At 40.4% G+C, this 72089-nt stretch overlaps 3 pseudogenes; 2 read left to right on the forward strand and 1 right to left on the reverse strand.

Moving 5' to 3' along the window:
* The first annotated feature begins 3371 nt into the window (after nt 1-3371).
* On the forward strand, nt 3372-4254 carry LOC103302988 (protein MAK16 homolog; annotated as a pseudogene).
* Nucleotides 4255-11051: 6797 nt separating this feature from the next.
* Nucleotides 11052-13596, reverse strand: LOC103302987 (tetratricopeptide repeat protein 7B-like; annotated as a pseudogene).
* A 1332-nt stretch (nt 13597-14928) lies between these two features.
* On the forward strand, nt 14929-29709 carry LOC129149921 (TSC22 domain family protein 3-like; annotated as a pseudogene).
* Nucleotides 29710-72089: the final 42380 nt, after the last annotated feature.

The following is a 72089-nucleotide window of genomic DNA, read 5'->3' on the forward strand; positions in this document are numbered from 1 at the left end:
GGTGTGGCTCATTTGGTTGGAGCATTGTCTCATAAACTGAAAGGTTGCATGTTCAATTTACAATAAGGGCACATACCTAGGTTGCAGGTTCAGTCCCCGGTTGGGCTGCATATGAGAGGCAACCAATGGATGTTTGTCTCTCACATCTCTCTCTCTCTCTCTCTCTCTCTCTCTCTCTCTCTCTCTCTCTCTCTCTCTCTTTCTCTCTCTCTCCCTGATAGATCCTCCAGCATGGAAAACACTACCTGTTTTTGGATCACTTACTCCATGGCTCCTCCCACTATTAGGCCCACTGGTATCTATAGTCTTAATTTTGCTCTTTGGCCCATGTCTCATGTGTTGTTTCACTAGTCTCTTGCAGAACAGAATGCAGGCATTCTCCAACCAGAAGGTGGGAGAGATCTATCTAGCACTGAATTTAGAACCTAACACCAGAATCCTTGAGACCCCGGGTAGACGCCCCTAACAATGCCCCCTCTCAGCTGGAAGAAGTTACAGAAGATAGACCTTCACCCCCTGACCTTGCCCGGACTCTCAATTTTTTAAAATAATATTAACAAAAGCCTGGGATGATAGATCCTCCCTTCCCCAACTGATGGAAGAGTATGACATAAACTCCACCTGCAGTCGGACATTCCTGGACACCTTATATGGACTGTACATTGAACCACCAATCAGCACCTGCCATATACCCTAAGCCCCCAATTCCTAAATCCCTAGGTGCCTAATCATGTGCCTTACATGAAACCACCAATCAGCATGTGCTGAGTGCCCTAATCCCCGTCCCCTCTTTTCCTCCCCTTACAAGACACTCTCATCCCGGCAAGCTCTCTCCCTCAATAAAGCCTGTGTCCTGGTATCCCATGGTCTCCAGCCCTCTGTTTCATCTTTCACTCCCCCTCTCCTTTCCTCTCTCTAAAATCAATAAAAACATATCCTCAGGTAACAATCTTAGGGTGAGATTTGTGTGTGTGTGTGGTGGGGTGGGGGTTCAGGCGGGAACAACATTCTGCTAGACAAAAGTGCTGACAGAGACCTAGGTTGTGGTTTGATCCCTGGTTGGAGTGCATTCAGGAGGCAACCAATCAATGTTTCTCTCATAAATCAACCTCTTTCTCTCTCCCCACCGCATCTCTCCCTTCCTGTCTCTCAAAAATCAGTGGAAAAAAAACAACACATATCCTTGGGTGAAGGGTTTTTTTTTAAGTACTGGAAGAGCCATTGTTCATTTTCTGAGACCCCCCCCCTCCCAACAGAGCTGACAGTTGGGCACCATATCTGAGTCTCCATAAATCTGGTTATCACTATCTGTCCCACCCTGGTGATTCCCTGAGATCCCACCCAACCAAACTTGTGGGCCCACCAAAGCTGATTCCAGTGGCTTTTCCATACAGATGGCCTACCTTGGCTCACACTTCAGACTTAACTAAAATCTCTGAAACAAACAACATCCGGCCTCATTGTGCCCCATACCTCTTTCTAAGTGACCCCAGACCCAGCACTAGCAGAATTCCACCTTGGTTCTCAGCTTGATCTATCCTGGGCACCTCCAAGCCCAGCACAAGTAGCAGCCATCTGAAGATCACTCTGTAGCTTGTGCCAGGTGGCCCCAGGCAAGGCACTCAGTAGACAACTTCAGACCATGCCAGATTACAACCCTACCATCTTCACGGTTGACACACTCAAGGGGTGAACTTGGTGAGCACCAAAGCCCCACTGAAGCAAGTCCTGCTCCATAGGGGCATCTCCTGCACAGCAGCTCCTCCATCCTAATCACAGCCAGTCCTTGCAGACAATTGGACTGAGGGTCAATCCCTCCCAGTTATGCCAACAGCAATCAAGGCTCAACTACAACAGGATAGTGCACACAGACCACACAGGAGCACACCTACAGTGTCCAGGAAGGATACGACCTTGGGTCCTACAGGATATTTACTACACAAGGCCATTCTACCAAGTCCAGGAGAAATAGAAACTCTATCTAATACATGGAAACAAACATAGGGAAGTAGCCAAAATGTGGAGACAAAGAAATAATTCCCAAATGAAAGTACATGAGAAATCTTCAGAAAAAGAACTAAATGAGATGGAGACAGGCAAACTACCTGAGTTCAAAACAATGGTAATAAAGATGTGCAAGGAAATTAGTGAGTAATTCAAGGAACTTAGTGAAAACTTCAATAGCGTAAAAAAGGACATAGTAATTATAAAAAAAGAACCAGTCAGAAATGAAGAATAAAATAACTGAATCAAGAATAATCTATAGGGAATCAACAGTAGAGTAGGCAAAGCTGAGAATCAAATCAGTGATTTGGAATATAAGGAGGCAAAAAAAAAAAAAAAAAAAAAAAAACACCCAATCAGAACAGCAGAAAGAAAGAAGAATCCAAAAAAAAAATGAAGGTAGTTTCAAGATCCTCTGGGACAATTTCAAGTGTACCAACATTTGCATCATTTGGGTGCTGGAATGAAGAGAGAGAGCAAGAAATGGAAAATCTCTTTGAAAAAATAATGACAGAAAACTTTCCTAACCTGGTGAAAGAAACAGACATATAAGTCCAAGAAGAACAGAGAGTTCCAAACAAGATGTACTCAAAGAGGCCCACACTAAGACACACCATAATTAAAATGCAAAAGATTAAAGACAAAGAGAGAATTTTATAAGCAGTAAGAGAAATGCAATTAGTTACCTACAACGGGGCTCTCATAAGACTTCCAGCTGATTACTCAACAGAAACTTTGCAGGTCAGAAGGTAGTTGCAAGAAATATTAAAAGTGATGAAAAGCAAGATTACTCTACCCAGCAAAGCTATCATTTAGATTTGAAGGACAGATAAAGATTTTCCCAGATAAGAAAAGCTAAAGGAGTTCATCACCACCAAACCAGTATTACATTAAATGTAATAAATTTTTTCAAGAAGAAAAAATGAGATAAAAATATGAACAAAAAGTGGTAACAAATACATGTCTATCAGCAATTGAATCTAAAAAAAAATGAACAATCAGAATAGAAACAGTCTCATAGATACCGAGAACATTAATGGTTTCCGGGTGGGAGGGGTGTTGGGGATGGGTGAAAAAGATGAAGGGATTAAGAAGTACAAATTGGTAGTTACAGAATAGTCAGTAGGATATAAAATGCAGCATGGAAAATATAGTCCTTCAGATTGTAATAACTATGTAAGGTGGCAGATGAATACTAGATTTACTGGTATGATCACTTAGTAAGTTGTATAATGTTTAATTATTGGAGTGTACACCTGAAACTAATACAATATTGTGTGTCAACTATAATTGAAAAATTAAAAATGGAGAAGAAGCATGGCTGCTTCCGGGATTTGGCCAGGTTTGCATGCTGAATTGTCAACATTATGCAGTCTGATGATATTATCTGGGATACACTAGGAAACAAGCAACTTTGTTCCTTCAAAGTAAGAACTAAGACACAGAACTTTTGCAGAAATGAATACAGCCTGACTAGACTGTGTAACTTGTTTCCTTGTCCCCTGGCAAACAGTTAGTATGTCACTATCAAAGAAGAGAAAGGACAGTGCTACTTGTATATGAAGATGATAGATCAGGCAGCTTTTCCTAGGCATCTCTGGGAACCAGTCTGGCTTCATAAAAATGATGAGAAAGCACTGGAGCCAATAGGTGAAAATCTAATTTACTGGCCCCATTTCATTCAACACAAGTGTAAGCTGAGTTTCACCATGATTACCCAGTACCTAATTTGAATTTGAAAACTTACACTAAAGCGAAAGGGGAAACTTGTTCTTTTGAGTGAGAAGGTGGAGCAGAGGGGAAAAAAAGAAGAGAGAAAACAGCATTAATAGCTGCTCAGTTAGACAATGTCATTGAAAAGGAATTGCTGGAAAGACTTAAACAAGATATGTATGGCGACATCTACAACTTCCCCATTCATGCCTTGGAATAGCAGAAGGCAGAGAGTGACTCAGATGCTGAGGAAAAAGATAGCAAAGATGATGAGGAAGATGTGGGAAAAAGAAAGTTTGTTGACATTGATGAGGTAGATGAGAGTGACATAAGAGATTTTGAGGATATGAATAAACTGGATGCCAGCAGTGATGAAGATTAGAATGAGAAATCCTCTAGTGAGGAAGAAGAAAAAGCCCTTGATGACAAGCACAAAGGCAAATACCCTTGAAAGGACCTTTATGAAGAAAATGAGCATATGTGGCAATAGAGTATGAGCAGGAGACAGAGCCTGCGGCCAAAGCCAAAACCATGTGATTTCTGTTCATCACCTGACATTTTGAACTTTATTCTCATTACAATCATACCTCCAGTTTTTACTCTTTATGTTGTATTTAACCCAATATTTGTGTATTTTATATTTATGCCACTCTGCTGGGCAAGAAATCTGGGAGGACGTGGAGGAAAACCTTAAATTGTAAACAAGAGTATTTTTATAGCTTTGGCATGTGTTGAAGTGACAGTTTGAGTACAAGAAGCTCAACAAATGAGTTTGTGGTTGTAAATATTTCTAAATTTTAAATGCTAACCACCATGGGTGCCTCCCCCAACTTTATTCAGAAATGTCCAGACTTCAATGTTTTCTTGTTCTTTCCCTACATGTGTGGGAGTGAAAGGTAAGAAGGAAAAAGAAGATCTAAATTATAATGTCCAGTATAAAAATACCTTTTTTTCTTAAATAATTCATTTATACAAAAAGAAAATCTTCTTCTTTTTAGGAAAGTAATACAAATCTTAAGTTCCACTGTAGGGAGCACCTTCAGAAACCCACTATAATTTTCTGATACAGTTTACTACCTCGCTGTCTTTGCAGCTTTGGGGAATTTTAGCCAGGAGACCCTGAAACATGAAACCAAACAGGCTTTGATTTTTATTTTATTTTTTCTTTACCTTGATTCTTCTTTCTTGGTACCATACTCAAGGAAGGAAAGATTGGATTACACCAGGGGACAGTTCACAGAATAAGTGTAACTGTAAAAACTAACAGCATGCTTGGAAATGTCCTACTGACTTGTGGAGAAGCAGCTTAATACCAGCTAAGGTGAATTAGATGAGATCTAGGACTTGAAAACTGTCTTAGATTAAAGATCCAAATTGAAGTTTAATCTGAATAAACTAATAAAACAACAAACTATGCTATGTCTAAATATTTTTAGAATATGAATTTCTTTTCATGCTGTCTTATATATTTTCAACTGAAGATTTCTAAATGGGATAATAAATGAGGCAATAGTTTATTAAATATATATAAATACATACATATTTATTATATGCTATGGCTTTGAAAAGTTCTCTTTTGTGGAATATGAGACCAAAGAAAGAATTACCATGTGCATAAATAAGAATATGGAAAAACATAATTGCCCCTGAAAAACTGGAAACATTTCTGGGATCTGAATTAGTCTACCTATACTATTACTCCTTGGTAGCGTTTAGCCCATTATTTCACTTGTTTTTTAATTTAATGACTTAAATTGTACAAACTCTTGATCATGATTCTTTTGTACATTCTCTGTCTTAGCCTCAGATATTTTCTAATCCTCTTGCCTTTTGGTCTGAATGGTTCTGAATACCTTTGTTCAAACTCTATTGAAGGCTAGAGGGCTCCAGAGGTGGAGACCTGAACCCTCCACATTCATTTACAGATTTGATCAGACACAACATTCATTTATAGACTTGGTCAGACACGTGAATAGTAAATTAGTAGTAGGAATTACTCAAGGATAATGAGGCCTAACTAAAACCACATTGAAGCTTGTCCCTTACCTTCACTTGTCCTTGAGAGCAACAGTCCAGGAGAAGTAGGCAGTCTGTGGCCTCTTTTAGCAAGGCACTCTTAACAGGCTCAGGTGTAAGGCTTGGATCCTTTGAATATCAATTCAAGAGATCCTTCAATAAGACCACAAGTCTACAGGAAACTGGAATCAAGAAGAAAAACTATGTTCATACTCTAAATTAGGATGTTAAACTGGAGACTTCAAAAGACCCATCTAGTATAAAACCCTCATTTCATAAATGAAGGAACTGAAGTCAAATGACTTAAAGACCACAGAGATGGCAGCAGAACCAGAGACCAGACTCCAGATTTCTTAACTTCAAGCCTCATTTTTTTTCTATAGCATACTGCCCATATACACATCCTGGCCTGCCTAAGACTACCTTGTTCCCCTCCAGAAGCCTGGTTCCACTCTAAGGAAATAGCCTCTCCTAAAAACAGAGAATTGGCATCTCCTCTTACCAGGGGCCTATACTTTTGGCCAGAGAACAGGAGATGGCCCATAGTCTTTAACTTTGATGCAGTCTCAGGCTGAGAAGTTAAAAATAAAATGAGGGAAATAAGCTTAGTTTCTGGGACTTAAGTGTCAATTTGAGTTTTCTGTCATTTAATTCTAGATCCTAGCTTACCATCAGTTAAGCCCAGCCTATTTACTTATACTTATTAGCCTTTTGAAAGGTTAATAAGTATAAGTGATAGTCACACAAAATTGGAAATGTATTTAATGCCACTGAACTGTATGTTTAAAAATAGTAAATTTTATGTGTGTTTTTTACCACAATAAAAACTAAAAAGCCTTTAGAAGGAAATGAAAAATAACTTTAAAAAATACACTAGAGAATAATTGAATCTGCTCAGCTAAAGTGAAATGCTTGCTAGAATCATGTCGATGGGGGTGGGAGGCAGTTCCCATGAAATGGGAGGGCTATTGCATAGATATGCCATAAATGCCTGCTACCTTATATTTGCTCCTGTGTCTTACCCTCATCTCTGTGCGGTTATTCTATTTTGAGCTATATTATCCTCTCATTTCTCTAAACTCCTTAAAACTTGATATCAATAATCTGGTTCTTGGTTATAACACTATCTTCCCTTTTTGCTTGACTATTTCACAGGTTTATTCATTTGCATCCAATGACATTTTCAGTGGTTTGGGGCACAGGGAACACACCTTGTATTTCTTCAGAGTGCCCCCACTGTTCTTAGAGGTGTTATACTACATAGTAATTGTTCACATGCTTCCTGATTTTAACTGGAAATTTATTAGATTTTCACAGTAGAGAAGCTTAGATCCTGAACAGAAATAATTTATCTTCTCACATGTAACTCTAGTCACTAAATGGAAAGAATGACATTCTATTTCATTCCATCCATCCACTGGAAAACATTTACTAGTAATGAATTATTACTCTACTTTAGTCACTGTGGTCACTGTGTTAAGTGCTTAGGATACAGAGATGAATTGGTTAAGGCCATGGTCAGCAAACTGCGGCTCGCGAGCCACATATGGCTCTTTGGCCCCTTGAGTGTGGCTCTTCCACAAAATACCACGGCCTGGGCGAGTCTATTTTGAAGAAGTTTAAATTTAAAAATTTTGGCTCTCAAAAGAAATTTCAATCATTGTACTGTTGATATTTGGCTCTGTTGACTAATGAGTTTGCCGACCACTGTTAAGGTATCTGCTGCCCTTCAGGGTACAGTCTAGCTGGCAAACAGACATGGAGACAAATAAATTGTTACCACACCAGATAATGAGTGTCTAAAGGGAGTACAGATTGCTGCAGGAGCCCAGAGAGGTGATTATAGGTGGATCTCTGGTGTTGGGATTAGAACTCCTAGGAAACAACTTATTATCTAATTGCTTGTAGCCTACCTGAGATCATTCATCTTTAACAGTTTCCTTACAAGTTTATGAGACTCCAAAATGTGTAAAAGAAACTAAGGGAAGCAATTTCCTCTTTTCAAAATTATTTTCTCAGAGATGGAATTCAGTGGCCTAACTTTCTTCCTGTCAGCTCCTGTGGGTATTCCCCACCTCTCCCTTCCCCCCACCAGCTATCTGCTGCCTCAAGAGCAATCTCGGGAGAGGGGAACACACTGCTCCTCTTCCTCCTTGCACAACCCTGTTTTATGAAGCAGAATAGCCAGGAAATCAAGCAGTCCACTGAAAGGATTTTGCAACTGGGGCCTTCTACCAAATTATTCACCCTTTGATGATCTTCTGTTTTAAATACTATTGGATGATGTGTTGAGACCTAGAATATTTCCTCTATAAATCTACTTTATAGAAGGCTAAGCTCTACTCTAATATTGAGGTGTGACTTGACTGAGATGTCAAATAAATTTTGCTTCATGGCTATTATAAGTAAACTGAGTAGGGAAGATGTCTAAAAAATCAGGCACCATGAATTGTCGCTTCCCTTTCCATGGTTCTGATTTGTAACTAGTAGTTGTGTACATTTCAGTTCACTGCAGACTCTGGCTATGCAAACATCTTTGTTTACCAGCTACCAACTATGCAGGAAACTATCCTTCATAGGTTCCAAATGTCATAGAAGAGCAACCAGGTCAGCAATGGAAGGAGAAGAGAAAAGAATGAAGTGGCATTTATCACATGTCCAATGAAACAAAAGGGTTTTTACTAACTGTTTGGCATTTTTAGAAATTTATTTTCTCATCATAGACATTGCTTCAGAATTCATCCACACATTCGTCATGCCAATACCCCCACACAGCTATTATTGGGAACTTGACAAACAAATCAAACTAATTCTGCAATCTTAACTCTCAATAGCCCTGAAATCACTTTCAAGGACTCTCTTGATGCTAAGCTTGGGGCATTTCCACTCTGCCTAAGATACTGGCAGAGGTACCAACACCTACTATTATGCTGGAGCAAGCAAAGCAAGATTTGGCGCTAGCATGGCAGCTAACCACAGCATTTGAAGGACGTTACAGTTGGCACTTCACTTGCTCACAGCATTCTAGTTGTGAGAACTAAATGTGTGACTTCAACAGAGTCCTTAGGTTTACCCGGGTGGCTGGTTTCAGTTCACACATAAAATTGCAATTAGCCATTATGCTATATTCTTCTATCACATTTAAATGCACCCGAGCATTCAAAATTGCACTAGATCAATGAAGCTTTCCTCGCCATTGACATCAGCTGTTAGGGAAGATGACTTCTGGATTATTCCTTTTCTTCTTCCTCTTTTTTTTTTATTTTCTTAATTGATTTTTAAAGAGAGAGGAAAGGAGAGAGAGAGACACAGAGAGGAGAGACATCAATGTGAGAGTGAAACATCAATTAGCCCCCACCAGGGATTAAGTCCACAACCCTGGCACATGCCCCAATCAGGAATCAAACCAGCTATATTTTGGTGCACAGGATGATGCACAACCAACTGAGTCACATGGTCCAGGGTGACTTCTGGGCTCTCAATAGACTCTTGAGGTGTTTTTCCCTTTTTGAGGCAGATCTTAGAGACTAAGTTTGAAGTTCTTGTTCCAGATCCTTCTGGTAGTCATATCTTCTGATACATGTAACTTCTTCCTCATTTTTCTTAAGGTTGGTGTTTGCCTTACTTTGGTTTAACTCTTGTATTAAATAAGTTCTGCAAATGAATCCAGGCTACTGTTGGAGACAGGAAATCGGAAATACTGATTCACTTGGTCCAACAAATTATATAGCAGTGATTCCCAATGTGGAGCACACACCCCACAGGAAGGCAATTTGATTTTTAAGAGGAGCAATTTGAGAATGAGTTATTAACAGTGATTTTTTTTTGCATTTCCTATGGTTCTAGGGGCCTCATATACAGCATATAAATATATATTGTGACATATTTATGCATTTCAGTTCTCTATTATATGTTTTAAAACTTTATTTGCTATTTTTCATATCACTTCATATTATTTTTTTTAACAATTTCTTAGTGATTTCTTCCTCAGTACTTCAACTGTCCTTTCGTTCTTTTATTTTTATCTTTCATGGATGTCATGTTCTTTGGAAGCTTGTTTCGACCAAGTTAATAGCCTTTTAGGCTTCCTCCACATGAATAGTAGTTCACTTTTTGAATAATAAGAATTATATGTCATGTGGGGGGAGGCATTAGGATTTTAAAGATGCTTCGGTGGGGCGTGGCCAAAAAAATATTGGGAACCACTGCTATATAGGAATATATGTTATTCTGGCCAACTCATATGACACTCCTCCTCTCTTTTTTATTATAAAGGACTTCAAATACATACATATATACATATATAAATATACATATATTTATTTATATGTATATAATTAGACAGAATAATAAAATAAACTTCTCTGTACTTATCACCATTAGCTTTAACTATTATCAAATGGCCAATCTTATTTTATCTATACCCATATTCACCTCACTCTACCACATTCTTTTTTTCTATTTAAAAATCACTTTTTTGCATACATATATGCATATAAGTTCATTGGTTAATGTCTTCCCACCTGGTGGAGGCCTGGGGATGGAAGCAGGGTGGAGGGGGTCAATGGGGGGAAAAAGGACATCTGTAACACTTTCAATAATAAATATACTTTTTAAATAAATTAATTAAAAATTAAAATAAATAAAAATAATTTTATATAAACAGCATTTTTCCATTTCAAGTGTCTATCATGTATAAGGAATGTTAGTAAATATTCCATTTGAAACTTCTTTGTACATATTTCCATTGACAAATAAACTGAATTCACATAAAAGAGTTAAACTTAAATAATTCATATTTATTTCCTCCTCTTGCAACAGGTATATATTGGTAAAATATAAATATTCTTGCGCTTTGGCTTTGTTCTAAGTGAAGACCGTAACTAATCAGATGGTACAATTAACAACATCAAAACCAAGAAATTGTCAGTTGTGTCCTGACTTGAACTAGTACTGAGGTGAGAAAAAGAAGATTCACATGTGGTTTCTGGTCCAAGGGTGGGGCATGAGTGGTGAGGAGAAGAGAACATCTTTCTTTACAGCTCTGATAAAAATAATCTATTGTAACCCTAAATTTTAACTTTGAATATATTCTTCTACATTTGTTAATTAATTCCATAATCATGTTACTAAAACTTAGATGTCAACTAACAAAATATAATCCATTTTGAACAATCTCAGTAGATTAAAAAATGATTATTAGGCTGGTAGAAACAACAGAAATGCACATGGAGAGAGCAATGATTCAGGGTGTTTGTTTAGTTCACTATGGTCAATCGCACATTTATCCTGGATCTCAGTATGGCAGACTTATCCACTCAGGACATCCCAGGCAGGGCTTCCTTGGCCTGAACAACAGTGAAGCTGGCAGGCACCTGCTCAGAGCACACAGGGATGGTGAAGGGCACCTAGGGGCAGCTGGCCTCCAGCTCCATGGTTCTTATTTGTAACTACCTAATGCACTCAGTTGCAGCGATATTGTTGCCCTGATCTTGGAGGACCTCACCTAGCCCGTTCCAGACCTCATGGGCCATTGAGTTCATCTACACTGCATTCTGAAAAATTTTCTCCACTAGACTGTAGTGGCCCAGCTGATGAAAAATCAGCTGCATGATCTTCACATGGGTGGGGTTGATGTATAAGCCTTCTTTGTACCACTACTGGGTTTCATCAATGTTTCCTTGGAGCTAGGCAACCTGTCCACATATGTACCGGACATTGTGGAACATTGGAAAGAAGTTGGCAGCTTCTTGGGTACAGGCTGTGGCTTCTGTGGGCTTCCCAATGCCAATGTATACTTCAACTGTGTGGAGCCAGATCTGTGCCAGTGTCATCCAGGGGCCCTGCTCTCTGCAGAGAAACCTGATATACTCTTTTTTTTTTTCTTGATCCACTCTTAAGTGGATGTAGCATGGACAGAACCTGTCTCCAGATCTCTGAAGTCTGACAAAGTAATTGTATTAAGCTGTCATCTGTCTGCAATGGTTCTATCTAACAGGCTACTCCCATGTCCAGAATCACTGAGATTGGTTACAAATAGCAGGATTTCCATATTTGTAATATAAGCTTACAAGTGAGGAGTGCCTCATCTAGCTCCAGCAGAGTGACTCAAACCTCATTTTGGAAAACAGTAGTATAAAACTTTCTGGATATTCACTCAGGGCCATGTCAATAATGTTCAGAGCATCATGGTAATGTTTCTGTGCTGATAACAAGAGTACAAGGAGGTGCAGATAGTTGACATCATAGCCTTGAAGCTGAAGAGCTTGACAGATATACCCCAGAGCCTCTGGTATCTGTTTGGAGATGGTGAGATGCAGAGCCAGGTGGAAAGCTGCCTAATGATCTGTAGGTAATAGACTGTGGACCCTCTGAAATGCAAGAAGCACCTTTCTATGCAGGACCTCCTGTATCCTTCTCATCAGTCTGCAGAGAGCCTTGGTGGTCTATGATCTATGGATTGTTGCTCTTAGAAGAAGAGACCAATATGAGATGCTGCTGGAGTGCTTAGAAAAAGCCAAGGAAGCATTAGTGGCCTGCAGACTCTACGTGAGTTCCACAGTGAAGTAGCCTTTGGCCTTGAACTCAAATATTTCCTCTCCTGCATCAACAACAGTTTTGGCAAACTTATCTGCTTCCAACCAGTAAATAGAGCCCATGCACAGCTTCCCAGTGAGGAGGGAGATGGTGGTGTCATCAGGCTTTAGCTGAATGCATTCTTTCAGTACTTTCATGGGCCCGGGCAGATTTTCCAGCAGCCATGAGTGACAGAACAAACTGATACCAGAGGTGGAACTCCCCAAAGGAAAACTTCATGGTGTTTTCTAAGCACTCAAGCAGCATCTCATATTGGTCACTTCTTCCAAGAGCAACAATCTGTAAATCATAGACCACCGAAGCTCTCTGCAGACTGATGAGGCAGTCACTCTTATGCTCAGGTATCCTGCTCAGCACAGCATCCAGGTTGGCCATAGATTCACTAATCAGCAATAACAACAGGGCTTCTTCATGATTTTCTTGAAGACAAAAAAAGGTTCTCTCCTGAGTAGACACAGGTTTTTCAAGTGACAGTGTAGGTTTTTGTGTTTGCTCCTTTCCAGAGAGGATCATCCAGAGGTGACTGGAATGGTGGATCCTCCAGAGAATTCCAGTAGCTCTGTTCACACATACCCCACAACAAGATCTCTGCCAATTGCATTTCTAACTCTTGGAAGTACAGGAGCACAATGTCCACTGCTTTCTCATAACAGGTGATGGCATGCTCTTTCTAGTCCACATGAAGATTACTGGAAAATGAGGAAATAGGCAACTTTTCTAAACAAAGTCCTTTGGTAGCATAGGCTTCTGCCATCAACCACAACCTGTTCAGAGGGACTGCTGTCACCAGCAAGTCTTGAAAGCCCACTCATACAAAAATGTTGAGAGCTTCTTTATAATCTCCTTCCACATAGTTCAATTTGGCCATGATCAGATTGGATTCTGGAGAAATTCTGACTTGAGGGTCCCTCGTCCCAGGTAGGTGGTCAGATGCTTTTAGACCTCAGTCAGCTGGAGTGTAGGGGTGTTTTTCAGTTACTGCTCCCTAAGGAGAAGTTCTGTCATGTCATCACTGATGATGAGCTTCGGGGGCAACTGCTTGATGAGCTCGAGGATCCACTCCCACCAGCAGTCACAGTGGCAGCACTTGATCTCTATTTCCAGCCTGAGCCCGCTTTCTTGGTCGTCATGATGGGCTGGCTGGCCCAGCCAGCCCACCCACAGGCCCTGCAGGCCACGCAGCCATGCAACCCACAGATTCAAGCTCCAGCTCCAACTCAGAGAGGTAAGGGAGCACTGGTAGGGGAAGAGGCATGGCTCCCACATTATTTAAAAGTAAATCCTATATATTGTATAACCTTATTTATAAATATGTCAGGATACAGATTCATTTTTTAAAATATATTTTTATTGATTCAAAAAAGGAAGGGAAAAGGAGAGAGAGATAGAAATATCAGTGATGAGAGAAAATCATTGATCAGCTGTCTCCTGCATGCCCCCTACAGGGGACTGAGCCTGCAACTGAGGCATGTGCCCTTGACTGGAATTGAACCCAGGACCCTTCAGTTCTCAGGCTAATGCTCTACCCGCTGGGCCAAACCAGCTAGTGCCAGATTCATTTTTAAACAAAATCACAGCATTATTATTACACAAAAATTAAAATATGCTCTCTTTTTAAGAATACTCTTAACACAATTAGCATAAGAACCACCCTAGAACCTGAAGTAGAACACCACAAAAGGCCTGTGTGTGAGTACATGTGAGTCTCCCTGGGGCTAGGGACTTGAGGTGCAGCACTATATGGATGGAGGCAATGGCCAAAGACATTTAAATTATATCTGTTAATACAATCCCATTGGTACTTACACACTTGAGGAGCCTGAAGAAATTGAAAATGAAGGCTATAAAATGGGATTACTTTGATAAAAATTACATTATATATGGAAACTGAAACCCCCTCAAAACACGGAACCTTTACATGTGTTCTGATGAATAGAGAAGCAGAGTATTCTGATACTGGGCTCCCTGTGGTTCTTGTCCCATGTCCTATGGCCAGTGTCATGCTGCCAGCTCTCCCCTCTCACCAATGTCTCCAGCCATGTGTCCTTAGCTTAATTCCACTGGGACCTACATTAATGAGATTCCCCACTCCAGGAACATCCTCACATTTCCCTTCAATTCCCAAATACCTGTTGACTTGCCTGTAAAAATAACCATTCATTCTAACAAGGAGGAGAGATCAGGAAAACTCCTTCTCTCTCCGGTTTCTTATTTAAGGAGAATAATCTCTCCTTTGCTACCAGAAGCCACCAAGATCCCATTTCCTTAATTCTCAGTTACAGACTCCAAATAACGTGCCCCCTAGTGGCTGACTCAGTTAACCTCCCTCCCTCCAATGAGTTATTTCACCTCTTCATTAAAAGTTTTTATTCGAGGTAGGAAAAATGGCGGCTGAATAGGGACGTATTCTAAGCCTGGTCCTGGGGCAGAGAGTAAGAACAGCTGAGATTCGCAAGGGGAGTGTCTGTAGGCAAGCTAAGGGACAGCTAAACTCCAGGAGAAGGTGGAGGAGTGCTAGGCAGGGTTCCCCTGACCATGCAGCACCCACAGTGGCTGGGTTCCCTCCCTGAGCAGTGAGCTCAGAGGAGAAAACTCGCCATGTTGCAAGGAAAGAAGGGTTTTATTGGAGGCCTGACTTTCCGCGACAATGGTGAACACTGAACAGCTGTGAGCACCAGAACACCGGCCCAAATCTGCGCAAACACATGGATTCAAAGGAACTCTTCACTGCACCAAGAAAAGGTCAGATTTTGCGGGGATAAGGAGAGAGAGAACTATATAACCAGACATCCTGAGAAGAGAGAGCATGGGGCGACAAAGAAACAGCCCCCATAGGAAAGAAAAGCAGGTATCACCAGAAAAGGAAGTAAACGAATTCGAGGCAAGCAACATATCAGAGAAAGAATTCAGAGAAATGGTCATAAGATAGCTGAAAAGAATGGAAGACAAATTTGACAATATGAGTAAGAACCAAGAAGAAATGAGAAATGACATCGCTGCTGTAAAGAACTCAATAGAAAGCATCAAGAGTAGACTAGAAGAAGCAAAGGACCGCATAAGTGAGCTAGAAGACAAGATGGAAAAAAATACCCAAATAGAACAGCTTCTAGAAAAAAAAAAAATTAGAAAGCATGAGGAGAGCCTAAGGGAACTTCAGGACAACACGAAACAAAACAACATCCAAATAATAGGGGTACCAGAAGGAATGGAAACTGAGCAAGAAATAGAAAACCTGGTTGAAGAAATAATAACAGAAAACTTCCCTGATATAGGGAAGAAAAACCCACACAAATCCAAGAAGCTCACAGAGTCCCAAGCAAAATTAACCCCAAAAGACCAACATTAAGGCACATTATAATTAAATTGGCAAACACCAATGACAAAATAAGAACCTTAAAAGCGGCCAGAGAGAGACAGAAAGTTACATATAAAGGAACCCCCATCAGACTAGCAACTGATTTCTCAACAGAAACTCATCAGGCCAGAAGGGAATGGAATTAAATATACAAAGAGATGCAAACGAAGGGTCTGAATCCAAGAATACTTTACCCAGCAAGGCTATCAATCAAAATTGAAGGTGAAATCAGGAACTTCACAGACAAAAAAGGACTAAGAGAGTTTATCACCACCAAACCAGCAATGCAAGAAATGCTAAAGAATCCGCTGTAAAAAAAAAAAAAAAAAAAAAAAAAAAAAGAAAGAAAGAAAGAAAGAAATAGGAATCAAAGAAGGAAAACAGGGGTATAGAATAAAAAATGGCGACAAATAAGTACCTATCAATAATAACTTTAAATGTAAATGGATTGAATGCCCCAATCAAAAGACACAGGGTTACTGATTGGATAAGAAAACAAAACCCATATATCGGCTGTCTACAGGAAACCCACCTCAGAAAAAAAGATGCATACAGACTGAGAATGAAGGGATGGAAAAAGGTTTACCAAGCAAATGGAAATGAAAAAAAAAGCTGGGGTAGCAATACTTATATCTGACAAATTAGATCTCAAAGTGAAGGACATAACAAGAGATAATGAAGGCCACTTCATCATACTAAAGGGAGCAATCCAACAAGAAGAAATAACTGTTGTAAACATACACGCACCCAATACAGGAGCACCCAAATACATAAATAAACTCCTGGAAGATATCAAAGGAGAGATTGACAGCAATACAATCATAGTAGGAGACTTTAATACCCCACTATCACCATTGGACAAATCCTATAAACAAAAAATCAGCAAAGAAACATCAATCCTAAATGACTCACTAGACCAGATGGAATTAATCGACATCTTCAGAACATTTCACCCCAAAGCCACAGAATATATATTATTCTCAAGTGCACATGGGTCATTTTCAAAGATAGACCATATGTTAGGACATAGGCAAAGTCTCTCCAAATTTAAGAAGATAGAAATCATATCAAGTATCTTCTCAGATCACAGCGGGATAAAACTAGAAATCAACTACAATAAAAACAATCCAAAGAAATCAAACATATGGAGAATAAACAGCATGCTATTAAACAATGACTGGGTTACCAAAGACATCAAGGATGAAATAAAAAACATCATGGCAACAAATAACAATGAAAACACAGCAATCCAAAATATATGGGACACAGTGAAAGCAGTCCTAAGAGGGAAGTTCATAGCTCTACAAGCCTACTGCAAAAAACAAGAAATAATAGTAATAAATTACCTAACCCAACAACTCAAAGAGTTAGAGAGAGAACAAGAAAACCCCAGTGTAAGCAGAAAAAAAGAAATAATAAAGATCAGAGGGGAGATAAATGACATAGAGACCAAAGAAACAATACAAATGATCAACAAAACCAAGAGTTGATTCTCTGAAAGGATAAACAAGATTGATGAACCTCTAGCCAGGCTAACCAAGAAGCAAAGAGATAGGACCCAAATAAACAAAATTAGAAATGAAAGTGGTGAAATAACAACAGACCCCGCCAAAATACAAAGGATTGTTACAAAATACTAGGAACAACTCTATTCCAACAAACTGGACAACCTGGAAGAAATGGACATATTCCTAGAAAAATATAATCTTCCAAAACTCAATCAGGAAGAATCTAAACAGCTCAACAGGCCAGTAACTATGGAAGAAATTCAAGCAGTCATCAAAAAGCTTCCAGCAAACAAAAGCCCGGGGCCAGACGGCTTCACAGGAGAATTTTACCAAACATTGAAGGAAGAATTAAAACCTATACTCCTCAGACTATTCCAAAAAATTCAAGAGGAAGGAACACTTCCAAACTCATTCTATGAAGCCAGCATCACCCTAATACCAAAACCAGATAAAGACAACACAGTGAAAGAGAATTACAAGCCAATATCCCTCATGAACATAGATGCCAAAATCCTCAACAAAATTCTAGGAAATCAGATCCAGCAGTACATCAGAAAGATCATACACCATGACCAAGTAGGATTTATCCCAGGAATGCAAGGATGGTACAATATCTGCAAATCAATAAGCGTGATACATCACATAAACAAATTGAGAGATAAAAATCACATAGTCATATCAATTGATGCAGAAAAAGCATTTGACAAAACCCAACACCCTTTCTTGATAAAAACTCTCAACAAGGTGGGAATAGAAGGATCATACCACAATATAATAAAAGCTATATATGATAAACCCACAGCAAACATCATACTCAATGGGCAAAAACTAAAACCATTTCCCCTAAGAACAGGAACAAGACAGGGATGCCCACTCTCACCACTCCTGTTTGACATAGTACTGGAAGTATTAGCCATTGCAATTAGGCAAGAAGAAGAAATAAGAGGCATCCAAATTGGAAAAGAAGAAGTAAAGCTGTTCTTATTTGCAGATGACATGATATTGTACATAAAAAACCCAAAAGACTCCATAAAAAACTAATAGACTTAATTTATGGATTCGGCAATGTAGCAGGATACAAAATTAACGCCAAGAAATCTATGGAATTTCTATACACCAATAGTGAACTTACAGAAAGAGAGACTAAAATAGCAATCCCAATTACCATCACACCAAAAAAACTAAGATACCTATTAATAAATTTAATTAAGGAGGTAAAAGACCTATACACGGAAAACTACAGGACACTGAAAAAAGAGATAGAGGAAGATATAAACAGATGGAAGAACATACCATGTTCATGGATTGGTAGAATCAACATCATTAAAATGTCCATACTACCCAAAGCAATCTACAGATTCAATGCACTCCCCATCAAAATACCAACAGCATATTTCACAGACCTAGATAGAACTCTCCAAAAATTCATCTGGAATAAAAAAAGACCCCGAATAGCCACAGCAATCCTGAGAAAGAAGAATAAAGTAGGATGGATCTCAATACCAGACCTCAAGATGTATTACAAAGCCACAGTTCTCAAAACAGCCTGGTACTGGCACAAGAAGAGACATATAGATCAATGGAATAGAATAGAGAATCCAGATATCGACCCAAACCACTATGCTCCATTGATATTTGACAATGGAGGCATAAACATAATGGAGTCAAGACAGTCTTTTCAATAAATGGCGTCGGGAAAATTGGACAGATACATGCAAAAAAATGAAACTAGATCACCAACTTACACCATACACAAAAATCAACTCAAAATGGATACAGGACTTAAACATAAGACGGGAAACCATAAAAATACTAGAGGAATCCAAAGGCAACAAAATCTCAGACATATGCCAAAAGAACTTCTTCACTGACACTGCCCCTAGGGCAATGGAAGCTAAAAAGAAAATTAACAAATGGGACTACATCAAAATAAAAAACTTTTTTACAGCAAAAGAAACCATCAACAAAACAACAATAAAGCCCACTGCATGGGAGAACATATTTGCAAATGCTATCACTGATAAAGGTTTAATCTCCAACATCTACAGGCAGCTTATGCAACTTAATAAAAGGAAGATAAATGATCCAATAAAAAAATGGGCAACAGACCTAATCAGAATATTTTCAAAAGAAGACAGAAGGAAGGCCAAGAGACACATGAAAACATGCTCAAAGTCACTTATTATCCGAGAGATGCAAATCAAAACAACAATGAGGTACCATCTCACACCTGTCAGAATGGCTATTATCAACAAATCAACAAACGACAAGTGTTGGCAAGGATAAGGAGAAAAAGGAACCCTCGTGCACTGCTGGTGGGAATGCAGACTGGTGCAGCCACTATGTAGAACAGTATGGAGTTTCCTCATAAAACTGAAAATGGAACTCCCATTTGACCCAGTAATCCCACTCCTGGGAATATATCTGAAGAAACTGGAAACACCAGTCAGAAAGGATATATGCGCCCCTATGTTCATAGCAGCACAATTTACAATAGCTAAGATTTGGAAACAGCCTAGGTGCCCGTCAGCAGATGACTGGATCAGAAAACTGTGGTACATCTACACAATCCTCAATAATAAAAAACAAACAAACACTGGAAACCATAAAAATACTAGAAGAATCCACAGGCAACAAAATCTCAGACATATGCCAAAAGAACTTCTTCACTGACACTGCCCCTAGGGCAATGGAAGCTAAAAAGAAAATTAACAAATGGGACTACATCAAAATAAAAAGCTTTTTTACAGCAAAAGAAACAATCAACAAAACAGCAAGAAAGTCCACTCTATGGGAGAACATATTTGCAAATGCTATCACTGATAAAGGTTTAATCTCCAACATCTACAGGCAGCTTATGCAATCTAATAAAAGGAAGATAAATGATCAAATAAAAAAATGGGCAACGGACCTAAATAGAATCTTTTCAAAAGAAGACAGAAGGAAGGCCAAGAGACACCTGAAAACATGCTCAAAGTCACTAATTATCTGAGATATGCACCAGAAAGGGAGTTAAATTAAATTGAGGCTAGCAATATATCAGACAAAGAATTCAGAGTAATGGTTATAAGGATGCTCAAACGGATGGATGACAAATACACACAACTCAATGAGAACTATAAGGAGCTGAATGAGAATGTCACCAACATAAAAAAGAATCAAGAGGAGATGAAGAACGACATAGCTGCAATAAAGAATACAATGGAAGGCTAAAACAGTAGACTAGAAGAGTCTGAGGACCGCATCAGCAAATTAGAAGACAAGGTAGGAAAAACACACAAATACAGCAGCAACTGGAAAGATTTAAAAAGCAAGAGAAAAGCCTAAGGGAGCTTTGGGACAACACAAAACGAAACAACATTCACATAATAGGGGTACCAGAAGGAGAGAAAGAGAAGCAAGGAATAGAAAACCTGTTTGAAGAAATAGTGACAGAAAACTTCCCTGATATTGGCAAGAAAAAAAACTATGCAAGTCCAAAAAGCACATAGACTCCCAAACAAGATGAACCCCAAAAGACCGACACCAAGACACATCATAATTAAATTGGCAAACACCAATGACAAAGTAAGAATCTTAAAGGCTGCCAGAGAGAGACAGACAGTTACCTACAAGTGATCTCCTTTTAGAATATCAACTGATTTCTCAACAGAAACACACCAGGCCATAAGGGAATGGAATGAAATATACAAAGAGATGCAAAGCAAGAGACTGAATCTAAGAATACTATACCCAGCAAGGCTATCATTAAAAATTGAAAGTGGAATCAGGAGCTTCACAGACAAAAAAGGGCTAAGAGAGTTTATTACTACCAAGCCAGCAATGCAACAAATGCTAAAGGGACTGCTGTAAAAAGAATAAACAGAAAGGCAAGAAGAAAAACAAAGAGTAAGAACAAAAATGACAATGAACAAGTACCTATCAAAAATAACATTAAATGTAAATGTATTAAATGCACCAATCAAAAGACATAAGGTAGCTGAATGGATAAGAAAACATGAACCAAATATTTGCTGTATGCAAGAGACCCACCTCAGAACAAAGGATTCACACAGACTGAGAGTGAAGGGATGGAAAAAGATTTTTCAGGCAAATGGAAATGAGAAAAAAGCTGGGGTTGTGATACTTATATCTGACAAAATAGACCTCAAAGTAAAGGCCATAACAAGAGATAAGAAATGACACTTCATAATACTAAAGGGAGCATTTCAACAGGAAGATATAACTCTAGTAAACATACATGCATCCAATACAAGGAGCATCCAAATACATAAAACAACATCTGGAAGATATCAAGGGAGAGATAAATAGCAATACAGTCATAGTAGGGGACTTTAAAACCCCTCTGACACCACTGGATAAATCCTCTAAACACAGAATCAGCAAAGAAACAGCAATCTTAAATGACTCACTAGATCAGATGGACTTAATTGACATCTTCAGAATATTTCACCCCAAAGCCACAGAATATACATTCTTCTCCAGTGCACATGGGTTATTTTCAAAGATAGAACACATATTAGGACACAGGCAAAGTCTCTTCAAATTCAAGAAGATAGAAATCATAACAAGCATCTTCTCAGATCACGATGGCATAAAACTAGAAATCAACTACAATAAAAACAATGAAAAAAATCAAACACTTAGAGGCTAAACAGCATGCTATTAAACAATGCTTGGGTTACCAAAGAGATCAAAGAAGAAATAAAAAGCATCCTGGAAACAAATGACAATGAAAACACAACAATCCAAAATCTATAGGACACAATGAAAGCAGTCCTGAGAGGGAAGTTCATAGCTCTACAGTCCTACCTCAAAAACAAGAAAAACTGGTAATAAATTATCTAACCTTACAACTTAAACCATTAGAAAGAGAGCAACAAGAAAAGCACACAGTATCCAGAAGGAAGGAAATAATAAAGATCATAGCAGAAATAAATGACATAGAGACAAAAAAAAAACAAAACACAAAAACAACAAAAACAAACAAACACAATACAAAAGATCAATGAAATCAAGAGCTGGTTCTTTGAAAGGATAAACAAGATTGATGAAACTTTCTCCAGCCTCACCAAGAAACAAAGAGAGAGCACCCAAATAAACAAAATCAGAAATGAAAGAGGTGAAGTAATAACTGACCCTACTGATATACAAATGATTATATATATAAAAAAAACTACGAACAACTCTACTCCAAAAAACTGGAGAACCTCAATGAAACAGACACATTCCTACAAAAATACAAGCTTCCAAAACTCAATCAGGAATAATAAAAAAATCTGAATAGGCTGATAACTACTAATGAAATTAAAACAGTATTTAAAAAGCTTCCAGCAAACAAAAGCCCTGGACCAGATGGCTTCACAGGGGAGTTTTACCAAACATTCAAAGAACTAAAATCAAGCCTTCTCAGACTATTCCAAAAATTTCAAGAGGTAGGCACACTTCCAAGCTCTTTCTATGAAGCCAGCATTACCCTAATCCCAAAACCAGATAAAGACACCACACTGATAGAGAATTACAGGCCAATATCCCTCATGAACATAGATACTAAAATCCTCAACAAAATTCAAGCAAACCGGATCCAGCATTGCATTAGAAAGATCATACAGAATGACCAAGTGAAATTTATTCCGGGGATGCAAGGATGGTAAATATCTCCAAATCAATAAAAGTGATACATCACATAAACAAATTGAGAGACAAAAATCACATAATCATATAGATTGATGCAGAAAAGGCATTTGACAAAGCCCAACACCTTTTTCTGATAAAAATGCTCAGCAAAGAGGAAATAGAGGATCGTGCCTCAACATAATAAAAGCCTTATATGACAAACCTACAGCCAACATTATACTCAATGGACAAAAACTAAAACCATTTCTCTTAAGAACAGGAGCAAGACGGGGATGCTCGCTTTCACTACTCATGTTCAACATAGTACTAGAAGTACTAGCCATAGCAATCAGAAAAGAAGAAGAAATAAAAGGCATCCAAATTGAAAAAGAAGTAAAATTTTCATTATTTGCAGATGACATAGAAAACCCTAAAAACACCATTAAAAATTATTTGACTTAATAAATGAATTCAGCAATGTAGGAGGATACAAAATTAATACCATGAAATCTATGGCATTTTTATACACCAATAGTGAACTTACAGAAAGAAAAAAAAACAATCCCATTCACCATTGAACAAAAAAAAATTAAGATACCTAGGAATAAACTTAACTAAGGAGGTAAAAGACCTCTACTCAGAAAACCACAGGATATTGAAAATAGAAATACAGGAAGACATAAACAGATGGAAGAACATACCATGTTCAAGGTTTCATAGAATCAACATCATTAAAATGTTCATACTACCCAAAGCAATCTATAGATTTAATGGCCTCCCCATTAAATACCAATGGCATATTTTACAGACCTAGAAAGAACTCTCCAAAAATTCATCTGGAATAAAAAAAGACTGAGAAAGAAGAACAAAGTAGGTGGGATCTCAATACCAGATTTCAAGCTGTATTACAAAGCCACTATGCTCAGAACAGCCTGGTACTAGCACAAGAACAGACATATAGATCAATGGAATAGCATAGAGAACCCAGAAATTGACCCCAACCACTATGCTCAATTCATATTTGACAAAGGAAGCATGAACATACAATGCAGTTAAGACAGTCTCTTCAATATACTGTGTTGGGAAAATTGGAGAGATACATGCAAAAAAAAATGAAACTAGACCACCAACTTACACCATACACAAAAATAAACTCAAAATAGATAAAGGACTTAGACATGAGATGGGAAACCATAAAAATATTAGACATATGCCAAAGGAATTTATACACCAATACCGCTCCTAAGGCAATGGAAAATAAAGAGAAAATAAACAAATGGGACTACAGCAAAATAAAAATCTTTTGCACAGCAAAGGAAACCATCAACAAAACAACAAGAAAGCCCACTGTATAGGAGGACATATTTGCCAATGTTGTCAGTGATAAGGGCTTAATCTCCAACATTTACAGGGAAATCATACAACTTAACAAAAGGAAGATTAAACAATCCAATCAAAAAATGGGCAAAGGACCTAAATAGATACTTTTCCAAAGAGGGCATTCAGAAAGCCAAGAGTCATATGAAAACATGCTCAAAGTCACTATCCGAGAGATGCAAATCAAAACAACAATGAGGTACCATCTCACACCTGTCAGAATAGCTCTGATCAACAAATCAACAAACCACAAGTGTTGGCCAGGATGCAGAGAAAAAGGAACCCTCAGGCACTGCTGGTGGGAATGCAGACTGGTGCAGCCACTGTGGCGAACAGTATGGAGTTTCCTCAAAAAACTAAAAACGGAACTCCCATTTGACCCAGTGATCCCACTTCTAGGAATATATCCAAAGAAACTAGAAACACTACTCAGAAAGGATATATGCACGCCTATGTTCCTAGCAGCACAATTTACCATAGCTAAGATCTGGAAACAGCCTAAATGCCCATCAGCAGATGAGTGGATTAAAAAACCGTGGTACATCTACACAATGGAATACTATGCTGCGCTAAAAAAGAAGGAATCCTACCATTTGCAACAACATGGATGGAACTGGAGAGCATTATGCTAAGTGTAATAAGTCAGTCAGAGAAAGATAAATATCACACGATCTCATTCATCTATGGGAAATAATGAACAACATAAATTGATGAACAAAAACAGATCCAGAGACAGGGAAGCATTGATCAGACTGTCAAACCTCAGAGGGAAGGTATGGGATGGTGGGGGTAAGATCAACCAAAGAACTTGTATGCATGCACATAAACCTAACCAGTGGACACAGACAACAGAGTGTGAGGGCATGAGGGGGGGGGGAAGGTAATGGGGGATGAGGACAAATATGTAATACCTTAATCAATAAAGGAATTTAAAAAAGACTACTGGACCTAATAAGTGAATTTGGCAAAGTAGCAGGATACAAAATTAACACCCAGAAAAATATGGCCTTTTTAAACACTAATAATGAACTCACAGTAAGAGAAGCGAAAAAGAACAATCCCATTTACCACTGCACCAAAAAAATTAAGATACCTAGGAATAAACTTCCCTAAGGACTTAAAAGACCTTTACTCAGAAAACTACAGGACATTGAAAAAAGAGATAAAGGAAGACATGAACAAATGGAAGACTGTACCATGTTCATGGAATGGTAGAATCAACATCATTAAAATGTCCATTCTACCCAAAGCAATCTATAAATTCAACGCAATGCCCATTAAAATATCAATGGCATATTTCATGGACCTAGAACAAGCTCTCCAAAAATTGATCTGGAATGGAAAAAAAGGCCACAAATAGCTGCAACAATCTTGAGAAAGAAGAACAAAGTTGGAGGGATCACATTACCAGATATCAAGCTATAATACAAAGCCACTGTTCTCAGAACTGCCTGATACTGGCACCAGAAAAGATATATAGACCAGTGGAACAGAACAGAGAACCCAGAAATCGACACAAGCCAGTATGCTCAATTAATATTTGATAAAGGAGACAAGAGCATACAATGGAGACAGGACAGTCTCTTCAAAAAATGGTGTTGGGAAAATTGGACAGATACATGAAAAAAAATGAAACTAGACCACCAACTTACACCATACACAAAAATAAACTCAAAATGGAAAAAGGACTTAAACGTAAGATGGGAAACCATAAAAATATTAGAGGAATCCACAGGCAGCAAGATCTCAGATATATGCCGAAGCAATAGCTTCACTGACACAGGTCCTAGGGCAATGGAAACTAAATGAAAAAATAAACAAATGGGACTACATCAAAATAAAAAGTTTCTGAACAGTAAAATAAACCATCAACAAAACAACAAGAAAGTCCACTGTATGGGAGAACATATTTGCCAATGTTATCTCCGGTAAGGGTTTAATCTCCAATATTTACAGGGAACTCATACAACTAAACAAAAGGAAGATAAACAATCCAATCAAAAAATGGGCAAAGGACCTAAACAGATACTTTTCCAAAGAGGACATTCAGAAAGCCAAGAGACATATGAAAACATGCTCAAAGTCGCTATCCGAGAGATGTAAATCAAAACGATAATGTGGTACCATCTCACACCTGTCAGAATGGCTATCATCAACAAATCCATAAACAACAAGTGTTGGCAAGGATGGGGAGAAAAAGGAACCCTCGTGCACTGCTGGTGGGAATGCAGACTGGTGTAGCCACTGTGGAGAACAGTATGGAGTTTCCTCAAAAAGTTAAAAATGGAACTCCCATTTGACCCAGTAATCCCACTTCTAGGACTATATCCCAAGAAACCAGAAACACCAATCAGAAAGGACATATGCATGCCTATGTTCATAGCAGCACAATTTACCATAGCTAAGATTTGGAAACAGCCTAAATGCCCATCAGCAGATGTATGGATTAGAAAACTGTGGTACATCTATACAATAGAATACTACGCTGCTGTAAAAAAGAAGGAATTCTTACCATTTGCAACAGCATGGATGGAACTAGGGAGCATTATGCTAAGTGAATTAAGCCAGTCAATGAAAGAAAAATACCACATGATCTCACTCAATTATGAATAATAAAGAACATTATAAACTGATGAACAAAAATAGATACAGAGGTAGAGCAGCATCGAAAAGACTGTCAAAATGCAGCAGGAAGGCTGGGGAGGGTTGTCAGGGGGAGGTAAGAGATCAACTGAAGGACTTGTATGCATGTGTATAAGCATAACCAATGGACACATGATACTGGGGGGTAGAGTAGACCAGGGGAAGGTCAATGAGGGGGAAAAAGGAGACATATGTACTACTCTTTGTAATACTTTAAGCAATAAAATAATTTTTTTTAAAAAATGAAGAATTATATAGCCAACATTAAGAATACCCTGTAGGAAAAAAAAAAAAAAGAATACCCTGTAAGGAATAAAAATTAAATTAGAAGAAGCTGAGGAGTGAATCATCAAATTTGAAGACAAGGTAGGAAAAAACACCTATTCAGGGCAGCAAGGGAGGGGAATTAAAAAACAGGAGGAGAGTTTAGGAGAGCTTTGGGACAATATGAAACATAACAACATCCACATCGTAGTGGTCCCAGAAGTAGAAGAATCTGAGCAAGGAATAGGGAACCTGTTTGAAAAAATAATGACAGAAAACTCCCTGACCTGGTGAAGAGAAAAGTCACACAAGTCCAGGAAACAGAGTCTCAATCAAGATGAACACAAAAATACCCACACCATGAAATATCATAATTAAAATGTCAAATGTTAAAGACAAATAAGGAATCTTAAAGGCAGAGAGAGAGAGAGCGAGAGCGAGAGAGAGAATATTACCTACAAGGGAGCTCCCATTAGAATATCAGCTGATTTCTCAGTAGAAACACTTCAGGCCAGAAGGGAATGGTATGAAGTATACAAAGTAATTAAGAGCAAGGGACTGAATCCTAGACTACTCTATCCAGCAAGGCTATCATTCAAAATTGAAGGTGAAATAAAGAGCTTCAAAGGCAAAAAAAAAAAAAAAAAGCAAAAGAAGTTTATTACCACCAAACCAGCATTGCAAGAAATGCTAAAGGAACTATTGTAAGAAGAGAGAGAACAGAAGCATAAATAATAAAAATGACAATAAATAAGTACCTACCAATCATAACCTTAAATGTAAATAGCTTAAACGCTCCAATCAAAACAAGTAGATATTGAATGAAAAAGAAAACATGAACCACATATATGCTGTCTATAAGAGACCTACCTCAGTACAAAAGAGTTACACAGGATGAAAGTGATGGGGATGGAAAGAAATTTTCTATGCAAATGGAAATGAAAAAAAAAACTGGGGTAGTAATACTCATATCTGACAAAATAGACTTCAAAATGAAGGCCATAATAAGAGACAATGAAGGCCACTTCATAATACTAAAAGGATTGATAGGACAAGAAGATATAACCCTGGTAAACATATATGCACCCAATATAGGGGCACCCAAATATATTTTTTAAAAAAACTTCTGGAGGACTTAAAGGGAGAGATAAACAGCAATGCAATCATAGTAGGGAATTTTAACACCCCACTGACATCACTAGATAGATCTTACAGACAAAAAAATCAACAAGGACACACCAACACTAAATGACACACTAAATCAAATGAAATTAATTGGCATTTACAGAACATTTCACCCCAAAAATGCAGAATATTCATTCTTCTCAATTGCACATGGGACATTCCCAAAGACAGACCATATGATAGGACACAAACTAAGTTTATACAAATTCAAGATCAAAATCATATCAAGCATCTTCCCAGATCATAATGGAGTGAAACTAGAGCTCAACTACAATAAAAGCACCCCAAAATATTCAAACACATGGAGACTAAATAGCATGTTATTAAGCAATGAATGGGTTACCAATGAGATTAAGGAAGAAATAAAAAACTTCCTGGAAACAAATGAAAATGAACACATAACAACCCAAAATCTATTGGACACAGTGAAAGCAGTCCTGAGAGAGAAGTTCATAGCACTGCAGACCTACCTCATGAAAGAAGAAAATTTTCTAATAAACTATCTAACCATACAACTAAAAGAATTAGAAATAGAACAACACAAAAAGCCTAGAGTAAGTAGAAGGATGAAAATAATAAAGATCAGAGTAGAAATACATGACATAGAGACTAAAAAATACAACAGATCAATGAAAACAAGTTCTATTTCTTTGAAAAGATAAACAAGATTGGTGAACCTCTAGCCAGACCCATCAAGAAACAGAAAGAGGACCCAGAGAAATAAAATCAGAAACAACACAGGTGAAGTAACAACTGTCACCACAGAAATATAAAGAATTGTAAGAAAATACTATGAACAACTATGACAACAGGCTGGACAGCCTGGGTGAAATAGACAAAGTCCTAGAAAATTACAACCTTCCAAAAATGAATCAGGAAGAATCAGAAAACCTGAATAGGCTTATAAAACTGATGAAATTGATGCAGTAATAAAAATAAAAAGAAAAGAAAACTCGATTGCCAAGCCAGGATCTTCTTTTGGAGTGTCCCTGCGGCCCCTGCGCAGTGAGAATAGTTATTGCAGCCCCAGGCCTGAGGCCGAGGCAGCCAGAGGCAGAGGGACTGAGGGCAGGGCTGAGCAGGGCTGAGCAGGGGGCTGGCTGTGCTCTGGGCGCCACTGGGGAGCAGGCTGGAAGCTTCTAAGCCCAGGTGGAATTCGTAGCTAGCTTCGGAGCTCATGCCTTTGGAGCCAGCGTGGTGGCCTTAGACAAGAATCATCTGATGTATGCTGTGAGAGAGGAGGTGGAGATCCTGAAGGAGCAGATCTGAGAGCTGGTGGAGAAGAACTCCCAGCTGGAGGATGAGAACACCCTCTTGAAGACTCTGGCCAGCCCAGAGCAGCTGGAGAAGTTCCAGTCCCGTCTGAGCCCTGAAGAGCCAGTTCCTGAAACCTCACAATCACTTGAGGCCCCTGATGGTTCTGCAATGTAAGTGTCTCTGTCCTCAGGGTGGGCAGAGCCACTGAACTTGCTCTACCTAGTTCTTCCCAGTTTGTTTTTGCTCCCCAAGCATCATTTCACATGGAGAACTTTACACCTAGCATAGCTGGTGCCAAGAGATGTCCCGGGGACATGGCCACCTGGGTCCACTCCAGCAACAGACCCCTGACAAAGAGCAGTTCTTTGGAGTTTGAGTTGCATGGGTCCTCGTCACCCCAAGACAGTGAGCCTGTAATGCCACCATGCCCTGGGGGTTCCCAGGGCCTGGGCAACTATGCTGTGACTGACAAAGGAGAAAGGTAGTTTGACATGTGATGCCAGTTTGCTCCTGAAAGTATAAGGGGGTCTGCTTTTCATTTACATGGACATCTTTAACAGATTCACCTGACAACAACTGTTCCTATGAATAAGCCACTTGTGTTTGAAGCAAAGGCACCCTCTCTCTTATCCCCTGCCTTGCCAAAGCAGGGCCACAGATGGGAGAGATTGAGCCAAGTCTGCCTTCTGTCAGTTAATATGGTATAATGCATGGCTTTGTGCACAGCCCAGTATGGGATAACGGCTTTGGGATGACTGCCTACAAAGTTCTGTTTGGTTAGTAATGGCATAGTTTTTTTATATAGTCATACATGCATATATATATACCCATAGGGCTAGATCTATATCTTAGTGTAGTGATGTATACATATACACATACACCTACGTTTTGAAGGGCCTAAACAGCTTTGGGAGTATTGACCAGTTCCTTATCTCTTAAGGCTAATTCTTTGACTGTGTTCACTTACCAAATTGATCCAGCTTGTCCTTTAGGTTAAGTAAGACTAAAAAGTAAAAGCACGGAGACGACCAGTCTCTGAATAAGGCCACGGATGCTTTGCTGCTGAAATCCTTACTCGGTCTGTCCGCTGAAGACATGTGTGGTCCTCTTTTGAATGCCAAACCCACCATTCACTGGTGCTGACTACATAGAATGGGGTTGAGAAAAGATCAGCTGGGACTTCACATTGTTATTCAAAAACTTTTTTAAATGTGGAAAACTTTCAAGTGAAGAGAACAATTGGCTTGCTGGTGTCCTTGCGTGGACAAGGGATAAACAAGGCAATGGCTTTGATGTGATGGTGCCTAGGTGATGTGCTCAGGGAGCTTGTCTCTAGGAGGTTCTGTGGCAGTGAATACTTTTCACTTTCTGACACCTTATCCTGATGTATGTCTCCAGGATTTTGATTTTTATTTCTCAAATGTAGCTTGAAATTTCAATAAACTTTGCTCTCTTTTTGCTAAAAACAAACCAACAAACAAACAAAACAACTCCCAGCAAACATACTTTAGCCTGGAAGACTTCACAAGGTAGTTTAACAAATATTTAGAGAACAAACACCTATCCTCCTCAAACTATTCCAAAATATCCAAGAGGAAGGAATACTTCCAACGTTGTTTTTTTTTTTTTTTTTTTTTCATGAGGTCAGCATTATCCTAACTCCAAAATCAGATAAAGACACTACAAAGAAAGAGAAATACAGGCCAATATCCCTGATTAACATAAATGCTAAAATCCTCAACAAAATATTAACAAATAAGATCCAGCAATATATTAAAAAGAGCATATAGCATGATCAAGTAGGATTTATTTCAAGGATGCAAGACTGGTACAATGTTCACCAATCAGTAAATTTGATACATTACATAAACAAATTGAAAGACAAAAATCACACAAACATATCAATAGATGCAGAAAAAGCATTCAACAAAATCCAATACCCATTTTTGATAAAACTCTCAGGAATAGAGGGATCATACCTCAACATAATAAAGGCCATATATGATAAACCTAGAGCCAACATCAAACTCAATGAGTAAAAAATAAAACCTTTTCTACTAAGAACAGGAACAAGACAGGGATGTCTGCTTTCACCACTTTTATTCAGCATAGTACTAGAAGTCCAAGCCACAGCAATCAGATAACAAGAAAAAATAAAATGCACCCAAATTGGAAAGAAGGATGTAAATTGTCATTATTCGCAGATGACATAGAAAACCCTAAGGATTCCACCAAAAAAATAAAAAATACTAGATTTAATAAATGATGTTGGCAATGTAGCAGGATATAAAATTAACTCTCAGAAATTGATGGCATTTTTATACACTAATAAAGATCTCTCAGAAAGAGAAACTAAAAAAAATGTCCATTTACCATTACAACATACAAAATTAAGATACTTAGGAATAAAATAAATCAAGGAGGTAAAATACATGCATTTGGAAAACTACAGAATGTTGAAAAAAGAGACAGAAGAAGATATAAACAAGTGGAAGACTATGCCGTGTTCATGGATGGTAGAATCAACATCATTAAAATGTTCATATTACCCAAATCAATCTATAGATTCAATGCAATTCCTATTAAAATACCAATAGAATATTTCACAGATCTAGAACAAATACTCAAAAAATGTATATGGAACCAAAAAAGACCCCAAAAAGCCTCAGCAATCTTGAGAAAGGAGAAGGAAGTTGGAGGGATCACAATACTAGATATCCAGCTATACTACAAAGCCACTGTAATCAAAACAGCCTGGTACTGGCACACGAAAAGGCATATAGATCAATGGAACAGAATGGAGAACCCAGAAATTGACCCAAGCCATTACACTCAATTAATATTTGACAAAGGAGCCAAGAATGTACAATGGAGTTAAGACAGTCTCTTCAATATGTTGTGTTGGGAAAATTGGACAGATACATGCAAAAAAATGAAACTAGACCACCAACTTATACCATACAAAAGAATAAACTTAAAATGGATACAAGATTTAAAGTAAGTCCTGAAAGCATAAAAATCCTAGAAGAAATGTAGGCAGCAAAATATCAGACATCTCACATAGCAGAATTTTCACTGATACAATGTCTAGGGCAAGAGAAACAAAGAAAAAAATAACCATGGGAACTTCATAAAAATAAGCTTCTGCACAGCAAAAGAAACCAGCATCAAAATGGAAAGGGAGTCCACTGTGTGGGAGAACATATTTGCCAACAATACATCTAAGAAGGGGTTAATTTCCAAAATATATAAAGTACTCATTCAACTCAACAAAAGGAAGGCAATCCAATTAAAAAATGGGAAGAGAATGTAAATAGACACTTCTCCAAAGCAGACATACAAATGGCCAAGAAACATGAAAAAATGCTCAATGTCACTAATCATCAGAAAGATGCAAATTAGAACAATGAGGTATCACCTCACACCTGCCAGAATGGCTACCATAAATGAACCAACAAACAAGTGCTAGTGAGGATGTGGAGAAAAGGGAACCCTAGTACACTGCTGGTGGGAATGCAGATTGGTGCAGCCACTGTGGAAAACAGTATGGAATTTCCTCAAAAAGTTAAAACTGGAACTGCCTTTTGTCCCAGTGATCCCACTTCTAGGAATATATTTTAAAAGGCATGAAACACCAACCAGAAATAATTTATTCACCCCTATGTGCATAGAAGTGTTATTTATACTATAATAGCTAAGATCTGGAAACAGCCCAAGGGCCCATCAGTAGATAGTAGATAAAAAAAAGCAGTGGTACATTTATACAATGGAATACTATGTAGCTGTGAAAAGGATCTCCTACCCCAGTGATGGGCAACCTTTTGAGCTTGGTGTGTCAAACTTCGCCAAAAAACTGAGCATAACTCGGGTAGTGTCTCACTTTGAGGAAGAAACATTATTTCGCAAATGTTTCATCCTCAGGAGCAGCAAATGTTTCATCCTCGGCATGTGGCCGCCTCAGCGGCCGCGTGTCATCAGAAATGGCTATGTGTGTCAGTGCTGACACGCGTGTCATAGGCTCGCCATCACTGTCCTACCCTTTGAGACAACATGGAGTGACCTGGAGAGTATTATGCTAAATGAAATAAGCCAGCCTAGAAAGACAAATATCACATGATCTCACTTACATGTAGAATCTAATGAATAAAATAAGCTGACAAAAAAAATAGAGCCAGAGACATGGAAGCATGCAACAGACTGAGTCTTCTCAGTGAAAGGGGGAACAGAAAGAAAATAACCAAATAACTTATACTCACATATGCATAACCCATGGACACAGACAATAGTGTGGTGAAGGCCTGGGGAGCAGGTGGGAGGAAGGGGTCATGGCAGGGGAAGGGAGGACAGCTGTAAAACTTTCAACAATAAAGATAATTTTTTTTTAAAGATGACACATTCACAAGGCAAGTAAAATGCTGGTAGCTGCCATCTGGGAGCTCAGCTAGGGCTGTTAATCAGACCTTGGTTCTTTTCCACATAGGCATTTCTTCAGGCCCTCTTAAGTTTCTATACAGCAAAGTGCTGGGTTCCAAGAAACCCAGTTGAAAGCTGCAAGGCTTTTTTTTTTTTTTAACTTAGCCACAAAAGTCCCAGAAAGTTAGTTCCACCACATTTTATTGGCCAAGCAAGACACTAAGACCAGCCTAGATTCAAGGGAAGAAGAATTAGACTCTGCCTTTTTTTAGAAGTAGCAAGGACTTTTTATCCATATTTAATCCACCACACATGGGAACCAAAATACCTCTTCTACTTGGCCAAGGACCCAAGTCCTAGTGAGGGTCATGGACATATTAATTTACCATGACTCTTTCCTGAGGTATTATGCTATCATCATTAAAAGCATTAGCCAAATAAAGAAGCAGATGTTAATGAAGAATGAAGAGACCACACTCAGTAAAAAGTTGTTAGACTTTCTTCATTTGTAAATTCTACATTTAAAAAGTTGTAATTCCAAGGTAGCAACCCCTACTATGACCTTGCATTATCCATCTTTTTTAAATGGGGGTATAAAAAAGCACAAGTTGACACCAAGGATTTCATGTCATAAGACTCTGAATGTTCTAATATTTTCAACTTCTTGGCCTTTGTTCTTTCTATCCTCTTTGCCTTTACCCATGCTGCTGTCCTTCCTCTTCATTATTCAAAGTCTTGCTTTAGAATTTTACCTAACAGGTGAAATTCCCCTATCCATCACCCTATGTACAGTCTATCTTTGTAGCACAGGCCTTTACCCATAATAGATGAATAGTAAATATTCATTTAATAGATGAACATCTGAGTGCTAGAGTGCTTCTATGACTGTCTACTTTACTTAGCTGGTAGTCCCTGGCAGGTAGGCTCCACATTATAGTAAGCTCTAGTGCCTCATTCTATCCTACAGCTAATGAAGAGGCTGGTTTTTGTTTGTTCATTCTTTTTCTTTCTTTCTTCTTTAAATAAGTATGTATTGAAGCCCTACATGTGCCAACCATATGCTAGTTCCTATCCTTATGGAACTTGATGCTCAACAGAGGAGCTGCCCCCAGCCTGCAGGCCCCAGGTCAGCCAAGGCAGGTGCCAGTGTCCCCCCCGCCCCATTCCTTTGCTGGTCATCCTGAAGAGGCAGGCGGGGATGGGGCTGGCAAGGGGTGGCACCAGGCCGGCCAAGCCAGGTGCCAGCAGGGTCCCAATTGCCCCGCCGGTAGCCCCACAGATCAGCCCTGATTGCTGGCCAGGCCTAGGGACCCTACCCATGTACGAATTTCGTGCACCAGGCCTCTAATAAGTATATAAGTTCTTTGGAAGTAAGCTGTTTTTTAAAGAAAAACAAGATTTGAAATTCCTATATTTACTTATCAGCCATAAAAATATGAAATATTGCCATTTCTAACTACATGGATGGATTTTTAGGGTATTACACTAAGTGAAATAAGTCAGACAGAAAAGAGTAAAAACAGTATGAGTTTATTCAGATGTGGAATATAAAACAAATAAATGAACAAACAAAACAAAAACAAGCTCATGGTACAGAGAACAGATTGGTGATTATCAGAGAAAAAGGGGGTTAGGGGAAGGATGAAGAGGCTAAAGAGGTCAAATACATGGTGATGGTTAGAAACTAGAGGTTTGGGGGTGGGTACACTACAATATATACAGATAGAATTATAGTGTTGTATATCTGAAACGTATATAATGTTATTAACCAAAACTACCTCAAAAATGTTAGGTAAGATTCTAAAGAAATCTTGTTTTAAAAATTACTGCATTTATATGAAATGATAAATGCATAGTATTTGTTTCAAAATAATCTCAAAGTGAGTGAATAATTTATAGGTAAAACAAGACTGGATGTGAGTTGATAATTATTAAAGCTAGATGATAGGTATGTGGGGGTTCATTATACTATTCAATACACTTCTGGATATTTTAGAGAGTTTCTATAATAAAGTTTTTTTCTTTAATTAAATTTATTGGGGTGACATTGGTTAATTAGATTATATAGGTTTCAAGTATACAATTATATGATACATCATCTGTATATTACATTATGTGCCCACCACCCAAAGTCAAATCTTTCATCACGATATATTTGACTTCTTTTATCTTTTCCTACACTCCCCACTTTCTTCCCTCTGGTAAACACCATATTGTTGTCTGTGTTTATAAGTTTTTGTTTGTTTTTCTTGTTTGTTCATTTGTTGCTTTCAGTTTTATATCCCACATTTAAGTGATTAAATAACCATATTTGCTTCTGCAATCCCTACATATTTTTATTAAGATAACCAGTTATCAATTATGCAAAAGAGAGGGGAGGAGGTATAATAGATAATGGAGGAAGCTAGAAAGTGGTAGACAATAATGATTAGGAGTGTGTCTCTCTTAGATTCTTAGATGTTGAGATATTATAAGGTAGGGCTTGATGAATGTGCAGACACTGCTAGCTCATCCCTGATCCTATAGCAAAATCTCTAATTTTCTCTTAGGTACATGGCCAGTCATCATAAAACAATATTTCCCATCCCATCTTATAGCTAAGTAAGGCCATGCAATAAAGTTCTGACTCATTGAACGTGAACAGAAGTGATTTTTGCAATTTCCAGTTTGTGCCCTTTAAAAAATGGAGTTCCTCATCTCTTCTTTTTCTTCTTTCTGATTGCAGGAATGGAGACATAGCCATGAGCATGATGATAGCATCCTTGAAAAAGCTATACAAAATAAGGAAGGAATCTGGGCACTGGACAGAAACACCAGTGCAAGGTACAGCTCAGATTTTTATGTATGAGAGAACAAAACTCTCCTGCTTATGACTCTTTCATTTTGGGTGTCTTACATTTAGCCTAACACATACTCAACTAATGCAGTGAATTAGCTTGCAAAGGAAGACAGATTTAGAAATCTTCAGGCAAAATGTATGCTTTAGAGCAAGCAAGATCAGAAAATTCTAATGCAAGTCGATCAGAATGTTTTCTTAAAGAAAAACAGCCTGCAAACATGTTATAAAATGCAAAGAATCAAAATACCAAATTAATTAAGAGTGGCTACATGCAGACCTAACTCAATGTAAAAGTACATATTGTAGGTAAATCATAGATTTGGAAGATATCTATAACAAGAATGACAAATAAGTTTATGACATCATTTACAGAAAGCTCTCTTAAAAACTGAAAAGAAAAGGCAAACAATTTTATAAAACATGGGCAAAATATATTAATAGTAAATTTAGAGAAGAGCAAATCCAAAGGACCAACAAAAGTGGAAAGATGTTCACACTCACTAGTAGAGCAATGAGAAATAATGGAACACTGACATAGTATGTTCATCAGACTGTCAACAATTTAAAGTATGACACAGTTTTCTTATATGTGTTAATTGAAATATAAATCACTAAGGTCTTTTGATGAAACAATCTGGTAGTAGCTATAAAATTTTAAATGTACATGCCCTTCTACTCAACAATTCCACTTCTCAGAAAAGATAACATGAATATAAAGCAGCAATACATAATGATACACATGCAAGGATGTTGTTCTCAGTGGCATTTGTAAAATGAATGTCAACAAATAGGGAAATGATAGAATAAATTTATGTACATATACATCTACACCATGAAATATTATGCATGCATGAGAGAAAGTGATAGACAGAAACAAAGAGATAAAGAGGATAAGAGTTATATTAGTGGAGTTGGAAAGACTTCCACAGGATATTGAAGTGAGTAAAGCAAGATGAAGAAATCTATGTATATGATTCCATTTATCAAAAATAATAACCAAGAAAACTTTTCATGTGCATACATGTTTGTATATGAGTATGGGCATATATTTATGTAAAGAGAAAATACTTATATTTGTGTAAAAATATATTTAAATATACACTGAGTGGCCAGATTATTATGATCTCTGAATGCATAATAATCTGGCCACTCAGTGTGTGTGTGTGTGTGTGTGTGTGTGTGTGTGTGTGTGTGTGTGTTTGTGTATATTAGAGGCCCGGTGCATGAATTTGTGCATGGGTGGGGTCCGGCCAGCCTGGCCAGGGGGAGGAGACATGGGCAGTTGGCCAGCCTGCCTGCTGGTCAAACTCCTGGTCGAGGGTACAATTTGCATATTAGCCTTTTATTATATAGGATATACACTGAGTGGCCAGATTATTATGTGTTCAGAGATCATAATAATCTGGCCGCTCAGTGTATATTTATAATGTTTGTGTTCGTGAAGACAGAGATTTATGAAGGAATGATTACTAAAATATCAATGGTGATATTGCACATGTGTTTGCTTCCTTCCTCCTCAGAGTATTTTAAAATGAGCATTTGTGGCCAAAATGATCATAAAATTAATATTGTGCTGAATATGTTCTCTTTGCCCCTCTAGATTTATTCTCTATTCTCCACTCTTTTCCATCTTGCTCTAAGTTCTTCCAACTTTCTCTAAAAGACAACAGGTTAGCAACAATTTTAGCTTTTTAATTAAATTTATGGGGTGCCAGTGGTTAATAAGATTACCGTATTTTCTGGCGTATAAGACGACTTTTTAACCCAGGAAAATCTTCTCAAAAGTCGGGGGTCGTCTTATACGCCAGGTGTCATCTTATAGGGCGGGTGCTGAAACTTCTGAGCCGGACTGGAGAATCTGCGGTTGCCGCATACGGCGGAGGGGGGGGGGGAGCTCAAAAAATGGCCGCACTCCATTCATTTCAATGGAGCCAGATGGAGACCGCAAGTGTCTCCGGTCATCTCCTTTTTGTGCTGCATACAGTCTCCCTCCGGCTCCATTGAAATGAATGGAGTGCAGCCAGGTGCTCGCCGCATCCCTGTGGGATGCAGCCGCAGCCGTTTTTTGAGCTCCCCCCCACCGTATGCGACCTTATGAAAGCAGCAAGGGTGGCGCTGTACAAGTATGGTAGAAGAAAATCCACTCACCAGGATTCGTGGAAAGAAGTGATTTAAGTGGTCCTGTTGACAAGGTGAGGGGGCGCCTCACAGGGAAGATGTAAGTGAAGGGCGGACAAGCTGCAGGCATCCAGGACGCCCAGGGTATGGAAAAAAGAGATAGAGCGGTGCTGTGCCCAGAAAAACATGCCTCTTTCATCCGTCTGGCCCGCCCTTGTATCCTATTACCGTACATTTGTTTGCACTTCAGTGGGCAAAATCTAACCCAAATCACAGCAACAGATTTAAGGCCACTGTATCCTGGTGTACTAGATTCATGGGAAGGCATAATATGGTACTGAGGCAAAAGACGAAAATTGCCCAAAAACTACCTGCAGATCTTGATAGCAAAGTAAATAGTTTCCATCGATACGTAATACAACAGCGCACTAAACATGGCTATGCATTAAGTAGTATTGGAAATATGGATGAAACTCCAACGAATTTTGATATGGTTGGAAATAAAACTGTCCATCAAAAAGGTGAAAAAACAATTTTAATTAAAACAACAGGACATGGGAAGTCCAGTTTTACAGTGGTACTAGGATGCACAGCTGATGGTGCCAAACTGAGACCAATGATTATTTTTAAAAGAAAAACAATGCCGAAACTCAAGTTCCCTGTTGGTTGTTTTGTACATGTGAATGAAAAAGGCTGGATGGATGAAGAAGGGGTAAAGCTATGGCTTGATAATGTATGGAGCAGGCGACCAGATGGACTTTATTCAAAAACGTAGTCTACTGGCGTGGGATATGTTCAGGGCTCATTTAACTCCCAGCAACAAGCAAAGGCTTGCAAGACTAAACACAGATGTGGCAGTTATTCCTGCAGGATTGACACATTGGTATAGCCACTTGATGTGTGCCTAAACAATCCATTTAAAGATCGCATTCGAGAACAGTGGAATGAATACATGGTTAGCGGCGAAAAGTCATTCACAAAAGAGGAAACATGCGTGCTCCACAGTTGGATGTTTTGTGCAAGTTTGTCATAAAAGCCTGGAATGATATTGATGCAGAAACAGTAATCAAGTCTTTCAAGAAGTGTGGCATATCAAATTCATTAGATGGTATGGAGGACGACTACTTGTGGCAAGATGAAGAAGAGGAAGCCGAAGCTGAGACCACAGCATCTGATACGGAATTTGATCCATATGATGACTGCCTTACAAATGTATCACAAGATGTCATTGATGTAGTACTTATGATATCAGATGATGAACAGGAGGATTTTGAAGGCTTTTAAAGGGAAACTGTCATGCCAGCAAAACCTGTAAAAATATCACAGCTTGCAGTTATGATGGGCATTGCTAACTCGCCAGGGACTTGCCTGGCACTTGCTCTCTCTCTATTGTTTGTTATCTTCCTCCTATCATCATCAGTTCCAGTTTGGTTGACAGCTTAGAAAACAAACAGCATGGCAGCTCCCATGGGTTTATTGTCTTATCCTTCCTTTCAGCTTTAGAGTGAATTAGGAAAAGTTTAATCCACTTGCACTGTTTTATGTTTACAGGTTTGATGACAAACAGCCTTATGTCTATAAGTGACAGTTTTCTTGCTAAGTACCTGCATGTCATAAGCATTTGAATTAAAATTACCATATTGAAATCAAATCTGATGTTTTTTAAATTTTTATTTGGTGTGTGTTGGAAGAGGAGTAGTCTTATACAGTGAGTATATCCCAAACTCTATATTTTAACTGGAAAAGTTGGGGGTCGTCTTATACGCCCAGTCGTCTTATACGCCGGAAAATATGGTATATAGGTTTCAAGTGTAGATTTGTATGATACATGATCTGTATTTTGCACTGTGTGCCCACCACCCAAAGCCAAATCATCTTCTGTCACCACATATTTGGTCCCCTTTACCCTTTACTACTCCACCCCTTCCCTCTGGTAACCACCATACTGTTGTCTCTGTCTATGAGATTCAATTTTATATCCCATATATGAGTGAAATTATATGGTTCTAAGCTTTTTCTGACTGAGTTATTTCACTTAGCATGATATTCTCAAGGTATCACAGGTTAGTAACAATTTTGGTTATTTTTTATAACTATAAAACTGTTAATAGTAACTCCACAACAGTATTTAGGACATGTGTGACCATAATGCATTATCTAAATATGAAGTTAAAACCATACAGCCTGGATTTCTGTCTCATATAAACCTGAGTGCTCTTATAAACAGTGACCTCTGCATGTCTATACTGCATACCAGTGGGTGACCTTTGCTCACAGAATGAGAGCCCTTGGATTTGCATTTATATAGCCCATTTGATACAGCTTTGATATTGTTGGGTTTGTTTTTTTCATCATGACTGGAATAAAAATACAGCCTATCAGATTTTGATAGGTTTTGGTTCCTTTGCCCAATTGCACTGCAATTGTCTGGCTTCCCATTCCCCGGCTGTGTATAAGTGTTGGGAGGTTCTTCCATATAAGACCAAGAGGGCAAAGTGTATTTTTGTCTTTGGAAATTAAAACACAATCTCTTATGGCCCTAGCTCTAATGAGGCCTCAGCCACTTCAGCACAGGCCAAATTTAAATGTCCCCCTGAGGTCCCTTCTATTGTGATAATTGAATCATTTAAACTCACATTATTAGGTCGCATCACAGAATATAAACCAAACTGTTTCTTGACCAAATGAAATAACTTAAAAATTATTGCAATAGTCCTAAGAACTTGGATAAGCCTGAAAGAAAATATTGGCTCATTACCTGAAAGAGAAATAAAGAGATTGCTAATTTGATCGTCTCTTTTTTTTTTAATATTTTTATTGAGGTATTATATGTGTACATATCTTACTATTACCCCCCCATCCCACACCCACACATGCCCTCGCCCCCCCAGAGTTTTGCGTCCATTGTTTATGCTTATATGCATGCATACAAGTCCTTCGTTTGATTTCATAACTCCCCCACCTTTCCCAAACTTTCCCCCTGTACTTTGAAAGTCTGTTTGATGCTTTACTGTCTCTGTATCTATCTTTTTGTTCACCACTTTATAATGTTCTTTACTATCCCTAAGTGAGTGAGATCATGTGGTAATTTTCTTTCATTGACTGGCTTATTTCACTTAGCATAATGTTCTCCAATTCCATCCAGGTTGCTGCAAATGATGAGAATTCCTTCTTTTTTATGGCAGCATAGTATTCCATTGTGTAGATGTACCACAGTTTTCCGATCCAGTCATCTGCTGATAGGCACCTAGGCTGTTTCCAAATCTTAGCTATTGTAAATTGTGCTGCTATGAACATAGTGGTGCATATATCCTTTCTGATTGGTGTTTCTAGTTTCTTTGGATATATTCCCTGGAGTGGGATTACTGGGTCATATGGGAGTTCCATTTTCAGTTTTTTGAGGAAACTCCATACTGTTCTCCACAGTGGCTGCACCAGTCTGCATTCCCACCAGCAGTGCACGAGGGTTCCTTTTTCTCCGCATCCTCGCCAACACTTGTTGTTTGTTGATTTGTTGATGATAGCCATTCTGACAGGTGTGAGATGGTAACTCATTGTTGTTTTGATTTGCATCTCTCGGATAATAAGTGACTTTGAACATGTTTTCATGTGTCTCTTGGCCTTCCTTCTGTCTTCTTTTGAAAATATTCTGTTTAGGTCTGTTGCCCATTTTTTTATTGGATCATTTATCTTCCTCTTATTGAGTTGCATAAGCTGCCTGTAGATGTTGGAGATTAAACCTTTATCAGTGATAGCATTTGCAAATATGTTTTCCCATGCAGTGGGCTTTCTTGTTGTTTTGTTGATGGTTTCTTTTGCTGTAAAAAAGCTTTTTATTTTGATGTAGTCCCATTTGTTAATTTTCTCTTTAGCTTCCATTGCCCTAGGGGCAGTGTCAGTGAAGAAGTTCTTGTGGCATATGTCTGAGATTTTGTTGCCTGTGGATTCCTCTAGGATTTTTATGGTTTCCCGTCTTATTTTTAAGTCCTGTATCCATTTTGAGTTTATTTTTGTGTATGGTGTAAGTTGGTGATCTAGTTTCATTTTTTTGCATGTATCTGTCCAGTTTTCCCAACACCATTTATTGAAGAGACTGTCTTGACTCCATTGTATGTTCATGCCTCCTTTGTCAAATATTAATTGAGCATAGTGGTTTGGGTCGATATCTGGGTTCTCTATTCTGTTCCATTGATCAATATGTCTGTTCTTGTGCCAGTACCAGGCTGTTTTGAGAACAGTGGCTTTGTAATACAGCTTGAAATCTGGTATTGAGATCCCACCTACTTTATTCTTCTTTCTGAGGATTGCTGAGGCTAGTCGGGGTCTTTTTTATTCCAGATGAATTTTTGGAGAGTTCTTTCTAGGTCTGTGAAATATGCTGTTGGTATTTTGATGGGGAGTGCATTGAATCTGTAGATTGCTTTGGGTAGTATGGACATTTTAATGATGTTGATTCTACCAATCCAGGAACATGGTATGTTCTTCCATCTGTTTACGTCTTCCTCTATCTCTTTTTTCAGTGTCCTGTAGTTTTCTGCGTATAGGTCTTTTACCTCCTTAGTTAAGTTTATTCCTAGGTATCTTAATTTTTTTGGTGCGATGGTAAATGGGATTGCTTTTTTAGTCTCTCTTTCTGTAAGTTCATTATTGGTGTATAGAAAAGCCATAGATTTCTTGGCGTTAATTTTGTATCCCGCTACATTGCCGAATTCATTTATTAAGTCTATTAGTTTTTTGATGGAATCTTTTGGGTTTTTTATGTACAATATCATGTCATCTGCAAATAAGGACAGCTTCACTTCTTCTTTTCCAATTTGGATGCCTCTTATTTCTTCTTCTTGCCTAATTGCGATAGCTAATACTTCCAGTACTATGTCAAACAGGAGTGGTGAGAGTGGGCATCCCTGTCTTGTTCCTGTTCTTAGGGGAAATGGTTTTAGATTTTGCCCATTGAGTATGATGTTTGCTGTGGGTTTATCATAAATAGCTTTTATTATGTTGAGGTATGAGCCTTCTATTCCCACCTTGTTGAGAGTTTTTATCAAGAAAGGGTGTTGGATTTTGTCAAATGCTTTTTCTGCATCTATTGATATGACTATGTGATTTTTATCTCTCAATTTGTTTATGTGATGTATCACGTTTATTGATTTGCGGATATTGTACCATCCTTGCATTCCTGGAATAAATCCTACTTGGTCATGGTGTATGATCTTTCTGATGTACTGCTGGAGCTGATTTGCTAGAATTTTGTTCAGGATTTTGGCATCAATGTTCATGAGGGATATTGGCCTGTAATTCTCTTTCATTGAGTTGTCTTTATCTGGTTTTGGTCTTAGGGTGATGCTGGCTTCATAGAAGGAGCCTGGAAGTGTTCCTACCTCTTGAATTTTTTGGAATAGTCTGAGGAGGATAGGTTTTAGTTCTTCCTTGAAAATTTGATAAAACTCTCCTGTGAAGCCATCTGGCCCCGGGCTTTTGTTTGCCGGAAGCTTTTTGATGACTGCTTCAATTTCTTCCATAGTTACTGGCATGTTGAGCTGTTTGGATTCTTCCTGATTGAGTTTTGGAAGGTTGTATTTTTCTAGGAATATGTCGATTTCCTCCAGGTTGTCCAGTTTGTTGGAATAGAGTTGTTCGTAGTATTTTGTAACAATCCTTTGTATTTCATCGGGGTCTGTTGTTATTTCACCTCTTTCATTTCTGATTTTGTTTATTGGGGTCCTGTCTCTTTGCTTCTTGGTGAGCCTGGCTAGAGGTCCATCAATCTTGTTTATCCTTTCAAAGAACCAGCTCTTGGTTTTGTTGATCTTTTGTATTGTTTCTTTGGTCTCTATGTCGTTTGTCTCCGCTCTGATCTTTATTATTTCTTTCCTTCTGCTTACACTGGGCTTATCTTGTTGCTCTCTCTCTAACTCTTTGAGTTGTTGGGTTAGGTAATTTATTACCATTGTTTCTTGTTTTTTGAAGTAGGCTTGTAGAGCTATGAACTTCCCTCTCAGGACTGCTTTCATTGTGTCCCATAGATTTTGGATTGTTGTGTTTTCATTGTCGTTTGTTGCCGTGATGTTTTTTATTTCTTCCTTGATGTCTTTGGTAACCCAGTCATGGTTTAATAACATGCTCTTTAGTCTCCAAGTGTTTGATTTCTTTGGGTTGTTTTTATTGTAGTTGATTTCCAGTTGTATGCAACTGTGATCTGAGAAGATACTTGATATGATTTCTATCTTCTTGAATTTGGAGAGACTTTGCCTATGTCCTAACATATGGTCTATCTTTGAAAATGACCCATGTGCACTTGAGAAGAATGTATATTCTGTGTCTTTGGGGTAAAATGTTCTGAAGATGTCGATGAATTCCATCTGTTCTAGTGAGTCATTTAGGATTGATGTTTCTTTGCTGATTTTTTGTTTAGAGGATTTGTCCAATGGTGATAGTGGGGTATTGAAGTCTCCTACTATGATTGTATTACTGTCAATCTCTCCTTTGATATCTTCCAGGAGTTTTTTAATGTATCTTGGTGCTCCTGTATTGGGTGCATATATGTTTACCAGAGTTATTTCTTCTTGTTGGATTTCTCCCTTTAGTATTATGAAGTGGCCTTCATTATCTCTTGTTATGTCCTTCACTTTGAGATCTAATTTGTCAGATATAAGTATTGCAACCCCAGCTTTTTTTTCATTTCCATTTGCCTGGAAAACCTTTTTCGATCCCTTTACTCTCAGTCTGTATGCATCCTTTTTTTTGAGGTGGGTTTCCTGTAGACAGCAAATATCTGGGTTTTGTTTTCTTATCCAGTCTGTTACCCTGTGTCTTTTGATTGGGGCATTCAATCCATTTACATTTAAAGTTATTATTGATAGGTACTTATTTGACGCCATTTTTATTCTATACCCCTGTGTACCTTCTTTGCTTCCGATTTCTTTCTTTCTTTTTTTTTTTTTTTTTTTTTTTTTTTTTTTTTTTACAGCAGACCCTTTAGCATTTCTTTCATTGCTGGTTTGGTGGTGATAAACTCCCTTAGTCCTTTTTTGTCTCTGAAGCTCCTGATTTCACCTTAAATTTTGATTGATAGCCTTGCTGGGTACAGTATTCTTGGATTTAGACCCTTCCTTTGCATGACTTGGTATATTTCATTCCATTCCCTTCTGGCCTGATGAGTTTCTGTTGAGAAATCAGTTGCTAGTCTGATGGGGGTTCCTTTGTATGTAACTGTCTGTCTCTCTCTGGCCGCTTGTAAGATTCTTACTTTGTCGTTGGTGTTTGCCAACTTAACTATAATGTGCCTTGGCGTCAGTCTTTTGGGGTTCATTTTGCTTGGAACTCTGTGAGCTTCTTGGATTTGTGTGGGTTTTTTCTTCCCTATATCAGGGAAGTTTTCTGTTATTATTTCTTCAAACAGGTTTTCTATTCCTTGCTCAGTTTCCTTTCCTTCTGGCACCCCTATTATCCTGATGTTGTTTTGTTTTGTATTGTCCCGAAGTTCCCTTACGCTCTCCTCAATCTTTCTAATTTTTGTTTCTAGAAGCTGTTGTAATTGGGTATTTTTTTCCATCTTGTCTTCTAGCTCACTTATGCGGTCCTCTGCTTCATCTAGTCTACTCTTGATGCTTTCTATTGAGTTCTTTACAGCAGCGATGTCATTTTTCATTTATTCTTGGTTCTTCTTCATTTCTTCTTGGTTCTTACTCATATTGTCGAATTTGTCTTCCATCTTTTTCAGCCACTTTATGACCATTTCTCTGAATTCTTTCTCTGATAGGTTGTTTGCCTCTAAATCGTTTACTTCCTTTTCTGGTGATGCCTGCTTCTCTTTCCTGTGGGGGATGTTTCTTTGTCTCCTCATGGTCTCTCTTCTCCGGATGTCTGGTTATATAGATTTCTCTCTCTGGCGTTGACTTAAAGGTATAAAATACAACACAACCAGGCACAACAGACAAGGCACTGAACAGAATTGTATTCACGATATTAATAACCTCCAATAAAGGTAACCACCAGAGAAAGACAAATTAGGGAATAGGAGTGGAAGAGGGAGAGTAAAAAGAAAGAACAACAACAAAGAAAAAAACAACAACAAAGAGTGTGAATCTGAACTTGGGAAAAGAGCAGAAAGAAAGAAAAGTAATAACAGAAAAGAAAAAGAAAAGAAAAAAAAAGTAAGAGAGACAAGAATGATACTAAGAGAGAAAAGGGGAACAAACTATATATATGGGGAGTAAACTCCACTAGAACAACCACTATTCCCAGCAAATTCCAGCAACACGACCTTGGAGATTAATACAAACTGCAACAGCAGCTAATATCAAGTGAGGCAAGGGAAAACAAAAGTAAAAAACAAACAAAAACAAAGCAAACAAAAGAACCAACCAAACCAACAAAAAGAATAATCAAAACAATCTCATAAAAAAGCATAAAAATTCAATCTAATCAACATTCAAGCAAACAACAACAAAAGGCCCGAGAGAAAAATAATTTTTTAAAGGTAGCGTAGAGAGAGGTTTGTATGGATTTGGAGCAGGGGGTTGGGAATTAGATATATAAGTAGGGTGAAGTTTTAGCAGGGAGTAAACTGAAAAAGTAGGGAAAATCTAAAGCCAGAAAGGGTTAAGATAAACTGGGGACCAAAAGGGGAAAGGTTAGGAGGAGAGTGATGGCATAATGTTAGCTTTGAGATAGGGTAAAGCGATTGTAAGGGAAAGATGCAAATCGAATGTAGGACACTAATCCAAAAATAAAAGAAAGATAAAATCAAATGACATTAAAAAAAAGTAAAATAATAGTAATAATAGTGCTGATTGAAAATAAAAATGTAATAATTAAAAAGGTGAAAATCAAGTGAGGAAAAAGAAAAAAAATATTAGTTTCTTAAGTAAAAGATGCAAAAAATGAAAATAAAAAAAATTTAAAAAATTGAAAAAAGAATTGAAAATTTAAAAATAGGAAGACTAAAATGTGCAGTAGCGGCTGTCATTCACTTCCTCTATTATTCTGTTTGGTACGCCTTTTTCCCAGTCTGGGCAGTATTTCAGTTCAGCTTCATTCCAGGGCTCCTCAGTGTTGGAAGCCAGTCCTGCTTTTTAAGCCAGCCCTGTCTTAATTTCTCGTATTTATTTTTGATTACACCAGAGACAATTAGCGTTTCAGCCCCTGGGTGGCAGTGTTTCTGAATTGACTTCCGGGCCTCTCTAGCTCTTTTTTCTTTTTTTTTTTTCCCCCTTCTATGGCACTCACTACAGGTTTGTGGAGGTGTGTGCCTCAGAGCTGCCTCTCTGATGGTCACACGTAGCTCTGGCCCCAGGTTCCGAAAAAAACACCTTCCCCCTGCAGTCTTTCAGGGTTTCCACCTGGGTTTTTCTATGTATTGGGCTTAGCAATCAGAGTCGGAAAGAGCCCAGGTGTGCGGACAGTGGGTCTGTGCCCTAGACTAAGGAGCCTGCACTCCTTTGAAAATTCTTAGTCTGACCCTCCTCGTCAGATTAAAATGAGTTGCTTTCAAGAGGTCACTTCTGTTAGCAGCTCAGAAGACCCCCTCCTCATTCAGGGATCACGGCAGTTCCAACTGCAGCTGATTTTTCTAGGCACAGACCTCCCGGCTCCTGCTGGTCCTGCGGCTGCCGCACTTCCCTCACCCAGCGCTTCCCTCACCCACCGCGGGGATTAGAAACCGCAGCTTATTTCAGACAAAATCTGACCTTTCCGTGGTGCAGTGAAGAGTTTCTTTGAATCTGAATGTTTGCGCTGATAGGGGACCGGTGGTCTGGTGCTCCCAGCAGTTCAGTGTTTGCAGTTGTCGCGGAAAGTCAGGTTTCCACTAAAATCCTCCTTTCCTTGCAAGATGGCGAGGCGCCCGGCGAGCCCGCAGCTCCAGGAGGGGACCCAGCCCCTGTGGGTGCTGCGTGGTCAGAGGAACACTGCCCAGCACTCCCCCGCCTTCTCCTGGAGTTTAGTTGTCCCTTTGCTTGCCCACATACATTCCCTCTGCGAGCCTCTGCTGCTCCGACTCTCCGCCCCAGGAACAGACTCCAAACCCTACTCTATTCCGTCGCCATTTTTTTCTTGATCGTCTCTTTAGGTTACACAAAAATGCAGCCTTGAGAGAAAGAGAGAGAGAGAAGCACTTGGGTGTGGTTGAAAATACAAGCTGCTCTAATATTATAAATGGGTTGTATTTTAAAGGGTCATTCAAAGTTAGTTGTTTGTATTTAGAATGTGTTTTTCCACAAAGACAATAAAGTCTATAGTTGAGGGGCTCCTAGGCTGCCCCTGCAAAGCCTACCATCCTTTCTTTGAAACTATCTCCATGAACCCAATGCCTGTCAAGGAAATGGATCATATTCTGTTGGAGGGAAGAGGGGGAAAAGTGCATACGCACTTGTTAAGAACTGGGCTTGGGAGCCAGACAGATCTGGGTTTGTATCTGGCCCCTTCCATCTATTCTCTATGAGATCTTAGGCAAGTCACCTAAACTTTATACTCCTGTTTCTTCTTCTATAAAATGAGAATTATAATTCCAATCCCACAGAGTCATTGTGATGTTTAATGAGGTAACATACCAAAAGTACCTGGCATTTGATAGAAAATAAAAGGTAATTACTATTGTTAGGGACAGAGCTGGCTTCAAACAAAATTTTAAAAAATCATTGATGTTTACTTTTAACATCCTTCCTTCTCCCAGCATTTTCTTCTTATTGTCCTGATCCCTGAGTACCCATAGGGTTGAAAACAAAGCCTTTTCTTCTCCCTTTGATTTTTCTAAATTATATTGCTGGTTGAAGCAAAATTATAGCACTGTCTGCTGTGATTCTAAATAGGTAGAGTAACTACAGGGTGGGACAAAAGTGAGTTTACAGTTGTTCATATGGAAAATAATACAATAATTAATAATACAATAATAAACTGTATTTTATGTACTTAGTACTATAAACCTACTTTTGCCCAACCCTGTATTTAAGATAATTATATGATAACTAGTGCAGGGTAAAGAGATATAAAAGGGAGGTATGGTCTCTATAGTTCACTCTGATGGGTAAATGATGACACTAACAGAATATAATGTTATGTGTATATATAATATCTGGAGCAATATTTTTAAATCTATATAAAGAGATACACTCAAAAATAATAATGATAAATGAAAATGTTTAAGTAACAAACAGGAAGGCAGGAAAAAGATAATAAAGATGAAAAGCAAAAAGGACAAACCAAAAATAAAATGGCAGACTTAAAACCTGAAATATTAATAATTACATTAAATGTGAAATATCTTAAGTACACCAATTAAAAGACAGATCTTGGCAGAATGTGTGTAAAAATATTACCCAACTATAGGCTACACAAAGGAGCTCACTTCAAACATAATGATATAGACACATTGAACATGAAAGCTTAAAAAAATACATCATACAAATGAAAGCAGAAGTGACTATTAATATCAGATAAAGTAGCCTTGACAGCAAAGAAAACTACCTGAGACAGAAAGTATATAATGAAAATAGGATCAATCCACAATGAAGGCATAACAGTCATAAATGAATATACACCAAACAACAGAGCTGCAAAACAGATAAGGCCAAAACTGATATAATTCAACATGCCCTCTCAACAACTAATAAAACATCTAGATTGTAAAAATTACCAAGCATATAGTAGAAATTAACACCATCAAGCAACAGGATGTAATCAACATTTGTACAACACTCCACTCAGCAACAGCATATATACATTATTATGTTTTTTAATTTTTAATTGTTTAAATTATTACATATAGTATTACATAAGTCTCTTTTTTCCCTTATCGACCTCTCCCCGGCCACCCCCACCCCCCAGCACATACCCTCACCTCCCTGTTGTCTGTGTCCATTTGTTATACTTATATGAATGCATACAAGTCCTTTGGTTGATCTCTTTACCCCCCAACACACACCATGGTCCCCTGATATGAGGTTTGACTGTCCGATGCTTCTCTGTCTCTGGATCTATTTTTCTTCATCAGTGTATGTTGTTCATTATATTCCACAAATGAGTCAGATCATGTGATACTTATCTTTCTCTGACTGGCTTATTTCACTTAGCATAATGCTCTCCATGTCCATCCATGCTGTTGCAAATTCCTTCTTTTTTACAACAGCATAGTATTCCATTGTGTAGATGTACCACAGTTTTCAAATCCACTCATCTGCTGATGTGCATTTAGGCTGTTTCCAAATCTTAGCTATTATAAATTGTGCTGCTATGAACATAGGGGTGCATATGTCCTTTCTGATTGGTGTTTCTGTTTTTTTGGGATATACTCCACAAGTGGATTACTGGGTCAAATGGGAGTTCCATTTTTAATTTTTTGAGGAAACTCCATACTGTTCTCCACAGTGGCTGCACCAGTCTGCATTCCCACCAGCAGTGCAAGAGGGTTCCTTTTTCTCCACATCCTTGCCAACACTTGTCATTTGTTGATTTGTTGATGATAGCCATTCTGACAGGTGTTAGATGTTACCTCATTGTCATTTTGATTTGCATCTCTTGAATGATTAATGACTTTGAGCATGTTTTCATATGTCTGTTGGCCTTCCGTCTGTCCTCTTTTGAAAAGTGTCTTTTTAGATCCTTTGCCCATTTTTTTATTGGATTGTTTGTCTTCCTTTTGTTAATATGTATGAGTTCCCTATAAATTTTGGAGATTAGACCTTTATCAGATATAACATTGGCAAATATGTTCTCCCATGCAGTGAGCTTTCTTGTTGTGTTGTTGATGGTTTCTCTTGCTTTGCATCAAATAGCCACAACAATCTTGAAAAAGAAGAATAAAGTTGGAGGGATCACAATACCAGATATCAAGCTATATTACAAAGCTATTGTTCTCAAAAATGCCTTGTACTGGCACAAAAACAGACATATCGACCAATGGAACAGAAGAGAGGAACCAGAAATCAACCCAAGCCATTATGCTCAATTAATATTTGACAAAGGAGACAAGAGCGTACAATGGAGCCAAGACAGTCTCTTCAATAAATGGTGTGGGGAAAATTGGACAGATACATGCAAAAAAAAAAAAAATGAAACCAGACCACCAACTTACACCATCACAAAAATAAACTCAAAATGGATAAAGGACTTAAATGTAAGACAGGAAACTATAAAAGCCTTAGAAGAATCCATAGGCAGCAAAATATCAGACTTATGTCATAGCAATATCTTTACCAATATAGCTTCTAAGGCAATGGAAACTAATGAGAAAATAAACAAATGGAACTACATCAAAATAAAAAGCTTCTATACATTATTTTTAATTGCTTGTATAACAAATACCAAGGTAGGCCACATCCTGAGCCATAAGACAAACCTCAACAAATTTAAAAGAACTGAAATTATGCAATGTGTATTGTCCAACCAGAATGAAATAAAACTAGAATCAACAACAGAAAGGTAACACAAAAATCTCTAAACAATTGTAATCTAAACAACTAAATAACCTATTCTCTTTGAGCATTTGATTAAATCTATAGACTCCCAAGAAAAGTCCCATTCAACACAGAACTTAGTATACAGTTTAAGGGAGTTAACCAGGCTATCATTTGCTCATTTTAGTGAATAAATAAGCCCACTGAAAATCAATAACAGGAAAGTAAAGTGTCATTTTTCAAAGATACAAGTTATTGTGGATACTATCAGATTCATTCTTTTCCTATATATAAAGAATTTTCTATTGAACTAATAATGATAAGCAATCCTATCTAATAAAAGAGTAATATGCAAATTGACTGTCACTACAAGACACAAGATGGCCGCCCCCATGTGGTCAAAGATGGCTGACCCCATCTGGTCAAAGATGGCTGCTCCCATGTGGACACAAGATGGCTGCCATAAGATGGCCTGCAGGGGAGGGCAGTTGTGGGCAGCTAGGGGTGACTAGGCCAGCAGAGGAGAGCAGTTGGGGGTGACCAGGCCAGCAGATGAAGGCAGTTGGGGGAGACCAGGCCAGCAAGGGAGGGTAGTTGCAGGGGACCCAGACCTGCAGGGGAGGGCAGTTGGGGGTGACCGGGCTGGCAGAGGCAGGCAGTTGGGGGAGACCAGGTCAGCAGAGGAGGGCAGTTGGGGGGGGACCAGGACTGCAGGGGAGGGCAGTTGGGGGGGCAGGCCTGCAGGGGAGAGCAGTTGGGGTGGACCAGGCCTGCAAGGGAGGGCAGTTGGGGGGGGGACCAGGCCTGCAGTGGAGGGCAGTTGGGGGGGGGGGGGAACCAGCCTGCAGTGGAGGACAGTTGGGCGGGACCCAGGCCTGCAGGGGAGGGCAGTTGGGAGGAACAGACCTGCAGAAGAGGGCAGTTGTGGGGGACCAGGCCTGAAGGGAAGGGCAGTTGTGGGCAATCAGGACAGCAGGGAGGGAAGTTAGAGGTGACCGGGCCAGCAGAGGAGGACAGTTGGGTGAGACCAGGTCAGCAGGGGAGGGCAGTTGGGGGGAACAGGCTTGCAGGAGAGGGCAGTTGGGGTGCACCAGGCATGCAGGGGAGAGCAGTTGTGGGCGAACAGGCAAGCAGGGAGGGCAGTTAGGGGTGACCGGGCCAGCAGAGGAGGGCAGTTGGGGGAGATCAGGTCAGCAGGGGAGGGCAGTTGGGGGGGACCAGGACTGCAGGGGAGGGCAGTTGGGGGGGACCAGTCATGAAGGGGAGGGCAGTTGTGGGCGATCAGGCCAGCAGGGAGGGCAGTTAGGGGTGACTGAGCCAGCAGAGGAGGGCAGTTGGAGGAGACCAGGACAGCAGGGGAGGGCAGTGGTGGGGGACCAGGTCTTCAGGGGAGGGCAATTGTGGACGATCAGGATAACAGGGAGGGCAGTTAGGAGTGACCAGGCTGGCAGAGGAGGGCAGTTGGGGGAGACCAGGCCAACAGGGGAGGGCAGTTGTGGGTGATAAGGCCAGCAGGAGGGCAGTTAAGGATGACCGGGCCAGCAGAGGAGGGCAATTGGGGGAGACCAGTCTGCAGAGGAGGGCAGTTGTGGGCAATCAGGCCATCAGGGAGGGCAGTTAGGGGTGACCAGTCCAGCAGAGGAGGGCAGTTGTGGGAGACCAGGCCAGCAGGGGAGGGCAGTTGGAGGGGCAGGCCTGCAGGAGAGGGCACTTAGGGGTGACCGGGCCAGCAGGGGAGGGCAGTTGGGGGCGACCAGGCCAGCAGGGGAGGGCAGTTAGGGGCAATCGGGCTGGCCCAGGAGCAGTTAGGCATCGATCAGGCTGGCAGGGGAGTGGTTAGGGGGTGATCAGGCTGGCAGGAATAAGCGTTTAGGGGCAATCAGGCAGAGGCAGGCTAGCAGTCTGAAGCCAGCAGTCCTGGATTGTGAGAGGGATGTCCAACTGCTCATTTAGGCCCAATCCCCCAGGCGGTCAGACATCCCTCAAGGTGTCCCAGATTGGAGAAGGTGCAGGTTGGGCTGAGGGACACCCCCCTGTGCATGAATTTCATACACCGGGCCTCTAGTGTGGTATATAATGTGTGGGCATTCAGTCTCCAGAATCTGACAGACCTAGATCCTGACACTAGAAAAAAAGCTAAGCTATCTAAAGTTTCATTCTCAGTTTCTGTGTCCATAAAATGCACATCAAGACAATATCTAACACCTGGGGCTGTCTTGAGGATTACAAGTGATAAATCATAGGGAGTATAGTGTACCTGCTGATCAATGTATACTTCTCATTAAGTTTGAGAAAAATAAAGTCGTGCCTGAGTACACATAGGGATTCAGAGAAAATAGGCATTTTAAAAATTAAAGCACTACAAACAACCTAGTCATTCAATAATCCCTTCATATAAATCAGTCTCGACATTCTCATAATAAAGGAAAAGTCTTTAACAATCTTACCTCTTTTAATTTAAAAATTTTAATGTTGATATAATTGCAGGTGTCCCCCTTTTTCCCACCCTTTGCCCACCTCTATCGACCCCTCTCTCCCCCTCCCTTGACCTTCACCAAAGTATTGTCTGTGTCCATGGGATATGCATACATGTTCTTTAGCTAATCCCTTCACCTTCTTTATCCAGTAACCCCCAACCCCTCCCCTTGAGCACTGGCCAGTCTGTCCCATGGATCCATGCTTCTGGTTTCATTTTGTTGGTCAGTTGATTTTGTTCATTAGAATCCACATATTAGTGAAATCATATGGTATTTGTCTTCTCTGACTGACTTATTTCACTCATGTAGCATAATACTCTCCAGGTCCACCCATGCTGTTGCAAAGAGTGAAAGTTTCTTCTTTTTTCATAGCTGCATAGATTCCATTGTGTAAATGTATCATAGCTTTTTTATCCACTCATCTGCTGATGGGCACTTGAGCTGTTTCCAGATCATGGCTATCTATACTAATAAAAGAGGAATATGCTAATTAGACTGGGTAGTCATCTTCTGGTCATCCCGTCCTCCTTCCAGACAAAGCCACAGTGGCGGGGTACAAGACAGAAGCAGTTAGGGGTGATCAGGCCAGCAGGGGAGCAGTTATGGGTGATCAGGCTGGCAGGGGAGGGTGGTTAGGGGCGATCAGGCTGGCAGGCAGAGTGGTTAGCGGCGACCAGGCAGGCAGGCAGGTAAGTGAGCAGTTAGGAGCCAGCAGTCCTGGATTGCAAGAGTGATGTCCAACTGCCAGATGTTCCAAAGGGATTGGGACTAAACCGGCAGTCAGACATCCCTCGAAGAGTCCTGGATTGGAGAGGGTGCAGGCCAGGCTGAGGTTCCCCCCCTTCCCCATGCACAAATTTCATGCACCGGCCTCTAGTTGTAAATAATGCTGCAATAAACATAGAGATGCATATATTCTTTCTGATTGGTGTACCTGGATTCTTGGGATATATTCCCAGAAGTGGGATCACTGGGTCAAAAGGTAGTTGCATTTTTAATTTTTTGAGGAAACTCCATACTGTTTTCCACAACAATACTGGGAGTCATAGCAATCTTATCTATTTTTCAGCAGACTGATCCCTTCTACTTAAATTGTAAAGACTGCTGCTTGGCATGTTATAACCATTTCTGTATGTCTAAGGTTTCAAATCCAGTTATTTTTTTAAATTTATCTTTATTGTTGAAAGTATTACAGATGTCCCCTTTTACCTCCATTGTAAAACAAATATTTTCAGTTTTTCCTGAGGTTTTTAATTTATATACTTACTAGAGGCTCAGTGCATGGATTCGTGCACCAGTGGGGTCCCTTGGCCTGGCCTGTGGGGATCAGGCCGAAACCAGCCCAGTGTACAGACTCGCCCAGGGCATGTCCAGCCCATCTTGTGCAGTCCCCATCAGCTGGACCCCAGCAGCAAGTTAACCTACCAGTTGGAGACTCTGCCCCCTGGTGGTCAGTGCACATCATAGCAACTGGTCAAACAGTCAAACGAATGGTCGGACACTTACCATATTAGGCTTTTATTATATAGGATTAAGTAACCCTCTTAAAATCTTAACGAAGGACTCTACATTCAGTACAATTGGCTACAGCAGAATTTTCCCAGTGGACAATTTGCCTTCACAGGCCTTGTTCTGAATTCTAATACACTCACCAAGTATTAAAGCCACTACCAATATTCTTTTGCAATTGTCATTTAAAACACCAAATCCTGAACAACAAATACATATCTATCAACAAGTGAATCTAAAAATCAAGTGAATAAAAAATCTGATGAACAGAATAATCTGGTGAATATAATAGAATCGGGGGCATAGAAAGGGAGTGGACTGACAATCCTCGGGGGGAAAGGGGTGGGGGGGTGCGGGAAGAGATTGGACAATGCCGAAACTGGTTTGGCTTGGTGGATAGAGCGTCGGTCTGCGGACTGAAAGGTCCCAGGTTCGATTCCGGTCAAGGGCATGTACATTGGTTGCGGGCACATCCCCGGTAGGGGGTGTGCAGGAGGCAGCTGGTCGATGTTTCTCTCTCATCGATGTTTCTAGCTCTCTATCCCTCTCCCTTCCTCTCTGTAAAAAATCAATAAAACATATTTTAAAAAAGAGAGACTGGACAAAAATCATACACCGGTGGATGAGGACAGTGGGGGGGCAGGGTAAGGGCATGGGGTGGGGTGGGAACCGGGTGGAGGGGAGCTATGGGGGGGAAAAAGAGGAACAACTGTAATAATCTGAACAATAAAGATTTAAAAATAAATAAATAAAATAAAACACCAAATCCTGAGATTTATACCTGTGGCACCAAGGAGGTGAGCCACTGGGATCTCCCTCCAGGAAGCAATGGCTGATTCTGAGATGAGTGCAGTTAGCAGAGCATAGGGCTCTGCTGCAGTATTTGAGCTGAGGCCATGCTCTTCCCAGGCTGCCCACCGTTAGTGACTGAGAATGTTGGGCGATGTTAGGCCCTGGCCAGTTCTACCCAATGTGGACCTCTTCTATGGAAAATCTTGGTGCCAGATTTCTGTTTGGCTGGCCAAGACTTTCTCCCAGCTATACCAATGTTTGAAGCTCTTCATAACCATACCTCCATCCTTGCCCCCTCTTTTCACAGGTGCTACATCAGCAGTGTTAACTGAAGGCTGTCCTTGCCTACTCTACCCCTCCTCCCCTTGATTTTACATGGGCATTACTCTGAATAACTATCTTGCCATTCAGACTCTATCTTTGCCTCAGAGAGTGTCCAAACTGACACACAAACCCAAAGTGTTTTTCTAAGGAAGAGAACCCATAGAGACTCCCATAAATAATTAGGTATGGAACTTTGCAAACCATGGGGGTTTTAAAATAGCCAGTGGGGTTAAGAGCTGACAAACATGGGTTATAGAAATTCCAAGCAATTGGAAAGGGGGGATTTATGACCTTGAAAAGTGGCCATGTACAAGATCCATTCATTGCACAGGCTTTTCCCTTTTAGTCCCTTCCCCTTTAGATACAGATGCTACAGGTGCTGAATTCCAAATTGCCAGAGTTCATTAGAACATTCAAGGTAATTAATTCAGTTTGCATTGGGGGTTCCTTTTTCTGTTGAATGGCTGATAGGTTTAATTGTTTAACGGCCATTTTAAAATCTGTAGTCACGTCCCCATCCTCCCTGCCCGATGCAGTTTGCTTGTCAAACTGAATGACAAGATTGTTGTGAATGAGATGAGAAGATGAATACAGCATGTTGTAATTAGTGCATAAGTTTAATTTGTTTAATTGTGCATTATTCCAAGAAGTGTCTAAGTAATATTCTAAATTAAATCTAAAAGCTATTAAATCTAAAACTATTTACTAACTTAGTCTTTCTTCCTGGCAGAAACCCCTGAGTTCATGTGTATTCATTAAAATCCAGTCCTAATTGCTCCCTAGTCAGCTATGTATCTTAAGAAGATTAGCTGTTAAGTGGTTAAATTGTGTTTGCTGACATAAAATGGAATTTCTCTAATCATTTCCTATGAAAGTCTTCATAATGTTATTATAGAGATTTTATTTATAGTAAGTTACAGAGACTCTGCTTAGACCATTTGCATTAGAATTTATTTGTTTAAAAATTAAGCAGGATGAGCTATTTCTGGATTCTTCCTCCAAGGCCAGTTAACAATATCTGCCAATGAAAGAATTCCTAAATCCATGGATATGATAGAGTACCACTCTAGGTGGCACAGATAGAATCAACATCACTTTCTGGATCCAGAATTTCTCTTCAAAAAATGATGATAAGTGTGGTGTGGGGTGCTGTGGGAGGGCAAAAAAGAATCTTAGTTCCTTCACTAACCATCTGGATCACATTAGGTCTACAGCACCCTCTGCATTCCCTGTCCTAACATTCACCACAAACCCCTTGACATTATTCCCCCAACTAGTTCATAAGATACATAAGGGAAGAAACATTGTGTCTTGCTTACTATATGCCCAATAGCACAGAATTTGGCACAGTTTTGATTGGCAGACTACTGAATCCCCCACCTTTGATCCACTCACACCTCTAGCCATTTCTAATTAACCTATCTTCTAAAGCTCTAAAGCATAATAATACAATAATAGCAGCTAACATATATCATTCTATAGGCCAGGTATTATACATGCATGTCACCTTCAATATTCTAAAACCTATTAAATTAACTAGAGGCCCGGTGCACGAAATTCGTGCACTGGGGGAAGGGGGGTGGGGGGTTTGCCCCTCAGCCCAATCTGCACCCTCTTCAATCTGGGACCCCTCAGGGGATGTCCAACTTCCAGCAGTTGGACATCCCTCTCACAATCCGGAACCGCTGGCTCCTAACCACTCACCTGCCTGCCTGCCTGATTGTCCCTAACCCCACTGCCTGCCTGCCTGCTCGCCCCTACCTTGATCTCCTGCCAGCCTGATTGCCCCTACCTTGCCCTCCCCTATCAGCCTGATCACCCCAAACTGCCTGTGCCTTGGCCCCCAGTCTGGCCTCCCTCTGGAAGCACCACCCCTATAACCCCAATGCTGCTGCCACTGCAGCTGGTTATGGCTGCCTGAGCCTTGGCCTTTGTAGCCACTGCGACTTTGTCTGGAAAGATGTCCGGAAGACAACCACTCTAATTAGCATATTACCCTTTTATTAGTATAGATTTGGGGACCATTACAACCACGCAGAACTTGAAGAAAACACATGGCCCTGGTCAGTTTGGCTTAATGGAGAGAGCATCGGCCTGTGGACTGAAGAGTCCAGGTTTGATTCTGATCAGGGGCACACATGCCTGGGTTTCGGGCTCAATCCCCAGGGGGCCTGTGGGCAGCAGCTGATCAGTGATTCTTTTTTTTTTTTAATATATTTTATTGATTTTTCACAGAGAGGAAGGGAGAGGGATAGAGAGCTAGAAACATCGATGAGAGAAACATCGACCAGCTGCTTCCTGCACACCCCCCACCGGGGTATGTGCCAGCAACCAATGTACATGCCCTTAACCGGAATCGAACCTGGGACCTTCCAGTCCGCAGACCAACGCTCTATCCACTGAGCCAAACCGGTTTCGGCTGATCAGTGATTCTTATCATTGATGTTTCTATCTCTCTCTCCCTCTCCCTTTCTGAAATTTTAAAAATATATATTTTTTAAAGAAAACACATGATCTTCACTTTGGGCTTTGTCATCTTACAATATCCTTTGTGCAGTGTTTTAACTTCCCTCAACTTTCCTTTACCCACCTTTAAAGTGCAATCTATTTTGGGGAAGATGATCAGGAAAGTGATTCCAGTGGGTAGAAGTTTTTTTTGGAGGGGATGGGTCATGAAGATATTTAAAAATTGAGCATGGTGATGGTTGTACCACTCTGAATTTACTTTAAAAAACCAGTTCATTGTACACTTTAGGTGACATGTACAGTATATGGGTTATATCTCAACAAAGCTGTTCTTTTATTTCTTTTTAAATAAAGACCAGTCTTATAATCAATTGCAGATGTTTTCAGAGGCCCCTCAAGATTTGCTTACCATGTCCCAAATCACCGCTGTGATTCCCAGTTGCCTTCAGTCCTGGTGGATCTGGATGGTGTGGTTTGCAAAGGAGAAGGTGGCAAGAGGCTTATGGGATTTCGGCAACCCCATTCCCCTGTCTCCTCATAGGGCACCAGGGCCATTCCCACTGTGCCAGCTCTGCTCCCTTTAACCTGTTGGGCAAAAGAATCCTGCGTGCTCTGGCCAGAAAGTGCATTCTTTCTTAGGTGGCCCGAATGCTTTTCTTAAGGTCGTTTTATGGATTCAAAAAAATAAACAGAGATGTGGAAAGCTTTTGTCAAAATCCTTTTACATGGTTCTTCCAGTCTCATGGGAAATGAGATGTGGCTCTGAATTCATCCCAAAGTGTGTCTTTGGGCAAAAGCACCCAGAACGGCACAACTCCTGCAGAATGCCCCACACACTTTGCTGTCAGGACTCAGGGGGGCTTGAGGGTGAGCGAGGCAGCGGTGCCAGCACAGGACCTGGGAGAAGGTAGCGCTTTCTACACTGCCCAGGCCACATGGACTACAGCAGTACCCGCCCAGGTGGGCAGGGTGTTTCTGCTGTTTTGTTTTGGTCTGGCCTCCACCCCGTCAGTCACGGACCTGTGCCTGCACTGAGACTGAATGGTTTGATGGCCCTACTTTTTGGTGGACAGTGGATGCACTCCCAGAGACTGGCAGTTAGACTCTGGCGGCTTCTGAGTCCCTTGCGGGGAGAGCCCGGCCCTAGGTCAAGAACAGACTCAGGCATCCTCGGCCAGGAGGCCTCCTTGGGCTAGGGGCCGCCACAGTTTGAAGGCTGGCCATGACCCCAATCCTGGCAGGGGTCTCCTCTGGGGTGCTGGCAGGCCTGGGCTAGGGCTGCGGGCGGTTTGGAGGCCGGTCACGCCCCCGATCCTGGCGGGGGTCTCCTCTGGGGTGCTGGCAGGCCTGGGCTAATGGCCACCCTGGTTTGGAGACTGGTCACGCCCCGATCCTGGTGGGGATCTCCTCTGGGGCGCTGGCAAGCCTGGGTTAGGGTCACTGGCGGTTTGGAGGCCGGTCACGGCCCCGGTCCTGGTGGGGGTCTCCTCTGGGGCGCTGGCAGGCCTGGGCTCTGGCGCCGCGAAGGGAGAGGTTCCTGAACCTGCTTCCCACACACCTAGGCTAGGATACATCTTGTAGGAGGCGGCTTCAATGCCGGGGGTCGGTGACCAGATCCTCCGGAGCCTCGCTTTCTGGACTGCAGTCCCACGTCTCCCAGTGCCCCAGCCTCGGATGCGCCCCCGCAGTTGCCCCCACCACCAGCCACCTCAGCGCAGGCCACAGCAGCTGAAGCTAGCCTCTTGGAAGCCAGGCCACCACACCCACCACCCCTAGTAGCTCTCTGCTGCTCGCTCTCTGTGCCCTGTCCACTGGGGTGGGGGAGTGCTCCCAGCTCAGAGACCCTCCCTCCCTCCGCAGCCTGGCTTGGGAAGCTGGCCTCCTGCTGGGGATACGATGCCAGCGTCCCCACTCAGCCACTATGGGTGCGACGCGGACCCCACAGAGGCCAACCTGGAGAACTCGGACCCGAGCTCTGCATCCGGCTGCTGCAGATGCCCTTGGTGGTCAACTACCACCCACTCCTTCCACCGGCCCCATTGATCCTTCTCAGCACCAGCCATTTAGGCCAGGGTGGCGATCGTCTGGGGACCCCCACCACGGGAACGGCTGGCTGGGCCCGGCCACGCCCCCCCCGGGTGGTGATCAGCCCCGGGGACCCCCAGGGAGCGGCCGGATGGCCTGGCCACGCCCCCCCGGGTTGCGATCGGCCCCGGGACCCCCGGAACTAAGAAGATTCTGCGCTGCCATCTTGGTCTTCTCAACTGCCGGATAGGCCACCCGGAGTCCCGCCCCCAGCCTCTCGCAGGCCCAATCATGGGCATAGCAGATGTGCGGTCAATTTGCATGTTTCTCTATTATAAGGTAGGATAGTGAATGTTTTATAATTTTTCAGATAAGGAAACACAGACAACAGTATCATGATTACCAGAGGGAAAGGGACAGGGGAAAAAGAGAAGAGGGTAAACAGGGGATAGATGGTGATGGAATGAGACCTGATTTGGGGTGGTGAACACACAATACAATATACAGATGATGTATTATAGAATTGTATGCCTGAAACCTATATAATTTATTAACTAATGTCACCCCCAATAAATTCAATAAATTTTTTAAGAGAATAGAAAAAAAGAAAGAAATGGACACTCTGAAGGGGAAATGAGATAAAATCTAGAAGTGGCACTGGGAAGCAAGAAATCTTCCATCTTCCCCAGTGCATGGGTTATCAGAACTATCAGAACACCAAGAAGCCACCATACTCCCAGGTCTCACCTTTCACAGCTGGAGGAAAGAGAAATCCCATTGTCTTGTTTTTCTAGCACTCTTCCCTTTCTTAAGCTCATACAATCTGGTTCTTCTCTTTAGCACTCTATGGAAACTACTCAGATGTTCTCAGTGGTCTGCTTCTAGCCTAATATAACTGTCTCTTATGCATTTTTCTCTATTAACTGTGGAGCTATTTGTCATTTGCCTTTCTAAGCTCCCCACCCCCTTACCATCATCATTTGTTTTTTCCTTCACTGCCTCCTAAACTTAACCTTTGTCTCACCCTGTGGCTACCCCTGTTTTAGTTCCCCAAAGTAAAAAGAGCTAGCATTTTTACAGATAAGGAAACTAAAATTCACAGAGGCTAATTACCTGCCAAAATTCACAATGCCAGGGAAAGGCCGAATGGGTTTCAAATTTGGATTTTATCTTAATTACTGTGTCTACAACAACCACCTTCTCACCTCAACTTTGCTTCCTCACTCCCACCATTGGCTTTCAACCAGGGGAAATACCATATGTGGTGGATGGAGATAGTTACTAGATGCTCAGTAGATTGTCTGTCTATTTAATATAACCTCAGATTTTGTAATTGTCAGTAAAGACAAAAGCTGTATTTCTTCATATTTTCTGTTTTCAGTCCTCAAACTCTGGAGCATCATGGTTTGGAGAAACTAAAACCCTTTTTTTTATTTCCCCATGATCCAAAGGGCCAAACATTTACATAAAATAATACCTCAAATATGAACCTAGGATTGTAATCTTTTGTAAAAGTATCAAGGTGTAGGTTCCAAGAGTTGACTGCCAGAATGTGCACTGTATCCTTGGAGACCCCTGAGTGAGTGACAGCACTAAGGAAGTAGTGTGGGCAACTAAGATGCACAATGAACCTTCTGAGTATTATAGTTCTCTGACAATCTGTACCTGATGTGAAAGAGTAAGGCACTCCTAGATTTTTTGCTCTCCTCTGCAAGGGTCTTATTTCCTCACCAAACTGGAAGCTCCCAGGGGGCATAAAAAGGTTCTATAAAGGCCATGTGGATGTATGAAGAGCACAGAACTACAGGGAAGAAGGCTTGGCTTCTGGTTCTAGTTCCACTTCTCATTAGCTATGGGATATGAGACCATGAATAACATTTTAACCTCTTTGAGCCTTAATTTCTTTATTTTTTAATGGGGATCACACTTTCTGCCCAGTAATTATTGTTATTAATATCTGCATCCCTGAATATCACCTAACTTAATGATAGGCATGTAATAAATTCATGTTTGATTTGCTCTCAATTCAAATGAGAGATTTCCATCCATCAATAAAATTAAAAATTGGGTTAAATTCTTAAAAAATATGTCATTAGAAAACAGAATATTGAATTTAACCAGATCAGTTAAGCAAGCAATAAATTAAAATTTATTGAGTACATATTTGCATAAAACAGTGTAAAGCATGCTGAAGAATGACTGAATCCTCCTTTTAAAGGCTGAGAGATAACCTGGAAAGCTTAAACATATTCATTTGAAATCATTTGAGAACAATAATCAACAATGACAACAATCATGAAGGCTACTTATTTGGTATTTATTCTGTGCCAGGCAATATGCTAAGCACCTCACATCTTTGACCTATTTAGAGTCTCACCAACACTTTCTCAGAGGTGTGTATCCATTAAGTTAGTAGTAATTATGACATTAAGGAAATTTCTTAAGGACCATCAACCTAAAATTATCACAACTAGGATAAGGACTCAATTTTATCCACTTCACCCTTATCAAAAAGTGCTAAAATGAAACTAGGTAAGAAATAGTAAGAATTGGTTGGCATTAATTAGGACTAGATGATGAAAGCTTGAGATAATGTTATTTAAAAAGTGAAAAACAAGAAGTTATATGGAGGGATAATAAAATAAGATGTTCTGAATAGAGGGAATGCCTAGGCCAAGGGATAGAAGAGGGAACCACGCTTTCTTGTATAAGGACAGAAAGCAATCAGTTTGCTAGAGCACAGATGGAACTAAATGTTGGTGAGGAATAAGAAAATAATTTGCCGAAACCGGTTTGGCTCAGTGGATAAAGCGTCAGCCTGCAGACTCAAGGGTCCCAGGTTCGATTCCGGTCAAGGGCATGTACCTTGGTTGCGGGCACATCCCCAGTAGGGGGTGTGCAAGAGGCAGCTGATTGATGTTTCTCTCTCATCGATGTTTCTAAGATGTTTCTAACTCTCTATCCCTCTCTCTTCCTCTCTGTAAAAAATCAATAAAATATATTAAAAAAAAAGAAAATAATTTGCTGAGGATACTTGGTTAGCTTATCATAAGCTTCAAATGCCCTATAGCTTGGCAAACAGGATTTGGGCACCTCCACATCATTATTCATGCCATCACCTTTTCCTGGAATATCCTTCTTTAACTTTCTTACTTAGTACACCTTCAAATTTCAGCCATCACCTCATTTCAGAAAACCTGTTCCCCCAGGAAGGCCATTTGGGGCACCACTTCTGGATTTCCATGGTTCTCTGTGTATACATCTCCCAGTATGGAAGTTGTATAATTTTGCATTTTACATCTACATCTGTGATCCATTTTGAATTAATTTTTTGTGAAAACCATAGAGGCATGAGAGACAAAATGGCGCGGAATAGACGGATGTGTCCTGAGCCTTGTCCAGGAGCAAATAAAATGAGCAGCTGAAACGAATAATATCCAACCCGAATTGGCAAAGGAAACTCAGCTGGTGAGACAATTTGAAGCCGGGAAGGGCAGAGGATCCCTGAAGAAAGGTAAAATCAAGGATCTAGGCAGGAGAGTCTGCCAGACCTCTGAGCCCAGAGGGTCAGAGGGAATCCGGACAGCACCAAGCTGTGTCCCTGGGGTCAGGTACAGAGTCTGACTATGGAACAAAAGGCCACAGGACTGCTGGACTGCAGGGGATTCTAGATCTGGGTCCACAGTCACAAAAGGCTGAACCCAGAAGGTGTAGCCTGAAGGGCTGGCCAGACCACGCCGCCGGCAGGAGAGGAGCATGCAGAGGCACCATCTTTCCCCTCTCTGTGGCCTGAGCCTTTCTTCACTGAACCTAATCCATAGGACCATTCAGATACAGACACTTACCGTGGCTGAGGTGAGGGAGAAGGTGCGAACTCTTGAAGTCTGGAGAGAGTAGGGGGTCCAGGAGAAGTGGCAGACTGTCTGGTGCTGAGTCATACCTAAGCCCGGGACGTGGGCAGACATTTTGTCCTGAAGAGATAGGCCCTCCCTCCAGTTTCCAGGCAACCAATACAGCCACACCCAGATTCCACCTTGAATGGTACAAAGGATTAAAAAAATCTAAATAGTCCAAGGGACCTGCCTAAAGAGAGACCTTCAGTCCCAGCAACAGGAATCTGAGAAACAGTATAGTACAGAACACTGGGATCTTAAGCCAGCCAAAGGAACAACAATTCATTTTTTAATTTTAATTTTTATATTTATTATTGTTTTATCTCGTTTTTTTCTTCTTTTTTCTTTGTTTCCCTGTTTTTATTGGTTGCTTTATTTTCTATTTCTTTTGCATTATTTTTCCATTACTCTATTTTATTTTATTTTTATTTGCTATTTTTTATTTTTTAAACCATTATTGAAATCAATTTTTTGTAAATTTATTATTATTAATATTATTTTTTTCTCATTCTCTTTCTTCTTACCCACCCATCTCCTTTCTACTTCCTTTACACTGAACTGAAGACCTCCCCATATTCATCCAATTCTTAACCTTATTTTCTGTATATAAGCTCAGCCTCTACAGATTCTGCCCCAATCCTCTTTGCTGGATGTTTGGTATTTGTACTTTTTTGGTTTATCTATTGGTTCTGTGGTGTTTTTCATATATATATTTTTTTCTTTTTCTTCTTTTCTCTCTTATCTTTTTCTCTCTCTTTGATATCATTTGTGCTCTCTTTTCGCTCCCCTAATTCTTTTTTCTCAGGTAGTTACTTATAGTGGGGTTATTTGTGTCTTGAATATATTTGTGCTTTGTTTCCTTTGTATTGTGTCTTGTCAAGGTGAATTTTATCCTGTCTGGCCAGGAGATAGACAGCGAGACACATTAACCAGACACCTGGAGAAGAAACTCCATACACGAATGGGTCAATAACACCCCAGACTCAACTACAGAGGCAGGAAGAAGGTGGCAGTGAGGGAGAGTGCATGAGTGAGTGAGGGAGCAAAAGAGGAGTGTGTGGTCATGTGGAGTGTATGCATGTGTGTATGTGACTAAGGCACAGTTAGATCTCACAGGACCTTTGGGGGCAGGCTAACCGGGCTCGCCTAACTAGGCAGCCTCTGCTACCATTGTAAACAGTACCTAGAGGCCGGCTTGTCCTCAGAGACCTAGCCTTTTTGAAGGGGAGAGTTGCTGTAACTGGGAGCTCAGACTCACCTCCACCCAGGGTGCACTCAGAGAACACCTGGGACTCTACAGCCACACCTGCCAGGGACCTGCTATCTTGGCTGTGATCCCACAGTCAATTAGTTTCTAGCCACCATGGGAACAGGCTCCTGTGAATTCTGAAGCACGATCCCCTCTGACTGGCCCAACACTTTAGCCCAGGGCACTGCAACCGTGTGAGCAGCAGACACGTGAGCAGCCCACTCCTGTCCAGGAGCAGAAGCCCTGTGAGCACCCCGACCCAGGCCTAAGAGCAGCATCCTCACATGGCCTGCCCCTGTCCAAGGACCAGCAGCTATATAAGCAGCCCGCCCATCCGAGGAGCAGCAGCCACACAAGCAGCCAGCTCCAGACCGAGGAGCAACAGCAACGTGATCAGCCCACCTGCGTCCAAGGAATAGCAGCTGTGTGAGCAAGCTCCTCCACCAGCCAGAGGAGGCATCACTTCTGCAAACCACACCCACCTGAGGAGCCGCAGCCAACTGAGGAGCAGGCGCTTCTGCGACTGCCTGAGGAGCAACTTCAGCCCGAGGAGCCACTGCCACCCAAGGAGCAGCCCCTGCATGATGCGACATCTAGATCAGTCAGTGAGACCAAAAATGGGTAGGCAAAGAAACCCCCAAAGGAAAGAAAAGGAGGAATCGCCAGAAAAGCAGCTAAGCGAAACAGAGGCAAGGAATATGTCAGAAAAAGAATTCAGAATAAGGGTCATACAGTTCATAAACTGGATGGAGGAAAAAAATCAAAAACTTACATAAGGATCAAGAAGAAATGGATGAAAAAATCAATAACTTACATAAGAATCAAGAAGAAATGAAGAGTGATATAGCTGCAATAAAAAACACCATGGAAAGTCTCAACAATAGACTAGTAGAAGCGGAGGACCATATTCATGAATTAGAAGACAGGGAAGCAAAACACACCCAAACTGAACTGAAGAAAAGACAGGAAGAGAGCCTAAGGGAGCTATGGGACAACATGAAACAAAGCAACATATGAATAATAGGGGTTCCAGAACAACAGAAAAAGGAAAAAGGGTTAGAAAACCTATTTGAAGAAATAATGTCAGAAAACTTCCCTGAGGTGTGGAATAAAGAAGTCACACAAGCACAGAGAGTCCCAAACAAGATGAAGCCGAAAAGACACACACCAAGCCACATCATTATTACAATGGCAAATGTTCAGGACAAAGAGAGAATCTTAAAGGCTGCAAGAGAGAGACAAAAAGTTACATAAAAGGGAGCTCCAATTAGATTATCAAATGATTTCTTGACAGAAACACATCAGGCTAGAAAAGAATGGAAGGAAATTTACAAAGTCATGCAAAGCAAGGGACTGAATCCAAGAATACTCTACCCAGCAAGGCTATCATTCAATATTGAAGGGGAAATAAGGAGCTTCACGGACAAAAAAGGCTAAGGGCGTTTATCACTACCAAGCCAGCAATGCAAGAAATTCTAAAGGGAGGGGAGTACAAAGAAGAAATAAAAGGGTAATAAAAATCACAGGTACAAAGAAATTAAAATGGCTACAAACAAGTACCTTTCAATAATAACTTTAAATTTAAATGGACTAAATGCTCCAATCAAAAGACATCGAGAGGGAGAAAAAATGGCGACGGAATAGAGTTGTGTTTGGAGGCTGGTCCTGGGGCGGAGAGTAGGAGCAGCAGAGGCTCGCAGAGGGAGTGTATGTGGGCAAGCCAAGGGACAGATAAACTCCAGGAGAAGGTGGGGGAGTAATGGGCGGTGTTCCACTGACCGGGCAGCACCCACAGGGGCTGGGTCCCTTCCCGGAGCTTCGGGCTCACCGGGCGCCTCGCCATCTTGCAAGGAAAGGAGGATTTTATTGGAAACCTGACTTTCCGCAACAAATGCAAACACTGAACGGCTGCGAGCACCAGACCACCAGTCCCCTATGGGCGCAAACATTCGGATTAAAAGGAACTCTTCACTGCACCACGGAAAGGTCAGATTTCGCCTGAAATAAGGTGTGGTTTCTAATCCCCATGGTGGGTGAGGGAAGCGCTGGGTGAGGGAAGCGCAGCAGCCTCAGGACTGGCAGGAACCGGGAGGTCTGTGCCTAGAAAAATCGGCGGCAGTTGGAACTGCTGTGATCCGTGAATGTGGAGGGGGTCCTCTGAGCTGCTAACAGAAATGACCTCTTGAAAGCAACTCATTTTAATCTGACGAGGAGGGTCAGACTAAGAATTTTCAAAGGAGTGCAGGATCCTTAGTCTGGTGCATAGACCCACTGTCCGCACACTTGGGCTCTTTCTGACTCTGATTGCTAAGCCCAATACATAGGAAAACCCAGGTGGAAAGGCCCTGAAAGACTGCAGGGGAAGTTGTTTTTTCGGTGTAGAGGGCCCCCTGGGAAGATACATGGACATTCTTTAGCTTGCTGTTGATTAAGCCCAAGATATTTGACAGAGTCATGTCAGTTGCACCCCCGCCCCAGGAGTGCGCAGGTGTTGTTATTTCCTGGCTTACCTTTGTCTAGGTTCTGGAAGAGGGCTTTAAGATGTGGAACCAGTCTAGCACAGGAAAAGAGGAAATGAAATAGACCTGGGCCCTCCCAAGCTCCTTTAATCTTAAGTTTTTCAGTGAACCCGCCTTGTATATGGGAGTATAAATAAATGTGCTGCGTGGCTCAGGGGTCGTCTGTCTCTCCAGCAGAGGAGGTCAGTGACCCACCTGGCACCCAGCTTGCATCTACTTCTGTGTTTCTTTATTTCTTTATTTCTCAATCCCTGGACGCCTCTATCAAGAACCCATTTCATCTCTCTCCGTGCTGGCCACGGAAAAGGGAGATCCCCGCCTCATCAGGCCCCCGCATATTGGCGCCCAACGTGGGGCAAGAGGCAAGGGATCGCTCCTAGAAGTGTGCGCGCACCACAGACTTAAGGTAAGGAGGAGTGGATTGTTGTAAAAATTAAATCAACCAGGTGTAAAACGTGGGTAATCCTTCTAAATGCTTTAAACTATGCTCATAGCTCAAAGATGCTGTTCAGCATAGTCAGATTCTTGATTTCTTTCTTAAAGTTTTGTTGATGAAACCTGGGAAAAGGTTAGAAAGCAGTTGTGTGAATACCATTTGCACCTCTTCTGCCTCCTGCAGTGGAAGGGTGCAAGTCTAAAAGGAACTTCTCAGCAACTGCCAATCATTCTTTATCTTAAAAAATCCTTTTCTTTCCTTAAAAAATAAAAATAACAATAAAAATTGAAAAAATAAATAAGATAAAAACAGTAGATGCCAGACCATTACTGAAACTTCCCCCGAAGAAACAAAGAGGTGGGGGAAAGGCTACTTTGAGAGGCCTCATCTTCGCCATCTTTATTTATTTTCCAGCTAATGACTTAAAGCTTTTACAAATTCATAAATGCATCTGGGGTTTCTGTGCACATGTAAAGGGAAAAGGCCAGTTTAAAAACGAGTGTGCATAGTTTTGAGCTGAACTTGACTCTTTGCTATGTACAGAATAAAAACCCGAGACTGTTTTGGCCTTAAAAATAGTAAAGATGAACCAGAGAAAGAAATACAGGCCAGTTTTCCAAGACATCTAAAGTAACTCTTGAAATTTCCCGCCAGAGGCAAGTAAATAGCAGGAAGAAAATAGTCAAGTTTACATATGAATGGCTGAGAGGTTGCTTCTTGACTTCCCCAGCAGGAAAATTGTGACCATTTTGAAATTTAGAGGCTGGGCCAGGCCTATCGGCTGGAAATTTAAAAAGAACTTGGACGTTTACTAAATCAAATGATAAATTTAAAAGATCTAAATGTATTGAATTGTTATAATACTGAAATGTTGATCTGAGTATGCATTGCATGAAACCTAGAGGACAGAATTGAAGCTCTTAATTGATTATGTCTTGTATTTATTCTTAGAAATATAAAGTGTTATTGTGTTATTAATCTAGGACATGCTAAAAATATTTTGACTGGCCAGCTCTAAAAGTTTAAATTTGATATATTAAGATAATTATAAAAAAGTATTATAATCTTTAAATCATATACGGATATATATATATATTTGATGGTTTTTTTACCATGTTAAAATTTCAAGGTCTTAACAGAGATGATTCTTGGAAAGCTCCAAGGGCCCGGAGTAATACAAGAAATTTATCCTCTCTTCTTAAAGGAAATCTTTTTTTAAAAAGATCTAATATACTTGAAATTGCATGGAAAGCCTTATCAAATAAGAATTAATAAATATACTTAAATGTTATGAAGGTTTTGGCCCAAAAAATGGCAAAGCAGAGTAACTAAATAATTGACAGCCAGTTTGAAATTGGATTGCCATGGCCTAGAGCAAAGGATATCCTTACATAATATTCTACAATGTCATTATAATTTTTGATATTTTACAACAGCATATACCAAACAAACTTACCATCTAATTCTTTGAATGATTAGCAGCAATTTTAAAAAGGACATGAAAAGATTTAATCCCTTCCACTGTGTGGAAGGCCCCCTTGGGAAGGCAATTGAGCATGCTATATTGGTCCTTTTTGCCAAGAGGGACCCTCCCACAGCTGTTGCCTGAGTTTTCAGTTCATGCTGAGGTTGAAGCCTCGTGATGGCTGGTACCACGGATCTGTCTCTCGCACAATGGCGTGAGCTGGGCCCTCCCTGGAGAAGAAACCTGGGTTCCCCAAGATATGTGATCAATGCCAGGGCCCCGCCAGCAGGCGAGGGGATCCCAAGGCAGGTGCTGGGCATGGAGGCCATAGGGGTATAGGCTACCAAGGAGACAGAACTGAACCTCACATCACCCTGCTTGGCCCCGGAGGATGGCTGGTTAGTCAAAGACGGGTAAGATTCCTCAAGGGAGGAACAACCTAAGACAGGCACAGTCGCAAGGGGCCATCAGGAGAGAACTTGGGGGTCAACAGAGGTGGGGCACAGAACCTCACCCCCCCAACATTGCAGGGGCCTGAACACTCGCCCCTTCTGAGGGAGGTCTCCTGCCCCATGGCTGCTTTGTGCTTCCCATGCCCAGCTCAGATCGGGACCCAGGCAACATACACATACTTGGCC

Source organism: Eptesicus fuscus, chromosome 1 (genome assembly GCF_027574615.1).
Source record: "Eptesicus fuscus isolate TK198812 chromosome 1, DD_ASM_mEF_20220401, whole genome shotgun sequence".
NCBI classification, from domain to species: domain Eukaryota; kingdom Metazoa; phylum Chordata; class Mammalia; order Chiroptera; family Vespertilionidae; genus Eptesicus; species Eptesicus fuscus.